General features: G+C 41.5%; 2 protein-coding genes and 1 pseudogene across 2 annotated transcripts; 1 reads left to right on the top strand and 2 right to left on the bottom strand.

Moving 5' to 3' along the window:
- Positions 1-391: 391 nt before the first annotated feature.
- CUNH6orf201 (chromosome unknown C6orf201 homolog) lies at positions 392-18795 on the top strand. The gene is made up of 4 exons (XM_042680350.1): positions 392-587; positions 12861-13053; positions 18166-18398; positions 18764-18795. The coding sequence occupies exons 1-4, from the start codon at positions 392-394 to the stop codon at positions 18793-18795; spliced, it is 654 nt and encodes a 217-aa protein (XP_042536284.1).
- On the bottom strand, positions 11091-11721 carry LOC122108395 (annotated as a pseudogene).
- Positions 18672-36285, bottom strand: Eci2 (enoyl-CoA delta isomerase 2). Its single transcript, XM_042680315.1, has 10 exons — positions 36212-36285; positions 34460-34604; positions 32106-32204; positions 31483-31671; positions 28450-28519; positions 28171-28273; positions 27140-27260; positions 21625-21714; positions 19848-19991; positions 18672-18994 (listed from the first exon to the last, which is right to left on the bottom strand). Exons 1-10 carry the CDS (start codon positions 36253-36255, stop codon positions 18839-18841), a joined length of 1161 nt encoding a protein of 386 aa, XP_042536249.1. The 5' UTR covers positions 36256-36285; the 3' UTR covers positions 18672-18838.
- Positions 36286-71942: the final 35657 nt, after the last annotated feature.

Here is a 71942-nt window from a genome sequence, read left to right on the forward strand (position 1 = left end):
GTTCAAAGCCTCTCTGAAGTGCCAGATGGGAAAATATTATGGGCTATGTTCCTAGCAATCTCCCTCCTTCCCTTTAGGAAAGCTATCTTTTCTCCTTATAACTCATGCATATTCAGAAAGGAAGCTGGAATTTCTGTGGAAAATCCCTGAAGAAGGACTTGGCAGGATAATTTCCATGGACTGTTTTTCCCTGCTTTGAAGATGCAAGATGAACACTTAAGAGTTCCAGGCTCAACTGTGGACCATTGTGACTCTCAGAATGTGAAGCTGTCAGAGACCATGAAGTAGGTTCTATGGTCTCCTCTTGCATATGGAGGGATGCTGAGAGGAACAACCCCAAGACACCTCACTCATCAAAGTCTGTTTCTTCTTTGTAACTCAACAAGCCATCATGGAAACACACAACGACAATACCCCTCTATTCAAATTTCCACTCCTTGACACAACACCCAAAAACTATGCCAATCCTGATGTCCTGATTGATACTTTCGAGAAACTATCCAACCTTCACAATCTGCTTCCCAATCACCTGTCAGACATGCTACAGTCTGATAAGAGCAAGGAGCCCGAAGGTAAATATACATGGGGTAGAGGGCAACTGAATCATTTTTGGAAGCAAATATTTTATCTTGGTACAAATTGCCTGTTTTAGCCACGAGTAGGTAAAAACAACGTCGTCGTCGCCGTCTTCCTCCTCCTCCTCCTCTTCTTAACTTTTGTGCCAGTATGGGTCTTGAACTCTGGGGGCCTAAGCACTGTCCTTTAGTTTTTTCATTCAAGGTTAGTGCTCTACCCCTTGAGCCACAATTCCACTTCCAGCTATTCTACCAGTTAATTGGAGATACTAGTCTCATGAACATTTTTTCTCTGGCTGGCTTTGGACTGTGATCTTTATATCACAGCCTACTAGTAGAAGACTTTATTCTTAACATAGAAGAGGTGAGGAGTTTTTGAGACCCAAGGACCATTTATGGACTTCCAGGCCCAAGTTCTCAGAGCTCACTGTAGAACTGACTCTGGCACTGAGGTCACTGTCCCTTCCTCATGGCTTTTTGATGTTTGTAGTCTTTTTATGAGCCAAGGTACATTCATTAGTGTTGTTGGTAAAACTTAATTGTGGAATGATGGAAAAGATCACAGGAAAATATACCAAACATATGAATTAAGCTTTAGGTTTGACTGTAAAATTAGTCTGAGATCAGGGTGCTTGTGACCTATGCCTCTAATCGGAGGCTGTGATTGTAGTTCAAAGCCAGCCCATGTAAGAAAGTCTGTGACACTCTTATCTCCAAATAACCACCAGAAAAATGAAAGTAGAGCTGTGGCTCAAAGTGGTAGAGTGCTAGCCTTAAGCAAAAATGCTCAAGGACAGTGCCTAGATCCTGAGTTCAAGCCCCATGATCAACGAGAACAAAAATTAGTTGAGAGAACTTCCAAGTTGAAAGTTTTTAAACCAATTCCTTCACTCTGTTTTCTACCATTCCTTTCTTCTATTGCTATTTGATACAGCTCAGAATATTTTGTCTGATGATTGGAAATAACCTACAATTTAATTATTGCTGCTGCTGTTGTTTTGAGATACATACACTGTAGTTACATTATTCAAGCTGGCTTCAGACTTTGGGCTTATGTGGTCTTCCTGCCTCAGCTGCCTGAGAAGTTGAGACTGAGACCATAGGCATTCCTCATCCCACCCAGCTTGGAATATTTTATTTGTAGTTTGGGGTAGCCTGCTATTCCTAAAATTTGGACAGGTGGTTGACAATATGATTGCCTTGTGGAACTGTGTGAATCTTTCTTTAATTGTTAATGATTAAGTGGCAGACACAGGTAGATGATGGCCACCTGTGCCTATGAACTTAGAAGACAAATAGAAGGCTGAAGATTTGGCCTAAGTGACAGATCATTTGCCTAGTAAGAATGAAACCTTGAATTCAAAACTCGTGCAGAAAGTGAGAGAGAAAGGAGAGAGGAGAAAGAGAGAAAGAGAGAGAGGAAGGAAGGAAGGAAGGAAGGAAAGAAGGAAGGAAGTGAGAGAGAGAAAGAAAAGAAAGAAAGAAAGAAAAGAAAGAAAGAAAGAAAGAAAGAAAGAAAGAAAGAAAGAAAGAAAGAAAGAAAGAAAGAAAGAAAGAAAGAAAGAAAGAAAGAAAGAAAGAAAAGAAAGGAGTTCTGGGCTGGGAAGGTGGCTCAGTGGTAGAGCACTTGCTTCGCATGCCTGAGGCCCTGGGTTCAATTCCTCAGGACCACATAAGCAGAAAATAAAAAAAGCCAGAAGTGGTGCTATGGCTCAAGTGGTAGAGCGCTAGCCTTGAGCTGAAGAGCTGAGGGACAGCGCCCAGGCCCAGAGTTCAGGCCCCATGACCAGACCAAAAAAAAAAGAGTTCTGCTGGCTTTTGGATGTCTTTTAACCTTCAAAAGTGTTCTAGAAAGAAACAAAGATAGTAAGCTAGCAAGCAGTCTGTGTGTGTACCAGTCCTTCATGAGTGAGTCAACCAAATCAAGAGTTAGTTAAGAATTTAACTGGGACCATTAGTATATTCTATTCATTTTCTGGCCATTTTCAGCAGTCCTGTGCATTGAGCCAAAATACAATTTTGTAGCATTAGTTAGTACGGAAACTTTAACAATCATGTTTGTTATTACTGCCCAATCGCATTATCCTCCCATCCTTTTTCCATTTCTACTGTATGCTCACTTCAATTCTGGCATTATTTCTATGCCATTTGTTGTTGCCCTCATCTAAAAGTACCTTAAGATTATATTGAATGTGGAAATAGCAGTGTAAATAATTTTAATGGAGCTTATGATGGGTGCTTCAAAATATGTTTTACACCATTTTACAAGTTTCGAAGAGGGCCACATAAGTTTTCTAAGACTACCTGAATTCTCCTCTCTTTGAGATCTAACTTCTTGACTTATCTAATGTTTATAAACTAAAAGCCCAATAAAAGTTCCATATATTATCTCTGCTATTCTTCAGTGTGAATAGTGATGTGTTACTCTCTTTAGAAAGATCAAGAAGGCACTGATGTTGATTTTATTTTATACTCCCAGTGTTTTTTCATTCTCTTAAATATTCTATTCCCTGAATTCAGTAGGCACAAGCATTTAAAGCTGCTTATAGCTTGCCATTGGCAGCATTCTGATAGGGTTGTCAGTGTTAAACAGCTTATTTGGTTTTTGCTTTTTAATGGCTTTTGAAGTCTAATTTTAGGATAGATATATTCAGATGTGTTCTAGACTGTGTATTTTGCTAAATGTTCTAATTTGTAGATTGTCTATTGTTTTTGAGTAATGCCCAACTGATGTGACAAAACTTTTGTTGTCTCACCATAAAGCCTTGATGATCAACAGGGAAAACAGATATTGTAAAGCTTAAAAAAATACAAAATAAAGTAACCAAGTTTAAATAATTTAAAAAAGAAAGAAAGAAAGGAAGAAAGGAAGGAGAAGAAAAAAGCTTCCATAGAGATTTAAGACCAGAAAAGGAAACTAGATGTTGATACATTGGTTTTAAACTGTGAGGAGAAATTTGGTCTCTTGAATTCCAAATCTCTGAATTTAAGGTTTTGTGACTAAATCCTTACATTATTACAGATGACATAATATAAAACATAACTAAAAATATGAACATCTCAATAGAGTGATAAATTCATGGACAGATAATCCACAAAGTGAACTACAAATCTTTAATAAACATGAAAGATTTTCAAATACTCTGATCATCAAGGGAGTAAAAGATAATTATTAACGTGATCATAATGGTCAAATTTAAAATGATCAATAGTGATGAATATAAGAGAAGTCAGTGCTTTCACAGACTATCAATAGATCAATGGCATGTTAACTGATTTGGAGTTTTTGAAGAATCATGCCTATCATCCTAACTACTCAGGAGGCTGAGATCTGGAAAATTGGGATTTGAGACCAGCCTATGCAGAAGTGCCATCAAGACCAAATAACCAAAAAAAGGTAGGTCTAGAGAGACAGCTCAAGTGGTAGCAGGCTAGCAACCACATGGCCCTAAGTTCAAACCCCACTACCAATTTTAAAAATTCAAATGAATGTTATTGGGCATAAAGAAACTGAACTTGAGTCAAATGTGTCATTCCTCGAATCCTAGTAACCTAGCTACTCGGGAGGCTGAGAATGGGAGAACCATGAAGTGAGGCTAGCTCAGGCAGAAAAGTTTATGAGACTCTTTCTTAACCCATAGCTGGGTGTGGAGGCACACTTCTGGCCTCCTAAACTACATGAAAGGCTGAGCTTTGAAAGATCAGTTTGAAGCCAAGCAGGATATTGCAAAAGATCTTTCTCAACTCACAACTAGGCACAGGGGTAACCACCTGTCATCCTAAACTTTGTGGAAAGCTAAAATCAAGAGAATGGGTCCAGGCCAACTTAGAAAGAAAATTGTGAGACTCTCTCAGTGGAGGGAAACTAGATGAGATAATGCCTTCCTGTCATCTCAGAAACAAGGTGAAACCTAAAACAAGTGCATTGAGGTCCAGGCATATGCTTGGGCAGGAAGTGAGACCCCCATCTCAAAAATAACCTGCAAAGCCGGCGCCTGTGGCTCATGCCTGTAATCCTAGCTACTCAGGAGGCTGAGATCTGAGGATCGTGGTTCAAAGCCAGACTAGGCAGGAAAGTCTGTGAAACTCTTATCTCCAATAAACCATTAGAAAACTGGAAGTGGCACTGTGGCTCAAGTGGTAGAGCGCTAGCCTTGAGCTGAAGAGTTGAGGGACAGTGCTCAGGCCCAGAGTTCAAGCCCCACAACTGACCAAAAAAAAGGGGGGGAGCTAGAGGTGTGCCTCAGTGGTTTGGGTACCTCCTGGTAAGCACAGACCTTGAGCTCAAACTCCAGTTCTGCACACACACACACACACACACTGAACTTGGCAATTTCCCTTTTTTGTTCCATCTTGTTCTTCGCCTTTAGGGGAAACTAGGCTAACTGTGGACCTTTTCTGGTCACAGTGATATACCAAAGTCATCTCTAACATCTGATCTCTAAACTTTCACTCAGTTTAAAATTTTTCTGCTCCATACTACTCTGTCTCAATTGAGACTTACAAACTGGTAGAGACACAATAGTGGTGTGCGGTTTTTGTTTTTGTTTTCTTTCTTTCTTGTTCTACCTAGTTAAGTTGATTAGGGTAAGGAGGGGCAGGGAGAGGAAAGAAACAAAAAATGTTTTCTGGGGGGACAATATATATTTGTTATTTGGTTATTTGATAATAAAACATTGTGGTTTTTTGGGGGTTTTTTTGCCAGTACTATGGCTTGAACTCAGGATCTCACTCTGTTGCTTGGCTTTTTGGCTCAAAGCTGGTGCTCTACCTAAGCCACAGATCACCTTTTTAGCTTTTTGCTGATTAATAATGGAGATAAGAGTCCCACAGACTTTTCTTTCTGGACTGACTTCAAACTGCCAGTCTCAGATATCTGTTGGCTGAGTAGCTAGGATTACAGGTGTGAGCCACTAGTATTGGCAAACATCCTCTTACGCTCTGCCAATCCTGTCCTCTGGTAATAGTCGTTAGCAAAAGCTGGCTCTTTCCTTCCAGAACTTTTGTATGGGATTTTGGGCTCTTTCCTATTGCTGAGTGTCTTGTTTTTACAGCTTCCTACCAACATTTCCCTTTCTCTACTCCCACTAGTCTTTGCTTAGGCTGCTGTAACAAAACAGCACAGACTGAATAGATTGTTTTAAACAAAAGGGATTTGTTTTCTGGTATTCTTTCTTTTTTTCAGTCGTGGGACTTGAACTCTGTGCTTGGGCGCTGACCCTCCGCTCTTTAGCTCAAGGAGAGCACTCTACCACTTTAGCCAGAGCACCACTTCCGGTTTTCTAGTGTTTTTACTGGAAATAATAATCTCATGGACTTTCCTGCCTGGGCTGGCTTTGAACCATGATCCTCAATCTCAGCCTCCTGAGTAGCTAGGATTACAGGTGTGAGCCACTGGCACCTGGCTGGTGTTCTTGAGGCTGGGAGTACAACATCAAAGCAGGTTCAATGTCTGGTGAAGACTTTCTGACTCACAGACAGCAACTTCTTGCTGTGTTTTTACATGGAAGAAGAGGCAAGGGGTTTCACAGCTGTTTGTATTAGAGCACTAACCCCCTTCCTGAGGCTGCACCACTATGACTTATACATCTCCTAAGATCTCTACTTCTGATAGTCTCAAGGTTAGAATTCCAACATAGGAATTTTGAGAGGCATAAGCATTTTGATTACCTCCCTTCCCAGCTTTTATACCATATACTTCCAGCCAATTTCAATGAATATGGCCTCATACTTTGACAGAATTCTTCTTGAGAGCCTATTCAAGATGGCTCAGAACCAACTACTTGTCAGGCGCCAGTAGCTCTCACCTGTAATTCTAGCTACTCAGGAAGCTGAGTAGCTAGAACCAGTTTGAACCAAGCCCAGAAACTGTAAAACTCTCTATCCTGAATAAACCAGCAAAAAGCCAGCAGAGGAATTGTGAATCAAGTTATAGGGCCACAGCCTTGAGAGAACAGAGTCCTCTCAAGCTAAGGACAGAGTCCAGACCCTGAGTTGAAGCCCTAGTACTTCTCAGCACGCGCACACACACACACACACACACACACACACACACACACACACACACACACACACACACACACACACACAAATGAAAACCTACTTCCCATGGGGTTACATTTAGTATGTAAAATTATAGGCCCCTGTTCTATGTACCCTCACCAGTTGATGCAAATATAATGGCTTCCCACATTGCCCTGTTTCTTCTGTGGCCACAGGTAGTCCCAAGCACTCACAGCTGCATGCTTCCTTATGTTAAGAACTGAAGAACCCCCAGCATGCCACATTATGATCATATTTAGAAATAGGGGCTTTCCAGGGGTTCCTTCTTCTTTTACCTTTCTTTTTCTTTTTTTCTTTTCTTTTCTTGTTCTTCTTTTTATTTTTTGCCAGTCCCAATCAACTTTGCTCAGCTTGTTTGCTCATGGCTCTTCAGCTTGAACCACATACCTCAAGGCTTCTTGCTGGTTATTTTTGGAGATGGAATCTCAGGAACTTTACTGTTGAGGTTGGCTTAAACGCATGATCCTCTGGACCTCAGCTTCCTGAGTAGCTAGGATTACAGCTAGCACCCGACTAGGGTTTTGTTTTTGTAATATATAGATTAGTGTTTTGTGTACTAATAGGTATCTGATACCTGCTGGATTTTTTTCTCTGACTTTCTTAGGACAAAATTGTGACAACAGAAAAATTCATGCTTTCATCTTGTTACATATTCATGTCCCTCAGACTAGCAGTTTCCCATTTGCTATCAAATATTGATGAATACACCTATGCACACAAGTGCATTAACAGGGATGTGTGTGGATGTATGTGAACAGCCCAATGTCATTCAATAGCTGAATGATCAAACAAATAGGTATATTCATGCTGCAGGGGGTTACAGTTATATAGGTAAGGTAATGAGTTCATTTCTTTATATATATATGTGTATATATATATATATATATATATATATATATATATATATATACACACACACACACACACACACACATACATAGTAAAGATTCTGTACAGAGGGGTTATAGTTACATGAGTAAGGTAATGAGTACATTTCTTTTTTGGGTCCAGTCGTGGGGCCTGAACTCTGGGCCTGGGCGCTGTCCCTCAGCTCTTCAGCTCAAGGCTAGCGCTCTACCACTTGAGCCACAGCGCCACTTCCAGCTTTTTTTCCTTTTGCTTATGTGGTGTTGAGGAACCCAGGGCCTCAGGCATGCAAGGCAAGCGCTCTACCACTGAGCCACCTTCCCAGCCCCTGAGTACATTTCTTGTAGAGCATTGTTACCCCCTCCTTTGTTGTTCTCCCACTATCCCTTTCCTCTCCCACCTCCTTCACTCCTCTCCCTCCTCAAAGTTATAAAGTTCATTTCCAGTATAGTGCCTTGTGGGTATCATTGTTGCATTAGTTCACTCTTTGTCCTGCTATTTCTGTGATTCCCTTTCCTTTCTACAAATCAGAAAAACTTACTTATAAGACAACGGGTACAGAAAACTAAAACAGAAAACGAATAGATAACTGCATATAGGACATAATAAGAACCTCTTATTGGGCTGAGAAGGTGGCTCAGTGGTAGTGCTTGCCTTGCATGCATAAGGCCCTGGATTAGATTCCTCAGCACTGCATAAGCAGAAAAAGCCAGAAGTGGCACTGTGGCTCAAGTGGTAGAGCACCAGCCTTGAGTTGAAGAGCTGAGGGACAGCGCCCAGACCCAGAGGTCAGACTCCACAACCGACAAAAAACAACAAAAAAATGAACCTCTTGTCTTCAGTTCTTGGAGTTCTTTTTTTGGGGTGGGGGGGGTCTCATACATGCAAGGCAAGCACTCTACCACTGAGCCACCTTCCCAGCCCCCTTGGAGTTCATTTTGATATGCTTTATTATAAACGGTCCTATGCACTTAGCAATTGGGCTAATGTGATCCCTTGCTAAGAATACCATAGACATATTCTAGTTATTATAAATGAGGGAAACCATGCAACCTACATTTCTTTGGGCCTGGCTTGCTTCGCTTAATGTAATTTTTTTCAAGATTTTTCCATATCTTTAGAAATGGGGCAATGTCATTCTTTTTGATGGAAGCATAGAACTCCATTTTGTGTGTGTGTATGTGTGTGCGCGCGCCACATTTTCTTGATCCATTCATCTACTGAGGGGAATGTGGATTGGTTCCCTATCTTAGCTATGGTAAATAATGCTGCAATGAACATGGTTGTGCTGGTAGCTTTAGTATGGCCTTGTTTGTGGTTGTTTGGGTAAATGCCCAGGAGTGGGATTGCTGGGTCATAGGGGAGCTCTATGTTTAGTGTTTTGAGGAATCTCCATACTACTTTCCAGAGTGGTTGAACAAGTTTACACTCCCACCAATAGTGTAGAAGCATTCCCTTTTGGCCGCATCCCCACCAGCATCTGATAATAGATTTCTTGATAATGGCCATTCTAACTGGGGTAAGGTGGAATCTCAATGTTGCTTTTATTTGCATTTCTCTTATAGCTAGGGATGTTGAGCATTTCTTCATGTGTCTATTGGCCATTCCTTATTTCCTTTCTAGTTATTTTGCTAGAAATTCTGCAGTTTAATGCAATCCCATTTATCCTGCCTTTATTTGATTTGTTGTGTTTCTGGGTAGGCACTACTTCCTAAAGGCCCCATCTCTCAAAATGCTACACGATAGCATCCAAATCTTTAAGCACATGGGCCTCTGAAGAATATTCAAGATCCAAACCATAATGAAGGTTGACATTCAAATATCTACAAGACTACTAGTGTAAAGTTTTAATAAATAAGCCACAAAAGAGAAAAAAACACAACAGGATTCCATTTATGTCCAATGACACACATATAAATTTGTATGTGACTTCAAAGAAAATTCAGGAGAATAAAAAGAATTCAAGCTGGTAAGGTGGCTCAGTGGTAGAGCGCTTGCCTTGCATGCATGAAGCCCTGGGTTCCATTCCTCAGTACCACATAAGCAAAAAGAAAAAAAAGCTGGAAGTGGTGCCATGGCTCAAGTGGTAGAGTGCTAGCCTTGAGCTGAAGAGCTGAGGGAAAGCGCCCAGGCCCAGAGTTCAGGCCCCATAACTGGACCCAAAAAAAAAAGAATTCAGGAGAAAATACTTTCATTTTATACATACATTTCTCAGAATTGTTTAATTTTACTTATACCAATGAAAATCTTTTCATGTCAGTTTTGCCATGAAAACACAACTTTAAAGTTAACTTTAAAGTGAAATATGTTTACGTGAAGTTAGAGAAGTGGCTTTTGCTTTTTTTTTCATTTAATTATTTATTTAGGTGTTTAAGGTCTCGCACTAAGTTTTTACAAGCTGGTGAACACTGACAAATTGTTTCTCCCACAGAACTATAACCACATGTTCCCAGATAGTATAAATATATGGTTGAACTCACATTAATACACATCACCATTTTATCAATTACATAATAGGACAAATTATCAAGTATCCAAATATTAAGTTACACAGCTCAAAAGGCTTATAAAATATTAGATATCTGCTCAATTTCAATAGCAGAAACTGCCTCCCCCCCTTTTTTTGCAAGAGAGGCTGGGAAGATAAAGGGGGAAAAATCACAATTCAAACAAAAATAAGGTGGTAAACAACTTGTAAGTATGGAAAAAAATACAGTATCAGAAATTTTATGATTAAGAATGTTTGCTAAAACAAAGCATGTATACTTTAAAAATATTTACTAAACAGCATATTCTACATGTTCTGCATAAGACAAAGGCAATATTTTACTAAAAATAATCAATAGCTCCCTCCCATTCTTCCAGGCCCTCCCTGTGAAGCTGCACCTCAGAGTGCCAACATTAAATTAACTGTAAGGGTTTTCTGTCTGGAGACATTAGTAAAGACATGTGCTTCTGTAACAATGAAGACTTTCAAAATGGAGGTTTCCCATAACAGCATAAAGACATATAGAAAGACTTTAAATAATCACCTTAAGACTTGGTAAAAAAAATATCAATGGTTACACAAACCTGATGTATGAATATGGAATATGTAAACATAAAATGAACAGGCAAATAGCCAGAGGCCCTACAATGTTTGAAATGACTGAAGGAATAAACCATATAGGTCTAGAGTTTCTGGAATTTCGGTCCTGAATGGTATTAAAAATATACAAATATTGTGGTGGATATTTTTGCATCTAATCTTTCTAAATTTCTTATATATTGATAAAGATTCTTGCATGGGAATATATTTAAAAATGTAACTCAATGATTTTAGGAAAGGTCAATTTAGTGATAAGCACATTTTAAATGCTGAACAACAAGAATTTTGTGTGTATTTGTGTGAGTGTGTTTTGCAACGTGTCCAAATAGGTCAATCAAAACCCAAAAGCAATTGTGTCAAGCTTGCAGCCTGAGAAACTGCTTTTCAATATTCCTATGGAAGTTTCACTAGACTCATTCACCAAACCAAAATTGTCATGACAAATTAGGTTCTACCTCAAAATCCACTTCTGAGGTAATGGCACCAGGCACTCAGTTTTATTGAATGCAACAGTTGTTTCTGTGACCCTTAGCATCTTTAAAGCATAGCCGATTTTAGGTGGTACTTTTCCAAATACAGAAGCTGCTTGCTGTTAAAGGCTCCATGCTGCTTTTGTCTTATGAACTGTACTGCATCTTCCTATTTCATTCCACCTTCGATTAGTGCCAGGGCAACAAGCACTGGAGCTCTTCCAAGGCCTGCAACACAACGCACAGTAATATAGCAATCAGTTTCTTCATGAAACTTTATTTTTACAAGACTTAACCAGTCATCAACAATCTGGTTAGAGATTGACGCACCATCATCAAAAGGCCAATCGAGAATGTGGATGCCTTCCTTCTCCACCACAGTAGTGTCGTATGTTGCTTCACATACTCTTAGAATTGTGGTAACTCCATACTTGTTAAGTTCCTCAATAAACTTGTTTAAGGCTGCATTGGTTGGATTGTGTGTAATAAGGAATCTCATGTTCATGTATGTGACTTCCACAGGAGCAGGGTGATTCATTCCAGCTATGTTAACTTACTTAAAACACTCAATAGGGTTATGAAAGACTTTAAAAAATCGAATACAGGAATGATGCAAAGATACTGAAGACTACTTCAATATACTCCACTTAAAATTCTCAGTGCTCTTTGAAATTGGGAGTAATCATAAACGAAATGAACCTCCTAATGGGAAGTAGCAACTCTTCAATCCAGTCATACTGAGGCAATAGAAAGCAAATGCATTGAGGTTTACCCCATCCAGGTCAGAACTCTTGGAAAATGCTCTGCAGATTGCAATCCAACACTTCTGTGTCCAGGTTAACCACTCTTACGGGGCTTCTTGGTGGAGTAGTAATGGATTTCTACAGTTCACTTGTCTGCACAGAGGTCGTGCTGTGTCGGACAGTAATCTCCACTGCCCCTCAGAAACTCCATTAATGTGTCACCAAGAGCACCACAGAACTGAGGCGGCGGCTGCTGCAGGGCAGGGGGTGGCAATGGTCATTGCAGGGCAGCGGCAGCCACTGTGAGGTGGGCAGCAGGGAGGCACCAGACTACCATGCTGTGAGCTGTCCTGTAAAGAGCTGCCCAGCAGGCTACAGCCCAGGAGCCAATGCGCGCGCGTGCCTGGTTTTTGCTTTTATAGTGATATTCCAGTTATATGTTGCTTTTGATTTTGTTCCTTTAGCATAATACAAATGCTGACTGACAATGATATACTTTTAGCAGCTGGTAGTTTCTGCCACAGAAACTTCCATGTGTCTTGTTTCAGAGGTATTTGGGTTCAGTAAGACTTTGCTTTGGTTCAAACCAATTTAAAGAGGGCAGATGCAGTCAAGATGTATTGCACTACAGGGAAGAAATGATTCCTTTAAGTCCTGAGCCTGTGCTTTGGAATTCTGGCTAGGGTAAAGCTTTATCTGCCCATGTAGATAAATCTGAGGAACTGTTATCTCCAATTAACCAGCAAAATGCCTTAAGTAGATCAAGAGTTCCAGCTTTGAGTAAAAAAAGCCAAGTAAGAGTGCAAGGCCCTGAGTTCAAGGCTGGTATTGACAACAACAACAACAAAAAACAAAAAAAAGAAAGGCAGAAAAACAGATAAAATAGGGCTGTAGTATGTCTTAGCAGAACTCTTGCCTAGCATGCTCAAGTCCTTGGCTTCTGCCCCCAGCTTATGTGCTCCCACCCCTGTATACAAAAGCATGTCGATACCAAAGAACTCTTGCTTTGCAAAGACGGAAAGGAATGATACATTTTTGTTTGTCCTGTTATCAGATGATGAATCAGAATTATCTGGCATAGAAAAGATCTTAGCAAGACAATTGCCAGAAGAGATTTGTCTGTCCCCAAAGCCAAGCAAGATGCCCTTGTGGAAGAAGAGGAGAATCACCAATGTTGAAGGGTGGAAGAGATGCAATTTGTGGAAGAAAAACGTAAACGAGGCTCCAATGTGCACCATAATTGTCAGGTAGGTTGTCTAATTTTTGTCTTACAGAGACACATTCAGCAATGGAGAATCTCTCTCTCCCTCCTTCGCTCTCTCTCTCCCTTCCTTCCTCCCTCCCTCTCGCTCTGTTCCTCTCTCCTTCCTTCTTTTGGGCTCTTGCTTGGCTTTTTTTGCTTAAGGATGGCATTCCATCATGAGTCACTTTTTCATTTCCAGCTTTTGCAGATTAATTGGAGTTGAGTCCTTTGGAGTTTTCTGCCCAGCTGGCTTCAAACAGTGATCCTTACACCTCAGCCTCCTGAGCAGCTAGGATGACAGGTATGAGCATGGCTAGGATGTCACTTTTTTTTTTAATAAAAGAAATCAAGTTTTAAGCAAGGCATTGGTGGCTCACTCTTGTCATCCTAGCTACTCAGGAGGCTGAGATCTGAGGATTGCATTTTAAAGCCAGCCTGGGTGGGAGTCTTTGAGACTCCAATTAAATCACAGAAAAAGCTGGAAGTGGCCCTGTGGCTCAAGTGGAAGAGTGCTAGCCTTCAGCAAAAAGGAATTCAAGTACAGTGCTCAGGACCAGGGTTCAAGCCTCAGAACTGCCAAAAAAAAAAAAAAAAACTCTTCCAGACTTTATCACTAATTAACTAGTAAAAATCTGGACTGGGGGAATGGTTCAAGTGGTAAAGTACAAATAGAGCAAGTGCATGAACCTTAGTTCAAGCCCAAGTACTGGCAAAAAGGAAGGAAAGAAGGGAGGGAGGAAGAAAGGAGGAAAGAAGGAAGGAAAGATGGAAGAATAATCCAGTAGCTGGTGTCTCATGCCTGTAATCCCACCATTCAGGAGGATGAGATCTGAGGAGCACAGTGCAAAGCCAACCAAGGTATATAAATCCAAAAGACTCTTATCTCTAACCAGCAAAAGGATGGAAATAGAGGTATACCTTAAGTGGCAGAGCACCAGCCTTGAGCCAAAAAGCTAAGCCAGAGTGTGAGGACCTGAGTTCAATCAAAAGACTTCTGTGTCTTTTTCTCCATTTGTTACCTCTTCCTCCAACTGAGGTAAGACCCACAGGCCTTCAGAGCTGTATGAGCTCTAGGTGAAGCCAACTCATCCTTGTGGGATGATAAGGAGACGGCACCGAGGAGTTGCAGCTATCTCCCTTCAGGACAGCAAGCACTGGAGCCATGCCTGAACATGTCCAAGTCCTTGTCTGCTGACTCACCAATGCTGACATTGCATCAAAGTCCCTGAGCTCATATGTAGGCAGGAGTAAAACTCATTAGTAAAATTTGACATGCTGGTTACTTATTCATTCATTCATTTTAAAATGTGAAAAATATTTTAATATTTTTATTTTAAAATAAATTTAATGTTATTATAGAGGCAGTATACAGAGGGATTACAATTACACGAGTCAGGTAAGGAGTATATGTCCTTTCACTCAGTGTCCTCTGTTCCCTCATTCTCTTTTAGTCCTTCCTTCCCATCTCCACCCGACTTGGATAGTTCACTTTCATCAGTGTCTAGTGAGCTCCACTGCTGCACTTTTTCTACCCTTTATAAACCCTCAAGTTCTGTGCCTTCCCCTCACACTCCCAAAGATATACATGTGAATATACACCCTATGTAAGGTAAAGAAGACAGAATCATCAAAAAGTAAAAAAACAACAACAAACTTTTGTTTCCATATCTTGGAGTTCATTACAGTATTTATATTATTTTATATAAATATGAATAGGCAAAAAAATTTAGGCATTGTACCTTTGTGTTTCTCTCCTAAGAATATCCTCTTCTAGTATCACTGTGTGTATCTAGAATCCTATATAATTTGTCATATCCTGGTGCATTTTAGATCTAACTTTGCATATCAGAGAGCACATGAGCCATTTGTTACTCTGAGCGTGGCTTATATCACTTAACATGATTTGTTCTAGTTCCATCCATTTCCTGCAAATGACATTATTGTATTCTTTCTGCTATGTAAAATTCAATTGTGTATAGGTACCACATTTTTTTGGATCTACTAATCTATTGTAGGGCATCTGGGCTGTTACCTTATTTTGGTGATTGTGAATAGTGTGGCAATGAATATGGATATGCAGGTGTCCTTATCATATCCTGTTCATGTGTTCAGGGTAGATTCCTATGAGTGGTGTGGCTGGGTCATAGGGAAGGTCTATGTTTCTTTCTCTTTCCCCCTTCTCCTTCCTCCCCCCACTTTCTTCTCTCTTTGCCAGTTCTGGGGCTTGAACTCAGGGCCTGGGCACTATCCCTGAGCTGCTTTTGGTCAAGGCTAGCACTCTACCACTTGAGCAACAGCACCACTTCTGACTTTTTCTGTTTATGTGGTACTGAGGAATTGAACCCAAAGCTTCATGCATGCTTAAGCAAACACTCTACCACGAAGCCACATTCCCAGCCCGTGTTTAATTTTTTGAGGAACCTCCAGACTGCTGTCCAGAGTGGTTGTACTAGTTTACAACAGTGCAGGGTTCCTTTTTCCCCACATCCCTGCCAACATTTGTTGTTCGAACTCACAATGCTGGCCAGTCTTACTGGGGTGAGATGAAATCTCAGAGTTGTTTTGATTTGTATTTCTTTATGGCTGTGTTTTTCTTTGTCGTTATTACCTCTTCTTGGGAGAAGTCTCTCCTTAGCTCCCTTGCCCATTTTGTGATTGGTTTATTAGGCTTGGGAGGGGTTAGTTTCTTGAGCTCCTTGTACATATTGGACATTAGGCCTTTGATGTATTGCTGGTAAAGATCTTTTCCCAATTAGTTGGCTGTATTTTTAGTTTAGTAACTATGTTCTTGGCTGTGCAGAAACTTTTTATTTTAATATAGTCCCATTTGTCAAATTTCTCTCCTATCTGTTGTGCCTCTGGGACTCTATTCAAGAAGTTTCTACCTATACCTGTACATTCTAATGTTTATCCTACTCTCTCTTGCAGTAGTTTAAAAGTTTCAGGTCTGATGTTGAGGTCTTTGATTCATGTTGAACTGATATTAGTGCATGGTGACAAACAGCAATCCACTTTTAGTTCTTTGCATATGGCTGCTTAGTTTTCCCAACACCAATTGTTGAAGAAGCTATCTTACCCGCCCCTATTGTATGTTTTTAGCTCCTTATCAAATAGCAGATAACCGAAAGTTATGGTTTTATTTCTGCATCTTCTAAAATCTATTCCATTGATCTTTGATTCTATTTTTTGTGCCACTATCAAGCTGTTTTTGTTATTATGGCTCTGTAATAGAGTTTGAGGTCTGGTATTGTGATACCACCCACAATATTATTATTATTTTTGCCTAGAATTGCTTTGGCTGTTCTAGGTCTTTTGTTCTTCCATATGTAATTCATACACTAAAAAATATGTCTGGCTATGTAAACAGGCTGGGTTATGTAACTCCTGGTTTCAAATAACCCTCCTAACTCAGTCTCTGAAGTAACTGGGATGATCGATGAACTCTCCTGCACTCAGCTTACATGAAAGTTAACTTTATACACCAAATTGGCTGGGTACCTGATTTGTTCGCACACTGGATGCTGCTGTAAAGGAATGTTTTAGATGAGATTTTCATATTAATCAGTAGTGTTTAGGTGAAGAAGATGGTCTTCTATAATTTGGTGGGTTACATTCCATCTCTGGAAGGCCTCAACAGAAAAAGACTGAGGCTCCTGAAAGAATAAGGAATTTATCCTCCAGTCTGCCTTTGGACCAATCCTGCTGAGATTTCTAGTCTGCTTACTGGTATTACAAACATCCAACTCATCTGTGCCAATAATTGTAAGAGCCAGTTCCTTAAATTTTTCTTGCCATGTGTTGGAGCATTGTTTACATTTGTGGTCCTACGTTGCTTAACCACAGGTAGGCATTTTGCAAAACAAGCAGGTCACAGGTAACCTCATCATTGTGACTCTGAACAGTTACTTTCAATGTATCTTTTTTTTTTTTTTTTGGTCAGTCGTGGGGCTTGAACTCTGGGCCTGGGAGCTGTATTCTTCAGCTCAAGACAAGCACTCTACCGCTTGAGCCACAGCACCACTTCCAGTTTTCTAGTGGTTTATTGGAGATGAGTCTCATAGACTTTCCTGCCTGGGCTGGCTTTGAACTGCAATCCTCAGCTTTCAGCCTCCTGAGTAACTAGGATTACAGGTGTGAGCCACCGGCACCTGGCTCAATATATCTTTTGATACAGTCAAGAGAGGCAGTAACAAGAGTCACTGTAGCCACCACAGCGCCACCTGCACACCATGTGCATTGAAGCACCATTCACAATTAGCCAAACAAGGAAATTAACCTAGATGCCCACAACAGATGAATGGGTAGAGAAAATGTGGTTTATGTACATTGGAATTCTATTCAGTCATAAAAAACAAAATCAGGGTGTTCACAGGAAAGTGGACAGAACTAAAGATCACGTGAAGTAAAATAAGCCAGACTCAGAATGACATGAATCACATGTTTTCTCTCATATCATGGAATGTAGAGGTAGATCTTTGGTGAATGCTTGCCAAGACTTCCTCTTCCTGCCAAATCAAATGGAAGGGAAATTGCACATCCCCGTAACTGTAAGAACCATTTCATATTCCTACTAGACATCTGAGTATCTTCTGTCATGAAATGACTGCTTAATTTATGCATTGTTACTGAATTATAAGAATCCTTTATACATTCTCAATGGAAATTCTTTGCTATGGAAGTGGTAGACTGTGGTTTGCCTTGCATTATTTCATGGTATTTTTTTTAAAAAAGTACTAGTGATTAAACCCAAGAGGCAAATGTATTTGAATTATATATTTGAATTATGGCCCCATTCCCCAGAGTCTTACAACCTTTGTGCCCTAACAGCCTACAACTAGCTTGGTTGCAATTGAGTTGAATGTGTAGATCAATAGAGTAGAATGCTCATAGCAATTGAGTCTTCCAATCTGTATCTGTCCATATGTTTAGTTCTTTCATTTCTTTAAAACAGTATCTTATAGTTTTCGGTATAGAAAAAGTCTTGGACATGTTTTATTGACTTCCTTGCTAAAATTTTGTATCTTAAACCACTTCTGTAAATGAAAATTAAAAAAAAAACCCTAAGATCCATATTTGATTTCTAATTGTTTACTTCTTCCATTTCCTCCTTTGCCAGATGGTTGAAAAAGAACATGCAACCTATTGAGGATCTGAGGTCCGTGGTCCAAAAGCTGTCGATGTTTGGCCCAATTCGGACCGTCACTCCTTGTGGACGACAAAGCGCTATCTTGGTGTATGAAGATTTAACTTCAGCTTGCAGAGCAGTATCTGCCTTCTACAGCAGAATCCCAGGCACAATGTTCAACTGTTCCTGGCAGCAACAATTCATGACAAAAGATCTAAAACTAGGTGCTGTCTTTAGCTTTTTCACTCAAAGCTGATGCTCTGCCACATGAGCCACATCTCCACTTCCAGCTTTTTGCTGGTTAACTGGGGAGAAGAATTTGATAGACTTTTCTGTATGGACTGGCTTCAAAGTTCAATCCTTAGATCTCAGCTTCCCAGATAGCTAGAATTATTGATGTGAGCCACCAGTGCCCACCTAGATGTAAGACTATTACCAAAACACAAACACGAACAAACACATGCACACACACACACACAAACAAATGTGAAACAAAAGACCTTCCTTTACTGAAGGTTTTATTTTTCATCAGAGGTGTAAGGGTAACATTTTAATGGTAACATTTTTACTATCATAATAATTATGTTAGCAATGGAAAAAGGCACAAGGAAGTTTATTTAAATCAAGTATTAGAAATCAGAATTCCCAGCATACCTAATGGTCATCAGAGTTTTGCTTTCCTGGATAGGAAATTCACAATCGCATTCATGCACTCATCAGACAGCCATCTTCCCTGGAGGATAGTGCATTCTTCAGCATTAATTGCATGTAGCTTTTCTTTTTCATTAGATCTGATTAACTCTTTGGAAATCTTCATGGCCTGATAAAACAAAACCCACAATATTGTTAAAGTGGAATTATTTTTGATGGATTTTAGTCATTCAAATGTCCATGAACTAATCCTGATAAGTCTTAAGCACTTGTGTAAGCCCAACTTTAAATATACATACAAATCACTTCAATAGATATCAGGCAGGTCTATCCACTTCTAAAAATGCCCAAAAGATCAAGACTAAAACTTCAAGTTCCAAGAGCACATATGAAAAACAAGAATAAAAGAGCAAGCAATCCCTCTAACAATCACATATAAAAACAAATGAGCTACACAGTAAGGCTACTAATGAATAGTCAATATCTCTGGATTTTCTCTTGTATTCTAGGGGTTTTCCCTCCTTGGAACTAGGACTTGAACTCAGGGTCTGAAGCTTTCACTCAAAAGCTAGCTGAGCCATGCCTCCAGCCCTTCCCCTGTAATCTAAAAGTTCTCAGTAAATTCTTTTTTTTTTTTTTTTTTTTTGCCACATTGACATTTTTTTTTTATTGTGAAAATACCATATAGAGGGGTTACAATTACATGGGCAAGGTAATGAGTACATTTCTTATCAAGCATTGTTGCTTAGTAAATTCTGTCTATCCTCCTCTTCAAGTTATTCCCATAAAGAACCACTCCTCTGTCCTGTGTTATAGAAATGTCTATTTGATAAGTTTTATTTTAAAAAAATCAATGCTTCTAATACTTTTATATTATTTTCAATCCCAAATTGACATGTGTTTGAAGCCAAATATTCTTGTCATTTTAAACAAAGCATTTTTTTTAAAGCAAACACATTTTCCCCTTAGGGAACTAGTTCCATGGTTTCTATGTGGGGGAGGAGGAGGGATAGAATACTAACATTTGGGGGGAGTTTTGCATATGCTTTAAGTCTGGCCCAAACTTCTTTCTGGAAAGTGCTTTCAGGAAAAACTTCAGTTACAAGGCCTTGGGCACATGCCTCTCTTGCTGTTAACTTCTTCCCAAAAATAAGCATCTCAGTTGCCTGAAATGGAAAGAAAGGTTAAGATACTAGCTTAATCAAACAACAAGTCTTCAGTTCATGTGAGAGCTGAATGTTTTCAGGAGACACAGATCTGTGAGTGGGCTATGGGGTTGTGTGTGTTTCACAGTAAGGGAGAAGCTAATGACCTCACAGTTTACAAAACAGGCTACTTTCATTGCAGGCTTCTATCTTTAAAAGGAGATCCAGGAGGATCTATGTTGCAGAATGGCAATCTCCAGACAAAAATGACCTGAAACCACAGAACCTATGGTTTTCTGTTTGCCCTATGAAGTGATTACAAAAGAAAACACTTAAACAAGGGAGAAATATCATGATACATGTCAACTTTTAGAGCAACAAAATTCTACTGCTTGCTGTTTTTCCCAGAGAATTTTCTTGACCTGCACAGACATTTAAATTTATTTTATAATATTCATTTATTTATGTGTCTGTAATGGGGCTTGAAGTCATGGCCTGGGGACTGTCCCTTATCTTTTTGCTCAGGGCTGGCTCTCTACCACTTGAAGGACAATTCCACTCTTGGCCTTTTGGTGCTTAATTGCAAGTAAGAGTCTCACACAAACTTTTCTGTCTGGGCTGAGATTCTCAGATCTCAGCCTCCTGAGTAGCTAGATTACAGGGATGAGCCACAGGCATCTGGCTGAGTTTTATTTGGCTGAAGGAAAATGAGGCTGTCTTATATTGCATTTCTAATCTAAAGCCACTAAATGGAAGTTCTACATTTGCAATGTCTCTTCCAGAACAATAAACTCTATTGCAAATGTTCTAAGTCTTAGGAGTTGGTTCTGCTCTACTTTTTAAAATGCAATCCTGAATAACAACTCAGAGTATATGATAGCATAATGAGAATTTAAAAACTGAACAAGAGGTATGGAATTCTAGCTATCTGGGAAGCTGAAATTTGAAGATCTGGTTCACAGCCAGTCTAAGCAGATAAATCCAAAAGACCCTTATCTCCAATTAACCAGCCAGAAGTGGAGGTGCAGCTCACGTAGTAGAGCCCCGCCTCTGAGAGAGAAAGCCAAAACCTAGAGAGTGAGGTTCTGAGTTCAAGCCCCAGTACCAGCACATGCACATTTGCACGCACACACACACACACACACACACACACACACACACACACACACACACTCACACATCATGTATCTTTTCCTCTCCCTTGCTTTGAGATGCTAAAGAATATTTGCTAAGCATTTTCTTGGGCTCCACCTTTGGAATCATGCCAACACAGAGATGGACCTGTTCCAGTGTCTCATATACTGGCAAACTGGGCTGACAGAAAGGCTGAGGCATGCTAGTAAGCTCTGCCTACATAGTCATGTGACTGCAAGATGTCAGGTGGTCTCATTCTCAGTGGATGTTACTTATCCACAAGGCCCAGCACTGTCTCAGCCACTCGGCAGAGAGAGAAGAGGGTCCCCCAAACTAGACCCTACACAGAGATCCTTCTCAGACCCTGATTTCTCCATATGTAAAATTCCTCAAGTTGCAGCAAGTGATTTAGCTTCTATAGCGTTTCCTTATCTTAGGAAGGGAAGGGAGGGGGAAGACAGGATAATTTTATGAAGAGAAATTACACATTACATCTTGTTTTTAAGCTTCTCAAAGTTACCTTGGCTGGGCCCATTATCTTCGGGAAAGTGTAAGAGGAGCATCCCTCTGCCGTCTGGCCGAGGTGGCTAAATGGAGTATGAAAGGTTGCCTGTTAGGGATAAGGAGAGAACTGAAAATCAAGTTTCATGGGATTTTAAAAGTCATGATTTGTTTATAATTTCACAATTTTGGTTTTCTTTTCCTTCCTTCCCTCAGTTTTTTCTCTTTCTTACTCTTTTCTTCTCCTCCTTTGTTTACCTTTCTCCTTTTTCTTTCCCTTTCTTTCTGGCCCCTTGCTGATTAAGTAAAAAATCTGGACTGTCTGCTTAGGTTGGCTCTGAACTGCAAGCCTCGATCTTGGCCCCCTGAGCATCTCACAGTGTAGTCTGGAAACATATTCCAGGCTGGAAATATATTCCAGGATGGACTCTCAATTCACAATCCGGCCTCAGCCTCTTGAGTGCTGGGATTACAGGCCATATACCACCACACCCAGTTCTGTGTGTGTGTGTGTGTGCACGTGCACAAATGTGCCAGTCCAGAGTCTTGAACTCAGGGCCTAGGTGCTGTCCCTAGGTGCTGTCCTTTGAGCTTTTTTGCTCAAGGCTACTAGCACTCTACCACTTGGCCACAGCTCTACTTCCAGCTTTTTGTGGTTAATTAGAGATAAGAGTCACAGACTTTCCTTCTAGGCTGGCTTCAGATCTCTATTCTCAGACCTTAGCCTCCTGAGATTATAGGCATGAACCACTGGTATATGGCAAGATATACTTCTTTAAAAGTGTGTTGTAAATAAGATTTTTTTGTTGTTGTTGGTTGTGGGGCTTGAATTCAGGGCTTGGGCACTATCCCTCAGCTCTTCAGCTCAAGGCTAGTGCTCTACCATTTGAGCCACAGCGCCACTTCCGGTTTTCTAGTGCTTTATTGGAGATAAGAGTCTCATGGACTTTCCTGCCCAGGCTGGCTTTTAACAGTGATCCTCAGATCTCAGCCTCCTGAGTAGCTAGGATTACAGGTGTGAGCCACTGGCACCCAGCGTAAATAGATTTTTATAAACATTGAGTTAATAGAGCTATACCATTTCTGGTACAGGGAAGACCTCCATTGCCCCCAGAGTATACCTTCCTTGTAGCTAATCCATTCTTCCTATCATCCCCATGCAATCGAGTTTTGGCTTTTCTATAATTTTACATAAATAGAATCCTTAATTCTGAAACCTTACTTTGGGCTCTGTCACTTGGCAAAAGGCTTTTGAGTGTTATGCTGTTGCATACTAATAGTTTGTTCCTTTTCATTGCTGTATAATAATCCTTGTAAGGATGTATCATAATTTGTTTCTCCATTTTCCATTAAATGCCACCACTGTTAAGTCCAGTGGTTTGGTTATTATGATTAAAGTGATTTAAATGTATAATCTTTTTTATGCAACACGAACAATTCCTGTTTTGTCAATGAAGTTGAAAATCAAGGTTTTTTTCTGATTAATTCTAATAAAAAGGTGGTTGTGTACAGGATTCTGGGTGACTTAAGTTTTCAGTTCTCATGGACATAAACCTGGCAGCAGAATTGCTGGTTGTGAGAAAAGTGTAACTCAAATTATAGGATTCTCTCCCAAAGTGGGTATACCACTGTAACAATCTAGCACTGTAGAGTTCCATTTGCTCTGTACTCTTTGGAACAAACTAAACTTGGTTACTATATCTTTTTTCTTTCTTTCTTTCTTTTTCTTTCTCCTTCCTTCCTTCCTTCCTTCCTTCCTTCCTTCCTTCCTTCCTTCCTTCCTTCCTTCCTTCCTTCCTTCCTTCCTTCCTTCCTTCCATCATCCTCTCTCTCTCTCTCTCTCTTTGGTCCATCTGACATCTGACTCAGGTCCTGAGCACTGTCGGTAAGCAATTTTGCTCAAGACTAACACTCTACCACTTTGAGCCACAGCCCCATTTCTGTTTTCTGAACAGTTAATTGGAGCTAGGGGTCTCACAGGGATTTTTCTGTTCAGGCTGGCTTTGAATCTTGATCCTCAAATCTCATCCTCCTGAATAGCTATGATTACAAGCATGAGCTACCAGCTACCAGCTACTATGTCTTTTTAGTTGCACATTTGTTTATTTTTTGGTGGTTCTAGGGATTGAATTTAAGGCCTCCTTCTCGTAAGGCAGGCCCTCTACCACTTGACCAGGGCCGCTTAGACCCTTCCTTCTATATCTTTTTAACTTTAATCATATGAGTAGGGGTGTAGAGCTGTCTGGTGGTTTTATTTTACACTTTATACTTATAGAACGCCTTTTCATTAGCCATGTATACTACTTCTTTGGTGAAGAACTGTTGAAATATACTTGCCACTATTTTTAAGTTAGATTCTTTGTTATTTCATTTTTGAGTTGTAAGAGTTCTTTAAACATTTAGGTTGCAAGTCTTTTTGCTCTCATTTGTTATGGAAATTATTTTTCTGTAGCTTATCATCCCATTCTTTTAAAAGATCTCTATCCTTATAGTTAAAGAGCCACTATCCTTCAGCTTCTGTGGGCAGTCCTCATTTTTAGATTATATTGATGATCTACTACATTACATACATACTTTAGCAAGATTAGCCTTTGTTGTGAGTTGAAAAATTGTACCCTCTATTTTGAATTTGTCTTGACTTTGCTCTAGAGATCTTTTTTTTTTTGGGTCCGGTCATGGGGCCTGAACTCTGGGCCTGGGCACTGTCCCTCAGCTCTTCAGCTCAAGGCTAGCGCTCTACCACTTGAGCCACAGCGCCACTTCCGGCTTTCTTCTTTTTTCTTATGTGGTGCTGAGGAATCGAACCCAGGGCTTCAGGCATGCAAGGCAAGCACTCTACCACTGAGCCACCTTCCCAGCCCCCTCTAGAGATCTTTTGATTGGTTATATACCAGAATCATTTCAAGTATCAGTTATCTATTTTTGGTTTGTGTGTTTCTTTCTTTTTTCCTTTTTCCTTTTTTGTTGTTGCCTATTGGAGCCTGAACCCAGGGCCTGGCCCTTTAGCTTTTCCACTCAAGCTGGCACTCTACTATTCCAGTCACAGCTCTGCTTTTGGGTGGCTACTTGAGAGTCAGAATCTTACAGACTTTTCTGCCTGAGCTAGCTTCAAATCATAATCCTCAGATCTTAGCCTCCTGAGTAGCATTATAGCCATGAGCCACCAGTGCTTGTCTATTGGGCTCTTAATTTATTTATACAACATAAAAGGATATATAGATCTCATTTCACATAATCAGCATAGTGTTATCTTTAATGCACATTTGTTAGAGATATAAAGTCATAATGTATGCATTATATGAATAAAAATGCAAAATGAAATGTTCTCATTAGCATTATTTTTCTTTTGTTTCTCCAAAAGAAATCTTAAACCAGTAACCTGAGAAGACACAACCAAAGGAATACAACCAGAAAACTGATAGAAAAACAAAGGAAAACATAACCACATCTAAGGAACTGTAAACAGGTACAGTCAAACCTGACACAGAGCTTCATTACAATGCTTATTTTCAGAAATCAAAACATGGATGTATGAATGGTTTAGAGTCTGGCATTATTACTGTTTGGAGAATTACCTTGGGAGAATTTTTTTCCCTCTAGGTGCCAGTTTACTCATCTGTAGAATTGTGAGTCCCTGCCTCATAGTGTGCATTATGTACATATGTAGGGGGAAGGGAACTATGGGTAGGGGTATAATGTAGGTTAGTTAATGGAGTACCAAGTACATGGTAAGTACTGAAAAAGTATTTTATAATTTTGTTTTTTGTGCAACTATTGGGCTTGAACTTAAGGCCTGAGCACCATCCCTAAGCTTTTTTGCACAAGGCTAGCTACTCTACCACCTGAGCCACCAGTCTACTTCTGGCATTTTGGTGGTTAATTGGAGATAAGAGTCTCACAGACATTCCTGTCCAGTCTGGCTTCAAACCATAATCCTTAGATCTCAGCCTCCTGAGTAGCTAGGAATACAACAGTGAGCCACTGATGCTGGCTTATTTTATAATTTTGAAAGCCACAGAAAAGGTGCCATTTGCTGGCCAAGGGGTAAATAGACATTGTTAACCACTGCTTGTAATAAAGAATGGACAGCATGTACTAATTAGTATTTTGTCTCTATGGCTTAAATACAAGTCCATCATTTAATATATGGTATTTGCTCATGATGTCAATGAGACCTCCTGGGACTCAATTCAGTGGTAGAAAGCAACTGTTTTTCATAGTAGATAAGAACTCTACCTCCACACAAACAAAAATCACTTAAAAGAATCTTCCAGTCTTAGAGGTGTGATTAGTTCTATAATAAATGTTCTACAGCAAAAGTTCATCCCATATTTGTTTAAAGTGACAAAAATGAGAAACAGCCTAGGGTTCCAGAAGTCAGGAACCACTTAAACCAGACTTATATAAACCAAATACCAGTACTGGTTACCTCTGAATGGTAAAATAATGAGTGACTTTATACAAGGTATACATTTTACTTTAACATATATAACATGGCATTATGAGATACATATATAATAAAATGAATGCTTTAGTGGAAAAAAATTAGCTTATCCACCATCTCACATAGTTAAAATCCTCTACAAGGCAGTTATAAATGTACTAATTCAGCAAAAATCTTGCCTGTAATCAACTGCTATTAACTCCAGTTGCTCATGGAACTTTCCCTCTTATGTATGTGTTCCTGTATGTCCTTTGACCTTCATCTGCACCATAGGTTGACTGATTGCTTGATTGCAGGTACTTGCACTTTCATTTTTTTCTGCTCACAGATGGCACTCTACCATGTGTGCTAGGCCTCCAGTTCTGGCTTTTTGCTAGTTAACTGGAAATGAGTCTCAAGGATTTATTTGCCCTAGCTAGCTCTGAACCACAATCCTCAAATTTCAGCTTCTTGAACAGCTGTTTGAATAGAGATGTTTAGCTTAAATTTTCTGTTTGTGCTTTTCCATATTTTTCAAAACATTTTCTTCTATAACAAACACATTCAAGTGTTTAAATGGTAAGCTCAAGGCTGAGCTGCATTCTGGATAAGAAATTACTTATAAGCTTTAGTTTTCTTATCTGCAAAGGAGCGGGGTTAGAGTGGTAGATTGATAATAGTTTGATGCTCATGGGCTCATGCCCAGTGTTCCAGGACTTACTTAGATAAAGAGGCCCAAATTATCTATCTGAGTATAACCTGCAAAGATGTTACTTCTTGCTTTCTTATTAGGGGAAGTGTTCAAGTTTCTCCCGTGTATTTGAGTAACATGAAAATTGAGTTAGTATTGTATATTTGATTAGAATACTGAACTATCGTAGTTGGGAAAAAATTTATAGCAAATTAGTATTTAGAAAACTCAAGTAAATGATGGAGGACAAAACATAATCCTTCAAGTTAGTTGAATTCTTTGGGGAAAATAAAATCTTGATATAGCATATTCTATCATAAGCTATATGAAACATACTTAGTACTAGCAGCAATCCAAGAGAATCCAAAGGATCTCATTTCACTACTGCCTGGCCTCCCAGGTTTCTGGGAGCTGACTTACCCGATCCGATGCATATACAGCATCAAACAGCCCAAGAAGGGTGACGGGGATTCCCACAGCTGGACCATTCACCACTGCAATCAGAGGCTTGGGAAAATCTATAAAACAGTCTACAAATTGCCTATAGCAATGAAAATAGAAAAGCATTTAATGGAGCTGGGAAGGTGGCTCAGTGGTAGAGTGCTGGCCTCCCATACATGAGGCCCTGGGTTTGATTCCTCAGCACCACATAAACAGAAAGAGCCAGAAGTAGCACTGTGGCTCAAGTGGTAGAGCGCTAGCCTTGAGCTGAAGAGATGAGGGACAGTGCCCAGACTCAGAGTTCAAGCCCCATGACCACAAAATAAAGAAACAAAAAAAGAAAAGAAAAGAAAGGAAAAGCATTAACATTCTAAAACAACATTCCCAAAGTACAGGCAAGACAGTCTGAAATGAAGACACTAACCAACACTGCCTTCCTGTCTGGCCGCATCTACTCTTCTACCCCAGATCTGTCCAGGATAACCCTACTCAAGCCACCTGGTGGTAGCAGCCAATCCTACAGGCTAAGCCTGGCTGTATGCTAGCTATGGTATAAGAAACTGAGGTGGGCGTCTAAGAAAATGCAGCAATACTGTAGCCCAGTGGGACTCAGAGATGGTGGAATCAACCAGACAGGAAGAGTGATGCCTTCATACTGCTTTCTGTGGCTCTCTGCATGACTTCAAGTCTCCTACAGCCAGCATTCATGGAAGTCTATTCATTCACCTGACCAGATGACAACCTGCTAAAGTTCTCTGTCTCAAGATGAGAGACTCTTACTTACAACTCTAGTTTATCTTTTGCCTTCTAGTCAATTTGACACACAGTGGCAAATGTCAAATAGATAAAATGAATGCCTGTATACTCATGGACAGGATGGAGACATGCCCGTCCAAAGTCTCAATGAGTTGAAGCAATGCAGAGAAGTAGGCATTTTACTTTTGCTCAACTGAATACAGCTTTGATGCATAAGAATGAGCCCTCAGGGATCAGGCAAATGTCACTCTTACCTCAGTAAAATGGCACCACTTTTGGCTACTTCCTCTATTCCTCCTGGAGGAATCTTGGTGAAGTTAGTTAAATCATTTCCACTGCTGTAATAGTCACCATTTCCTGGGAACAATAAAAATACCAGGTCTAGCATACATTCAATGTAACCATTCAGTCTAGCATCTCTTTTTAGAGTATTGCTGCTTTTCTTTCACTTTCAAATAAACTTGCTCTGTCTGCTTTAAAAAAAGAGAGCACAAGAAAGACATTTAAGTAATTAGTCTGAGAAAATGCCTTACCTGTTATAACAGTGATGGTTGAGTTATCCTTGCTTGCAGCTTCAAGTGCAAGTATAATCTCTCGATACATCTGTGTGAATGGGAAGACAGACAATGAGAAGAAACTGAAATTGGTTCATTGTACCAGTCTGCAAACCTGCTCCCAGAACAACCCAAACATGTATACTGGTTGCATTTGTGTGTGTGTGTGTGTGTGTGTGTGTGTTGGGCCTGTACTTTGTGAGTACATGCCTGTAGTACTTGGGCTTGAAATCAGGGCTCTGTGCTTTTGCTCAGCATTTTTGTTCATGATTGGAACTCTACCATTGGAGCCACATCTCCAGTCCAGCATTTAGCTGGTTAATTGGAGATAAGAGTTTCAAGACTTTCCTCCCCAGGCTGGTTTCAAACCTTAATCCTCGGATCTCTGCTTCCTGGACAGCTAATATTACATGTGTAAGCTATGACTGCCCAGCTTTATTGTTATACATTTTTTTCCTGTCAGTCCTGGGGCTTGAACTCAGGGCCTGGGTGCTGTCCCTGAGCCTATTTGTGCTTAAGGCTAGTACTCCTATCACTTGAGTCACAACACCACTTCCATATTGGTTATATTTAAATACCTAAAAAGTTAGTTGATTACTCTCTAAATCATTTTCATTCCTCTGTTATTCCTCAGTACATGCTGTGTCTCCATGCTAAGGTAGAGGTAGAGGGGCTGTTCACAAAGTGAATTAAAAAGACACCTTCGTTGAGCTTCTGGAATTAGCACATTTTTAACTGAAAGAATACTGTGCTCAAGTGTGTGTGTGTGTGTGTGTGTGTGTGTGTGTGTGTGTGTGTGTGTGTGTGTGTGTGTGTGTGTGTATAAAACTTAAGCAAAAGGAAGGTCATCTGAGGTACTAATGTTTGTCTAGAGCAGGTGAGATGCTAGCTGGCCAGAGGAAACATTCTTGAAGCTGCATCTCAGTTGTCACTTCAAGAAATAGCACGTGTCAAAGGCAGTCTAAGACATGTTAACAAATGCCAAAAGGCTGGGATTTTTGAGCTGCTAGAATGAGATTCTTGGGCAGTAGTCTCTTAAGTTTTAAATCAGTAACATTTCTGAAAATTTTGTGTTGCTGTACTTCAGAAACTGTTCCACTGTGAGAAAGAATGATGAAGAGGATAGATATTCATGGATCTAAAGACACAGAAATATTAAGGGAGGGATTTTACATAATGCAAAATTAAAGGAAGAAGGAGAAAGTAGTTTCTATATTGTGAGAATACTGATGACCTAGCATGGTAAAGTGACTCACCGTAGCCAGGATTAGGAGAGGGATAAGTTGGGTAAATTACTTCTTAACATGTCTGTCTATTTATTATTAACTGAAAGCAACAAGCTCCTTGTGGAAATTAGAGCAATCCTTGTGCAGACAGTACAGAAACTTATTAGACACTTGTAATGAGGAGCTATCACTGCCATGGTTACAGAGACATGAGGAAGGTAAACAGAAATCAAACACTCAGAATTCAGTGTTTTATCAACTAAATGGCACATATCCAATTTCATGCAATTCTTACTTATACATATATCAAGTTAATATCCAGGACCTGATGCAACTTAGAAATCTAATGAAAACCCAGAAATGGAGGGATGAGGGGTTAATAAATGTAGCAATGGTTCTCAATGGACACCATGCTAAAAATGAACTATATAATGTGAGTGGAGATGGGAAGGAAAAACAGAGAGAGCAAGGGAAGGGGTAACACTGTAACTGTAACCCCTCTGAAATATACAAAAAAAAAAAAAACCCAAAACAAAACATGCCTACAATCCTAGCTACTTTGGAAGCTGAGATTTGAGGATGATAGTTCAAAGGCTGCCTGGGCAGGAAGGTCTGTGAGACTCTTATGTCCAATTAACCACCAGAAAACCAGAAGTGGAGATGTGGCTCAAAGTGGTAGAGCCCCTTGAGCAAAAGAACTCTGGGACAGTGCCCAGACCCTGAGTTCAAGCCCTACAACTGACAAAAACAAAACAAAAAAATCAACAAAAAATCCATAATGATTAAAGACCTCTCAAATTTTACTCCCAGTTCATCTCCAAGCATCTGATGAATTCCCTGTAATTTATTTCAAAGGGAAGGGGCTAAAATAGTTATCTTGTTATCATTCTAGGTCAAAGGCATGATGTGAAACCCTTGGAAACTGCTTTTTCAAAGCAAAGCTGGGCTATGCTCCATTTTATATTATTTTTTAATTTTTAATTTTTTATTATAAAGATGGGTTATAGTTATTATAAAGAGAAGTTACAATCTGTGAGACTCTTCAATTAGCCAGCAAAAAGCCAGAAGTAAAGGTGTGGCTCAAGTGGTAGAGAGTCAGCTGTGATAGAAAAAGCCAAGTTCAACCCCCAGTACCAACACACACACACACACACACACACACACACACACACACACTCTCTCTCTCTCTCTCTCTCTCTCTCTCTCTCTTTCTCTCTCTCTCTACTAGAATGCATTTGTACAGGAGGGGATTTCATTGTGAAGTTTTCCCGCCTATGTGCAATCAGTCTCATCCCTTCTATTGCTCTCCCTTCCCTCTTTCCTAAAACAGCAGGTTTCACTGAAATATTTTCATACATGTAAACCATTTACTTCGGTCATGTTTGGATTGGGCTATTAGAGGTGAAGTCTCTCCCCTCTCCCTCTGCTTATATTAAATGAAGGTTCACGAGAGCAGAAAAGACAAATTTAGGTGACTTGAAGACACTCAGGGAAACATTATAATGAAGCCTAACCTTAGCGGGCTTTTCTGTGCATTCTATGAGAGCTACATGTATTTCACTTATACTGATTTAAATGATTTGTGCTTCCATTCACAGGAAAATCACTTCTGGATATGGAGACGCTACTTCAAACAAATGCTAAGCAAAGATTTCACAGTTCTGAATGTACAAATCAAACCAGAAAACCACACAAAAAATATAACTAATGTAGAAATGACAATATTTTGAGTGAAATAAGTAGAAGAAAAGAGGAACAGGAAATGCTTCTAGGAAAGTGTCATTACCTGAGTGGTGATGGCATTTTTCTGGGCAGGACGGTTAAACATGATCTTCGTGATGCCATCTTCAGAGGTCACAACCACATCTTCAGATCCAGGAGTCTTCTGGTCAGCCCCAGGCTCTACGTGGCTAGAGGATTCAGATGGAGAACTCAAACTGGACACTAAATCCACATAATTCTGCCTGGCAGTTTCCTGAAGAGTAGATGACAAAGAACTCAGCTATAGTCAAGGAGTAGGCATTCTGAGGACCATACTATGCAAATAAATAGAACTTAGTGGTAGACAAAAGAGCATAAGACCTTGATCATTAAAACACATTAAGGCTTCAATGGTGGCTCATGCCTATAATCTCAGCACTGGGGAGAGGGAGGCAGGAAGATTAGAGTTTGAGCCCAGTTTCTGCTACATTGAAATACTTGTGGGCAGGATAGGAGGGGAAACCGGAGGAAAGAAAAGGAAGGGGTGACATTATACTCATTACCTTGACTTATGAAACAGTAACCCCTCCGTACAACATCTTAATATTAACAATACAATTATATTTAAAAAAAGATTTCAAAGACTCTTTGAAACACCAAGCCTTTAGAAATCCAGCAAATAAATGCAGAGTAAAGAAGTTAATTTACCTTGGGCAGGCTGCCGAGGGCATTCCAAGCATCCCATTTGGCCTTGTTAACAAAATCAAATACACCAGGTTTGGGTATACTACAAGGTCCTTCAGTAGCCTGCAAAAAGGGTAAATGTGATTAGTGGTCAAATGTTTATGCAAACTGAAACCTTACATATTTAACACTCATAAAGTTCAACGCTAGCAAGAATACCTCTCTCAAATCTTTTCATAGAGTATGCAAAATGATCTTGAGTTTTTCCTTACCTATACTTCATAGTATTGGTGAGAACACCCAAATAAGAGAAAAAGAGTAGAGAGGCAAAAGGTGCTATTAGCTACCCAGTCTTACTGCTTATAAATGGAAATAATGCAAGAGAAAAACTTTGAGAAATTACTTTCTAAAAAAGTCTAATAGATCAGCCAGTGCCTGTAGCTCACACCTGTAATCTGAGCTATTCAGAATGCTGAGATCTGAGAATTGTGGTTCAAAACCAGGCTAGGCAGACACATCTGTGAGTCTCTTATCTCCAATTAACCAGCAAAAGGCAATAAGTAGAGCTGTGGCCCAAGTGATAAGAGTATCAGCCTCGAGTGAAAAAATTTAAGAGAGTGCAAGACCTTTAGTTTAAGCCCCAGTACCATCATGTACATTCACACCAACCACAAAAATATCTGGTAATTAATTTTGTTGATAACCTCATTTTTCACAAATGATCAAAATAGCCACTAATTTTCTAAAGAAATTAGTTAACATTTGAAAACTCACAGGACTCTACAATATCCTGCTCCCAAATTGTACTGGGATTGAATCTAGGGCTTCAAACAATAGACAAGTGCTGTACCACTGAGCTACATTCCCAGACAATCTTCACATACTCTGAAAGCCTGTGGACAGATATATATATAGATATAGATATATATGCCACCAATTCAGTGAACACACCACTGTAGCTAGTCACTAGTAGAGAGAAGGTGTGAGCTATTAGAACCACAGGCCCTCAGGAAACTTGACTGAAAAGTATCCCAATTGAAAATGAAAAGCAACTAAATTTTATTTATTTGAGCTTGGGTGCAATGGGTGTCCTGAGCTGACTAAAATGTCCTATTCAGCTATATTTTAGAGATGTCAATTTAAAACTCTTTCTAAAATTTCTATAACTTTGTAATACAGTTAGCTAAAAGAGGAAAGAGGCTTTGAAAAACAAAGGTAGTAAAAATGGCCTTGACTTAAATATGCCTTGAAACTGAAAGTCAAAGTGCAAGACTTAGCTGTCTGCAAAGGTGGAGGGAACATACTCCATAGGATAGAGTTTGCCTTATCTTCTGACTATTTTCACTGCTGAGACCAATTGTAAGTAGAGGAAAGGGCAGTACTCAACACTACCCTCAGCTTCAATAACTTGCTAGAAACTCTCTCAGAATCCACTGTAAGCTGTTTCATTCATGAGTATGATTCAAAGGGGGGAGTTTATTTTTTAACTCCATTGGTAAAGACTCATAGCTTTAACATAGCTGGCTAGTTACAAACAACACTGATGATAGTTACAAATAAAATCAAGAAGCAAGTAATTTCAGGAAATAGCGGTACAGAATGGTGATTGGTTACAAGATAGAGACATTACCATTTGACAGATTACTTTTTCTTACAATATAAGTTCTCAATCACTCAAATGAAATGATCAAATTTGGCCGTTTTGAACTTCCTTCCTTCCTTCCTTCCTTCCTTCATTTTGTGCTCTTTATTTCCTGTTTTCTGTGTCCTTCCCTCCCTCCCTCCCTTTCTTTCTTCCCTCCCTCCTTCCTTCCTTCTTCCTCCCTCCCTCCCTTCCATCTGGGTACTAGGCTTGAACTCAAGGCCTCTAACTCTTTCTTAGCTTTTTCACTCAAGGTTGGTGCTCTACCACTTGGGCACCTCCATTTGTGACTTTTTGCTGGTTAACTGAAGATAAACATCTCATAGACTATTTTGTCCAGGTTGGCTTTGAGTCACATTCCTTATATTCTCAGCCTCCTGAGTAGCTAGTATTGTATTTGTGAGTCACCAGAATGCAGCATTCATGTGTTTATTTGGATGAATGTCAAACATGCCAATATCATACTATTTCACTCCTACATACTCAGGTATTCATCTCAAAAACAAAAACAAAAACCCACCCCGGCACACTTAAGTAGTTGCTTTGTGCCACAATAGTATTTCAAGACATAACAAAGTACAACAAACAAAAGAAAACAGAGCTCACATGTACACACACTTCAGAGGAAAACCAAAACTTAAATATTAAAGCTCAATTTTAGTGGCCACACAATGTGTCTATTTGAGAAATCATCAGTTCAAAATGTCTCTAAAGATTTCATACCATAGGCAATTACCTGCTTATACAGGGCATAGAGTTTTAGCTTCACTTCATTTCCTGGATCCTTCTTCAAGAGCTTCACCTGATTCATTGCATTTTCGAAGTCCTCCTGACTTGCTCCCATGGTTCTGCTCAGATGTAGCTGAACAACCTGCAGAAGACTACAAAGAATGGACTACATTTTATTTCTTCCTTTACTTTTCTACAGCCTGATTTCTTTCTTTCGTTTTTATTGAGGAGGAGCAGTTGGGGGGGGGGGGCGGTCCCTTAGCTTTTCACTCAAGGCTGGAATTCTACCAGTTTAAGCAACAGCTCCACTTCTGGCTTTTTGATGGTTAATTAGAGATGTCTCATTGACTTCTGCTTCATCTGTTTTTGAACTTCAGTCCTCAGATCTCAGCCTTCTGAGTAGCTAGGATTATAGGCATGAGCTACCAGCCCTCAGTCACACAGCCCGATTTCTAATTGTTCTCAACCTTTAGATACCAAAATTCAATGTTTATTTATAAATATGTTCTCTATGCTAGTCCTAGCATGGTAGCAGCAAATAGGCCCTAGAAAACAGAGGCTCACTGTAGTAATGCTTGACTCATAGAAAAGAAGGCTCCATCCAAGAAATATTGGTAAGCAATTCAAAATGAAAATGGCCAAGTACAATTTTTCCATAAGTTGAAAATTAAGGGCATTAAAAGTAGAACTGAGGAAGGGGACAAGAGGAGTAAAATGTACAGAATTTAATCTTGAATCCCAATGTCCTGAAATAGCCTTTGCTGAAGGAACAAAATTTATTATCTGGCCAATTCTTGTTGTGCAGTTGTCAAAACACATGTCCCAACACACACACGCACACACACAATCGAAGGATGGAAGGAGGGAAGACCGGGCTGGAAAATAGTGGAGAGGGCACAGGTAGGCCTACCTTCACCTCAGGCAATATGTTTAAATAGCCAGACAGGAGCGCAGGAAAAATAGGAAGCAATGCCAGGCGATAAGCAATGTTTTAAGCTAGAGCATAGTAGGGAGATGGTGGCCCAGTTCAGGGAACAGCACTGAGACCACAGGCAAAAAAAATGGAATGGCAATGACAGTATCAATAGCATTAAGGGTAATTAAAGTTAAAATAACAATTACAAATAAAGCCCCAGTCCGTGGAAGCACTTGCACGCACGGCGTTCACAAGAAGGCCTAAAATGTGGTGCAAACTTTATGTTTCACAAGGAAGTGTGTTTCCTCCCCACAGGTGTGTGGGTGGGGTGATTTTTGTTTTAAGTAAGTAGGTCGCTCGGAGTTCCACCACGGTTAGGCGGGGGTTCCCACGCACAGAGTCGCTTCGGGGCTGCTGGGCTGGTCCTTTCCCTCAGCACTGCAAGACACAGACTCGACAAGGAAACAGGTGTAAGTCCACGCACGCCAGCGGCCACCCACCGACTGGTTTCCTGCAGCGCTCAGCACAGCAGCACATCCTTGAAGGTCCCCGCGGCGTTGGCAAAGCGGCCTCCGCCCCGCGTGGGGCCCGCAGGCAGGGCAGCTGGCGGACGGCGCGGGACGGCGCGGGGCGGCGCGGCCCCGCAGCAGCACCGCCGCTTCCCTCACGACTTCCCCAAGCCCCAAGCCCATTGGCGGGCACTCCCAACCTCTCGTTGGGAAACGAAGGAAATCCTGCTACCGAGAACAGACAGAGCGGGCCCAAGGGCGACAGCCCTCCTCGCCAGCAGGGCTGCGGCGTCGGCAGTGACCTTGGCGTGGGCGGCCAGGGCCCCGCACTCACCTCGAACGCAGAGGACGCCCCAGTCTCCCAGTCACAAACGCCATCGCAAGTCCGGGCCGCGCAGGAGCAGCGGCTCGGGGGCGGGGCCTGAGCTTAGGGGTGGGATCGAGTCCGGTGTGAGTAGGGTCAGGACGAGAGCCATGGTGTGGGTGGGGAGACGGGCGGGGCTTGAGATTGACAGAGGCGGGGATTGGGGCTCAGCCTGGACTCGCAGTGGACGGGGCCGGGATGCGAGTCCTAGGTGGGCGGAGCCAGAGGCAGGTCTGAGCTCGCTGTGGGAGGGGCCAAAGTGAGGGCGGGGTGGGGCGGGGCTGGGACTGGGAGTGGGCGTGGTCGGACCTCGGGTACCCAAAGTAGGCGGGAATCGTAGCGAGGCCGACCACTGCACGTCAGAGCTGCTGGGGTACCGGGAAGCCCAAGTCCCGGGGCTAGGCGGAACCCAGGCTGGGACCTCTGGTGGCGATTTTTCGTCCTGCGGCGCACCGCGGTGCTCAGCAGAGGAGGAGAGCCGAGGTGTTGGAGGAAACACCCCACGGTTTGGAAGTGCGGCTGCGGCTGCCCCGCGGAGCGGGGAGGGAGCGTTTCGCCCTGTAGTGTAGCTGTGAGCTAAGGATCGAGACCCGAGCTCCAGAAGCTCGAGGCGGGGGCGCGTGGTGAACAATGATCACAGACCGGAGGGATGCCTGAGGATCAGGAACAGCCTTGATTGTGTGTGTGCCTGTCCACGGGGCTGCCCTTAAGCTTTGCTCCACAGTTCCACTTCCAGCTTTGTGGTGATTAATTGGTGATAAATATCTCGGACTTTCTAACCCAGGCTGGCTTCGAACTGTGATCATCAGACTCCCGAGGTAGCTAGGATTACAGGCTTGTGCCACTAGGGCCCAGCTTTCCCTGGAATGTTTCCATTCAACATATTAATGTCACTAACCATCTATGGGTAGTTTTGAGCCTCACTGAATCATTTAAATATGGGCCTTGAGCTGGGCGCCAGTGGTTCACACTTGTAATCCTAGCTACTCAGAAGGCTGAAATCTGAGGATCGTGGTTTGAAGCCAGCCTGTGTAGGAAGTCCAAGAGACTCTTATCTCCAGTTAACGACAAAAAGCTGGAAGTGGAGTTGTGGTTCAAGGGGTAAAGTGCCAGCTTTTAGCAAAAAGCTCAGGGACAGTGCCCAGGTCTGGAGTTCAAACCTCATTAACAGCACTATATATATATATATATCTTCTTTGGAGAAATACTGAGAAAGCGGGGGGGGGGGGGGGGGGGGTGAGGGGGGGTTGGGGGGGTGGGGGGGTGGATCACTACTACAAGGTAGGTGTGGGGAAGCATGACTGTAATCCAAGCACTGGGGAAGCTTTAGGAGGAGGGTTATAAAATTCCAGGCCAGCCATACAGCAAGTCTCTTAAACTTTGTGCTTAATGTTCAGTTTCCTTTGCCTTCTGAACAAGTTCAATTTTCTTATTCTGGCAAATAAGAACTCCCAAATTTGGCCCTTGCCTGCCTGCTCAGTCTGTTACATTGTGCTTGAAACTTCTATTTCAGATGAGCTTGAGGACCCGCCTTCTGTGAGTGTTCCTGGTTCCGGGTTTTCTCATTCCAAACACTAGGCTATTCAGGAAGCCTTGACCTACCCGTTGGGTCCATTTGGTCCTCCTGAGATGGACCTTGTCTCCCCGGCTTGTCTTTCTCCTGTCTGTATGTCACTATACTCACTTCTGATGAACAATTCATCACACAGCTCACAAAGGGCACACTCTGGGAAAGGCTACACGCTTTAACTCCATTTCTTGCATCTTGATACACAACACTTTGAAGATGTTTATTGAATATTAGATGAACTGTTGAAAGTTCTCTCTAGCCTATGTGTTTCTTGATGTAATGCAGGTACAGATCAATTGCTACCTTTTTAGTAAGTTGTCAGCAGATGTTAACATGAGTGTTCGGGTGCTTGGAAGTATTTCTTTTTCTATGAGTGGTAGCTAGAGGCAAAGGGATTTGGCTTTTTATCAGGTTCCTGTGTTGAAGCATACTAGGAAAACTGGTACTAATGAAACTATGAGGATACTTATTTCTAGACAGTTCAGGGGGAAGTGGATCTGTTATAGCTTCTTCTCTTAGTAAAGATTATTAGTTTATCTTCTTTCTATGTTCTGCATTATAGTTATGTCTGGATTTTTTTTTTTTTTTTTTTTTCGGTTGTGAGGCCTGAACTCTGGGCCTGGGCGCTGTCCATCAGCTCTTCAGCTCAAGGCTAGCGCTCTACCACTTGAGCCTCAGCCCCATTTCCGGCTTTTTCTGCTTATGTGGTGCTGTGGAATCGAACCCAGGGCCTCATGCATGCAAGGCAAGCACTCTACCACTAAGCCACCTTCCCAGCCCATGTCTGGATTTTTTTGTAGTGGGAGTTTAACTGAGCTGGAGCTCTACCATTTGAGCCACGCCTCCAGCCTGGCTTTTTGGTTGCTGGTTATCTTGGAGAGAATATCTAGAAAACCTTTCTGTTATACCTGGCCTCAAACCTTGATTGTCCAGATCTGTCTCCTGAGTAGCTAGAATTATAAGCATGAGCCCAGTCCCTGGCTCTCTGCTTTAGTTTGATGACAAACAGATAATTTAAACCTGCGCTTGTGTAATAGAGCCATTACTTATGTCATCCTTTCCTACTTTTTCAAAGCTATGCCCTCATTATACAACTCAGACTGGCCTTAAACTCCACCTGCCTTAGCTTCCCAAGGGCTAGGATTACAAGGGTGTGCTACCGTACCTGGCTTTTCCCTAATCTTTTAATGACCCAACCCTTCACTATAGTATTTTACATTCTGAAGGAAACCCTCAGTAATGACTCTCTCTCCTCAGAATGAATTGACTTGCCCAAAAGCAAAGTAATCTTTCTGGAAAGAAAATACAGATCTGCCAGGAAACTGAAGTGCAGAATCATTTTGGTAAGGAAGGAGAGATGACCTGATCCCATCTGGTTGTGGAAGGAAGATCATGCCCTGCCAACACAGGGCTTTCCTGCCTACTGACTCACCATACCCTATTCTGTCCTAGAAAAGCCCTGTGCACCCAATTCTACCAGATGGAAATTTTGGTTGGAAAAAAATCTATTTTTTGTGGGGATGGGAGGGAAAAACTGAGAGAGTATGAAGGAAGGGTGACATTGTCCAAAAAGCAGTGTACTTTTTACCTGACATATATTGATAACCCCTTTGTTCATCCCTTTTATAATAACAATAAAAATGTTTAAAACATCTCTATTTTATTCAAGACTGGATTCAAATCAATATATTTCCTTCCACTACCTTTTTGTTTTATAGCTAACCTTTGTGTCACCTGTCCTAACAATAGCTTGTGTTCAAGTCAGAAGTGCTAAAATAATATGGTGGAATCTTACCAGGTTATGAATATTCTCTCTTGTTTCTAATAGTTGTAATTAGTGAGAGGACATTTCAGCAGTGAACGTTTGACTCTTTTGATCACTTCTGCCTAAACCTCTTACATTTCTATGGTTTATTCTATTTTGTCCACTTTCATTTGTGTTTGTTTCATTAACTTGGTTTTCTTTCAACTGCTTTTATAGCAAAGATATGTCCCTCATGTATCTCCCTCCCAGGATTGGAACAGGTAAATATCACCATGTAAGACGTAACTGTCTTCTTTTTCCCCAAGAGGTTGTTTTTTCTTGTTTACATCAAAGTTTAACCTACTATCTGTTCAACTCCAACAGAACAGAATGGAAATGGCTATAATAAAGTTGGCCCAGGAGAGCTACAAAGAGAATAATAAAACATACATCATGCATAATGTTGCATTGGATATAACAGTACAATATTGACTGAATTAATTAAAGAGCTGAGATATTGGAGAAGGGCACCCATTGTTGATGGAAATAAGTGACATCAGGTTGATTAAGCTCAGGTGATCTGCCCTTCTCCCCCCCACTTTTTTTTTGTCGGGTGTGGGGCCTGAACTCTGGGCCTGGGCACTGTCCCTCAGCTCTTCAGCTCAAGGCTAGCACCCTACCACTTGAGCCACAACACCACTTCCAGCTTTTTCGGCTTATGTGGTGATGAGGAATTGAACCTAGGGCCTCATGCGTGCAAGGCAAGCGCTCTACCACTGAGCCACCTTCCCAGCCCCCTTCTCCCTTCTATGCTAGACAGAGAAAATTTTAAATTCCATCTACAAGTCACCTACTCAAGTCTTTAAAATCATTAAGACTTGGTAATTCCTCTTTATTCACAAATTCAGTATTTGTAGATTTTATTTTCTTTTGGTCATGGGGCTTGAACTCTGGGCCTGAGCGCTGTCCCTCAGCTCTTCAGCTCAAGGCTAGCGCTTTACCACTTGAGCCACAGCTCCACTTGCACAAATTCAGTTTTTGTCAATTTACCTACTGCCTAAAATTCATCTGCAAACCTAGTCAGCCCTCATAGGTTTCTCAGGACTATTCACAGAGTGCAGGAATAGTTGACTGACCAGAAGTTCATGTTCACAGCTGGATGTAAGCAAGCAAGATGACATTCTGTATTGTTTCCACTGACCTAATGTAAACAAAGGTCCTTGTGGTCTAGTAGGTGCCATGTTTTAAGTGTGTGTGTGTGTCTACGCGTTCTGGAGCTTAAACTCAGGGCTTTGTGCCCTCACTTAGCTTTTTGCTCGTCTCATGTTCTACCCATTGAGCCCTACTCCTACTTCTGGATTTTTTTATGGTTAATTTTAAATAAGAGTCTCTGAGTTGTCTGCCATGAGCTAGCTGCTGGTGGTTCACGTATGTCACCTTAGTTACTCAGGAAGCTGAGATCTGAGAGTCACAATTCAAAACCAACCTGGGTAGATAAATCCAAGAGACTTTCATCTCCAGTTAACCAGCAAAAACCTGGAAGTGAAGGTGTGGCTCAAATGGTAGAGTGCCAGCCCTGAGCAAAAAAGCCAAGCGGTGGCACACACACACACACACACACACACACACACACACACACACACACACACACACACACACACACACACACACACTGGCTTTAAAACTGTGATCCTGGGCTGGGAATGTGGCTTAGTGGTAGAGTGCTTGCCTAGCATGCATAAAGCCCTGGGTTCTATTCCTCAGTACCATATAAACAGAAGAAGCTAGAAGTGGTGCAGTGGCTCAAGTTGTAGAGCCCTCACCTTGAGCGTAAAGAGGCTTAGGGTCAGTGCCCAGGCCCTGAATTCAAGCTCCAGGACCAGCCCCCCCCCCCAAAAAAAAAGCCTGTGATCCTCAGGCATCAGCCTCCTGAGTAGCTGGGATTGCAGGCATGAGGCACCAGCACCCAGCTTGTTTTTCATCTTTTTGCCAGTGATTTTGCTGTTTAAAATAGACCCCAAAGGTAATGCTACAGTGCTGTGTTGTGTGTTCACACAATCAGAAGGCTATTATGTGCCCTGGGGAGGGATTAAATAAACTTCTTTAATATAAGTTAAATAAAGTTTCTTCAGGCACGAATTATAATCCTGTTAATGAGTTCAATGTTAATGAACCAGACATATATCTTAAATATGATACCTTTCAACAGAAACATAGTGGCATAAGGTTAATTTTTGATCTGTTGATGAAAATGTAATTAAAGGTTCAATGAAAACAAATCCTGTGTTTTCTCTAGGAACAATAATTCCATACAATTATCCCTTTTCCCTCAGGTGACTGGTCTAGGACCCTTCTCAAATATCAAAGTCTGAGGACATTCCAGTTCCTTGTAGAAAATCATATAATATTTACATATAACATGAGTATATCCTTTTGCAGATTTAAAGCCATCCCTAGGTCTCTTGTAATAACTAATACTGTGTATATGCCTATGTGTGCCCGATTGCTTTCTACTTGTATTTATATTATTAGATGATCCTTATGGATTCATCTATTTATTCTAGAATTGGCTGATGTACAACCTGTGGATTTGGAGGGATGGCTGTATGGATTAGTTCAATATTCCCTGTGATTTGAGAAAATATACTTATTATGGATAATAAGAATTAACTATATGAGTAATTGTCTTAGCCTTGGCCTCTCCCCAGAAGCAGACCACAAGAAAAAAGAGGTTATTTGGGAAACAATCCTAGGAATAATTTTGTGAAAGGGATGTGAAAACCAGGGACAGTAGGTAATAAAGAGAATTATCAAGTAGGTTTCTTATGTGGACTCCTGAAGTTCATGCTGCTGAGAACCCTGTAGGCCAATGAAGAGCATGGACTGAAGAGTTGTCCTTCTTGAGTGGAGACCATGAGATTTCCTACGTATTTTTCTTTTTGTGATTGCAATTTTTGGGCTTGACTCTGGACTTGGGTGTTGTCCCTCAGCTCTTCAGCTAAGGCTAGCACTCTATCATTTGAGCCACAGTGCCACTTCTGGTTTTCTGGTGGTTTATTGGAGATAAGAGTCTCACGGACTTTCCTGCCTGGACAGGCTTTGAACCACGATCCTCAGATCTCAGCCTACTGAGTAGCTAGGATTACAGGCATAAGCCACTGGAACCCAGCTTGCAGTTTTATATCCTATGTTCCCCAAATATATTTCATATGTACTCCTTTCTCTTAAATTTGTTAAAGTATTTTCTAGCCCTCTGCTGTGGTCTATGTGGTGAATGTTCAATGTGAATGTTGAAAAAATAAAGATAAAAATTAGCCAGGTGCTGGTGGCTCATGCCTATAATCCTAGCTGCTGAGAGTGAAGATAGTAGTTTGAAGCCAGTCCAGACAGGAAAGTCCATGAGACTTGTATCTTCAATTACCCACCAAAAATAATCTGGAAGTGGAGCAGTGGCTCAAGTTGTAAGGTGCTAGCTCAGGGACAATGCTGGTAGCTTACACTTGTAATCCTAGCCACTCAGGAGATTGAGCCCTGAGGATCATGGTTCAAAGGTATACCTCATAGAAATGTGTGTGAGACTCTTGTTTTCAATTAACTACCAAAAATTCAGAAGTGGAGCTGTAGCACCAGTGGTAGAGTGCTAGCCTTCAGCAAAAAAGCTCAGAAACAGCATGTAGTCCCTGAGTTCAAGACCCAGTACCAACACACACACACACACACACACACACACACACACACACACACACACATACACATACACACACACAAACATCAGATACAGCTCAGGAACAGTTCCAGTCCTAAGACACACACACACACACACACACACACAATCAGATAAAGCCAGATAAAAGCTCAGGGACAGTGGCCAGGCCCTGAGTTCCAGTTCTAGGACACACACACACACACACACACACACACACACACACATACACAAATTATATTCTACTATTGTTGGGAAGATATTCTTTAAATGGCACTGATTTTCTCTGCACTTCTATGGGTTACTGAGAAAAATGTGTAATTGTGAACATGTATTGTGAACTTGTATATCTCTTCAGTTCTATCAAGTTGGACACATATGAGTGTTTCTGTATCTTCTTGGTAAATTGACTGTGTCATTATGTACTATCCTATTTCCCTTGATCTCATTTATTAGGTTTCAGTATAAACAATAAGCTTTTGTTATGATTAATGCTTATATAATTTCTCTGTTTTTTATCTCTTTAATAAATGTATATCCTGATATGTGTATGCATATATATGTGCAATAAATTTCTTGTAGAGGTCATGCAGGTGTTTTTATTTTAAATTGAACCCAGGGCCTCAGGCATGCAAGGCAAGTGCTCTACCACTGAGCCACCTTCCCAGCCCATATGCATGTTTTTATATCTTTAAAACAACCACTTAAAAAAGAACAGAATTACAAAATTTAATGCTATTTTATTTTATTGACTATTTTTTAAAATATTCAGAAGAAGGAAAGCAGGAAGAACAGAAAAAAAAACAAGACAAATGGAGAAATTAAAAAGTGGTAGGAGGGCTGGGAAGTGGCTCAATGATAGAGTGCTTGCCTTGCATGCACAAGGCCCTGGATTTGATTCCTCAGCACCACATAAGCAGAAAAAGCCAAAAGTAGTGTTGTGGCTCAAGCGGTAGAGTGCTAGCCTTGAGCTGCAGAGCTGAGGGACAGTGCCCAGGCCCAGGCCTAGAGTTCAGGCCCCACTACCAGACCCCCCAAAAAACCCCAAAACAAAGCAAAAAAAACCACATGCATATGTAGGTATACATATATGACTGCACTTTCAGTCTACTTATGGACTACTTACTATTTATTAACATCAAATAAAATGTACAAGACCTACAGTTACTGGATTCTTTCTCCTCTCCCTTTGTGTAGTAGTTATATGGTACATTTACCTACATTATCACTTTCCAGTGTTACAATCGAACAGATATGTGTGTGTGTGTGTGTGTGTGTGTGTGTGTGTGTGTGTGTGTGTGTGTGTGGTGCTTGTGTACTCATAGGGCTTGAACTCAAGGACTCTTGTTCTCACATTTCACTCAGCTCTTTTCTCTACAAAATGATCCATATCTCCACTTCTGGATATTTTTGGTAGGGAGGAGGTAATTGGATATAAGAATCCCTTGGGGGGGCTAGGAAGGTGGCTCAGTGGTAGAGCGCTTGCCTTGCATGTTTGAGGCCCTGGGTTCGATTCCTCAGCACCACCTAAACAGAAAAAGCCAGAAGTGGTGCTGTGACTCAAGTGGTAAAGTGTTAGCCTTAAGCTGTAGAGCTGAGGGACAATGCCCAGGCCAGAGTTCAGGTCCCATGACCAGCAAAAAAAAAAAAAAAAAAAAGAATCCCTTGGGTTTGTCTGTGTGGAATAGCTTTGACCCACCACCCTCAGCCACCCTCAGATCTCAGCTTCCTGAGTAGCTAGGATTAGGTGTGAGCCATAAGCACCCACTACCATACCCAACTAGTGTTAAAATGTTTACTTTCAACCTTCGTACATAATTTCAACAACTTAAAAAACATTATTTTAGCAGCTATTTATCATTTTATGTTTCCCCTTCATTCCTGAGGTTCCAAGTTTTCTCCTGGGAATGTTTTCCTTCAGCTTCAAGTTCCTTTAGCAATTCCTCTTAGAGTGAATATACTGCCAATGATTTCTCTTTGCTTTCCTTCCTCTGAAGAATACCATTACTGTGCCTTAGTTCCTGAGGGATACTTTTACTTGATATAGAATTGGAGTTGGCATGCCTTCATCTAGCGCTTGAAACCTTTTGATCTATTGCTCTATGATTTTTGACAAGGAATGTTTACATATTATTACAGGTATCTTTAGTACTTCGATTGCTATTCCCCTATATAAAACATATGCATCATTTTACGGCAGCCGGTTTCAGGGTATGTTTCTTTATCTTCTTTTTTTAAGCAGGTATCTTTATCTAGCACAGTCTAACCTTGAACTCTGGATCCTTTTTCCTTAACTTCCTGATAAGGACTGAGTATTGGGGTTGTTACTCCTATTTAAGCTTTTGTTGTTGTTGTTGTTGGTTGTGGGGCTTGAACCCAGGGCCTGAGTGATGTTCCTGTGCTTTTTCTCTCAAGGCTAATGCTCTACAACTTTGAGTCACATCACTCCAAGTGGTTTTCTGGTAGTTAATTGGAGATAAGAGTCTCACAGACTTTCCTGCCGGGCTGGCTTCAAACTGCGATCCTCAGATCTCAGCCAACCAGTACCCGGCCTTAAGATATATATGTTTTTAAACAATCTTTGCTTTTTCTTTTTTGTTGCTGGCTAGTTTTGAGGCATATGAGTTTATCTTGTTTGAGATTTGCTAAAATTCTTAGACTTGAGATTCTATCTTGTACTGTTTGCAAAGTGTTTAGTCATTTTATGTTTAAACACTGTTTCCCAATGTCTTACATGGCTTTTCTTCTTAGTGATCTAATGACACTAAGATTCTCTCACAAGTACTGTGGCTGGTTTGTTTTTTCTTTTTCTGTTCTTTTGTCTCATTTGTCAGATGTATAAAGGCCATTGGTCTATCTTCAAATTCACTTCCTTCTCATCTCTGCCTTGCTTTTAGTGCCTTTACAAAATTTCAAATTCTCAAATACCTTTCGGTCTTTACAAAAGAAAAGGAAGTTTCCTGACCAATTGCTGGGGCTCATGGTAGCTACTCAGGAGACTGAGGTCTGGAAGATTTCAGTTTGAGGTCAGTCTGGGCAGAAAAATGTCCTAGCTACCATCTCCAAAATAACTAGCAAAATATGGCATGGTTTAGGAAGTAGAGTGCCAGCCTAGCATGCATGTGGCCTTGCACTTAATCCCCAGTACTGCCAAGAAAACAACAACAACAAGGAAACCCAGCTTCTCAGTCTGGGAGTATGGATCAGTGGTCTAGAGCTAGTTTAGCATTGGAGAGGCCCTCAGTTCCATTTCCAGCAGCACCCCTAAAAGGGGAAGGGAGGCTCTAGATGATTGATTCCTATTGATTCTTATAGATCTGTACATTTGGCCCATTGTATTATATTTGACCACTTGGACTTTTTTCTGTCACTGATACGCTTGTTTTGGTACTCCACTGAATCTCTTGGGCTTCCCATCCTCCACTGACCAGGCATAGGCCTGCATTAGGCAATTCTGAGTCTGACAATGCCAGGTTGAAGATATGTCTGTTGTCTCCAGCTAGGCTTTTCTTTGCTGATCCCCCTCCCCCAACAATGTCTTTCATTGTGCTAGATATGCTGAATTAAATTAAATAAATGTATTCATTGATAGTTCACAGGTCCAATCTAGCCAATATAATATACTTTTCAAATTCCTAGTGCTTTACTCCTCTCCCTCTCTTTTTCCCTCTCCTTCTCCCTCTCCTTCTCTCTTTCTTTCCCTGTCTTCTATTCTGAGCAGTAGCCATTAAACCTTGGCCTTGGACAGGCAAGACAAGAATTCTACCGCTGAGCCACAATCTTAGCCCAGTGATTATTCCTTTCACTCTAAATGTCTCCAGAATTTAGTGGTGCATATTTCATATTTTGCAACTTTTTAAGCCCAGTTATCATCACAGACAGTCTTTACAAATCTAATGACATGGGATCTAGAGACTTTATAGGGCCCCAGGCAAGATGGAATTACTGTATTAGAGTATTGCAGTCAAAGAACAGGAAGCTAAGATGATCATTAGCATGACTGACATGAAGTGGATGATCTGCCACTCATTGGCCATGAAGTTGTTGGCAACGTTTAGAAAGCTGTCAAGTTGACAACACTTACTCATTTTTAGTCAATCCTTCAGTGGCTGTGTATTGGTCATCTGTACGTGCCAGGAAGAAACAATGTACACTGTTGAGATGCAGTTGAGGCTTTCTGGGGGTCCCTGGGTACCTGTAGAGTCACAAATTTGCTGAAGAATGGCAGGTCTCAGCTCTTTCTGAGGATGCTGAGCAAGGATAATAAGTCTCCAGCAGAACTGGTTCCAGGAAGCCACACACTGAAGAGGTAAGGGGGCCTGGATCCAGATCTTTGTTGTAACATCACCAGTAAGAGTTCAATGACACTAAAGTTCTCCAACTCAAGATCAGCATTACCAATAAGCCATCATATGCCAGCCCACAATGACCTCAGTGATAAGTAAAGAGTTTTTGTTGTTTTACAGACAGATCTCGAAACTGAAGCACAGAATCCAACAGCTTGCCCAAAGGCTTAGTAAGCAGTCTGTGAACTGAGGGCTCAAAGTCATAATCATTGTGGTCTCTCTGCTGATTAACCTCCTTGTGAATTGAGCCGTGTACATGAATTATCATCAAGCCAGGCAACAGTGGCTTATGCCTGAACTCCTAGCTACTCAGGAGGCTTAGATCTGAGGATATAGGTTTGAAGCCAGCCTGGCAAGCAAGCACATGAGACCCTTATCTCCAGTTAACCAGCAAAAGGCCAGAAGTGGAGCTATGGCTCAAAGTGATTGAGGAAAAACAAACAACAACAACTCAGGGACAACATCCAGGCCCTGAGTTCAAGCTCCAGGACTCACACACACACACACACACACACACACACACACACACACACACACACACAATTACTGTGAAGAACTGAAGCATTACAGTTTCTTGCAGACAGTACTTTTTTAAGTTAGAAAATACAAATATTGTGGCCAAAAAAGTCAAGCCATTTATTATTTTAATTCAAGTAAAACAAATCTGAGTTAAATTGACAGTAGTAAATGAATTAGGTATTAATTGTGAAGGACATACTTGGAGTGATGTGATGGCATACAAGCTCTCAGGAAAATATGCTTAAGAGTCAGAGACCACTAGATATTATCCCTAGGTGCATGTTTACATGGCAAACAGAATTAATGGTCTATAATTATTGCTATTGGTTGTGTGTGTGTGTGTGTGTGTGCGCGTGCGCACGTGCTCTGGTCCTGGGCTTTAACTTAGGGACTCAAGTTCCCCTTCAGTGTTTTTTTCTACTGGCTGGCTCTCTATCACCTGAGCTATGCCTCCACTTTGGGATTTTTGATGGTTAGTTAAGATAAGTTTCCTTGATTTGTCTGCCTGGGCTGGCTTCAAATCTGAAATCCTCAGATCTCAGACTCCTGGGTAGGTAGGATTACAGGTGTGAGCCACTGTCCCCTGGTATCTAATTTTTTAAATGATGGCAAAATATACATAACATTTACCATCTTAATTACTTTTAAGTGTATAACTTAATTAGTGCTAAGTGCTTTTATATGATTGTTCATTCAGTTTCCAAAACTGTTTTCATCCTTCAAAGTTGGAATTCTATCTCCATTAAACTGCAATGTATGATCCTCTTTCCTTGGCCATCATCATCATTATAATTTGTCTCTATGAATCTGAAGGTCCTAATTTTTGGCCTTACAGGAGTGTATGCACTGTTTTTTTTTGTTTGCTTTTTGTTTGTTTGGTTTGTTTTTTGTTTTGTTTTTTGGCCTGTCTTAGGGCTTGAATTCAGAGCTCTGCACCTGAGGTTTTTTGTTAGTTCAATGCTAGCGCTCTGCCATTTGAACCACAGTCCCACCTCCAGCATTTTTTCTTTTTTTTTTTCTTCATTTTTTTTTATTACCTTTAAGTAGTCCAGCTTTTTTTTTTGTATGTGTGGAGGGAAGATGGTTAATAAGTCTTATGAACTTTCCTGCCCAGGGTGGCTTTGAACCTTGATCCTCAGATCTCAAATTCCTAAGTAGCTAGAATTATAGCTGTGACTCACAGCACTGGGCTTGTTTTTAATTAAATGTTCTCTAAATATTTCTTAAGAGATAAGCTATCTCTAGTAATAAGTGAGGAGAAGAAGTAATTTATGTCAATTTTCTGGTATAAACTTCTTTCAGTTTCCAGATTGTATGAACTAGCTTTCCATTTTCTACTAGAAAAATAAGAATAGACATTAATTGTGCTCCACTGAATCAGTTAAGAGAATGATGCACAAGGTGCCCACGGCTCTGCCCAGGGTAGGTTAAAAAATGTGAGTACCCTCCTGTTTTATAGGATGTGTCACTTGCTGTGAAGACACTCAGCTAGAAAACATGCTGCTCCCTTGGTCACAAACCCTTAGATAAATGAGGGCCACCTGGACACCTGCAGCCTGCTTGCCTAGAGACTTGGCTGAACTTTGCCAAGATTGCATTTGAGTGGCAGGGAGGGGACCTTAAAAACCTTTGGGAAGAACTTTACAACGTGTGGGGGGGAGAGAGGGAGGAGTTGGGGAGGTGGGCAGGGAAGGGATGGTAGGGGAAAAACAAAGGAGGAGGTAACAATGCTCGATAGAATATATACTCATTACCTTACTCATATAACTGTTACCCCTCTGTACACTATTTTTTTACAATAAAAACATACTAAAAAAAACCTTTGGGGACAGTCCTTCATCTCAAATTTCTACAACTTTCATGTTTTTCAATCAAAAGGATCAAAATGTGTTGTGAAAGACAATTCCTTTGTTTTGCTGGTCTTAGGAAGAGTTGGGATCTCTCTCTCCCTCTCTATTTCTCTCTCTTCCTACTAATCCTCAAGGATTAGTGTATGAATTAGAAAAGGTAACTGGGCAAGGGCAGCCTTGGGAGCACAAGAGTTGAGCTGCCTGGATTTCAGTGTGTCTGGGCCCCTCAGTGTGCCCTTTGCCCTCAGGCAGCAAGCAGGCTTGCACAACCTCCGAAGTGCTAGTGGCCTACTACTGTGACCCCAAGAGCCTATTGCATGGTGAGAATGAACCAATGGTAGTTACAAAATGATTGTTACTTGGCTCAGCCAAATAGTCAAGAGATCTTCAGTATAAGGAAACTTGAAACACTGGGACATAGGAACTGCCTTCGCAGATGGCATGATGGGGAGAGGGGGTTAGGAACGCCAGACACCTAGGGATTGTGGAAAGAAAGATGCTCTCTCTTCAGAACAGGTTTTATCTCCATTTTGTAAAAAATGGGCTACAGATCCAATCTACACAGCAGGAAGCAGGCTCTTGTCTGAGTGGTTTATACTCTGTAGGATGTGGACAATTGACCCTCTTTAGGACTTCCCATATATGCTCTGAAGTTATCTATGTTGGCTAGTCAGTTCCACTGTATTGTCCTTCCAACAGAAGAGAATCAGGACTTAAAGCAGAACTAAAACTGTCTCTCTTCTTTTTTTGGTGTTGGTCCTAGGGCTTGATCTCAGGGTCTGGGCTCTGTCCCCGAGTTTTTTGGTTTTTGATTTTTTTGTTTTCCTCAAGGCTAGTGCTCTACCATTTAAGCCATAGCTTCACTTCTGGCTTTGATAGTTGATTGGAGATAGAATCTGACAGGCTTTCCTGCCCAGGCTTGCTTCCAACTGCAATCCTCAGCCTCCTGAGTAGATAAGATTACAGGTGTGAGCCACCAATGTCTGGCAAGAGCTGTCTCTGTTACAGAAATCTATTACATCATCCCTCCCAGAGAGTGTTCTTAGTAAAGAGTACGTTTTAAAAACAAGAGTAGCTGGCTTCTGGCGGTTCACACCTGTATTCATAGCTACTCAGGAGAATGAAATCTGAAAATCAAGATTTGTTTGAAACCATCCAGGACAAAAAAGTCCAAAAGATTCTTATCTCTAACTTACCACTAAAAAGTTAGAAGTGAAGGTGTTACTCAAGTGATAGAACACCAGCCTTTAAACCAAGAGAAAACGTAGGGTCCTGAATTAAACCCCAGTATAGGCATAAAATAAAATGAGATGGTCTATGGGCTGTTTCTTCTTTTGTGTCACTGATGTTGGGTATTGGCATGCAACAAATGCCTTTTAATGTTAATAAACTAGTTGCAGATATCCCAAAGCTACAAACAGTATTAATGTAATTGGGTATAATTTGCTTAATTGTGGATTTCTACCCAGTGACTTCTTAAACTTTGTACTCAGCTTCATTAATTCTCAGAAGCCAAGATAAACTTTTCTTGTTGCAGTTATACATATAAAAAATGACACTAAGTACTAATTGCTGACCTCAACTTCATTTCAGAACTAATACATTCTATCTGCCTAACTAGATTCTTTTCTAATTGATTTTACATTGATCTTTTGGCTACTGGGTATTATAATCAAACGTTTGCCCCATGAAACTTTGCACAGAAAAATGTTCACTTTGATAACTTATCTAGATGCCCAGAATTGGAATCAATACTTTTGTCTTCAAGATGAGTTTAGCTGAGCAGTTTCTATGTGCTGGACCTATTCTGGGCACCAGGGAGATGGGGGAGGGGAGGTAGAACCCTGTGCATAAAGATGTGAAGGGGACAGTATCAGGAAGGAAGTGAATGACTATCTTCAAGTATTTGTACTGTGCCAGACCATCTAGGACCTCGTGTGTTCAGAGATAAGATTTAATTTTATTTATTCATTTGTGCCAGTACTGTGGCTTGAACTAAAAGCTTTGGGCTCTTGCTTTCCTCTGTCACTCAAGGTTAGTGCTCTACCATTTGAGCCAAGCATCTACTTGTGGTTTTTGTTGGCTAATTGTAGAAAAGAGTCTTATGGGCTTTTCTGTCTGGGCTGGGTCCCAAGTAGCTGGGATTACAGTAGTAAACCATTGGTGCCTGGTCAGAGATTATATTTTGTTTTAAGAATAAATTGAAGTTAATGAGAAATTTGAGATGGATATTTTTGTGTGTGTGATCCTAGAGTTTGAACTCAGGGCCTTGCACTTGCTCTCGGCAAGTACTCTATCACTTGAGACAGGCTCCTAGCTACTACAGGAAACTTAAAGGCATTGTACACTGGTTATCAGCTTAGTCTGGTGAGACAGAGCACCCCATACATAGTAGTTTCTGTGAAACAGGGTTATTACTTACCAACAGGAAGTTAAGGGGCAACAGAAGCCTGGGATACATGGTGAGCTAGTAGGCCAAGTCTCAGGGAAGCCACCTTAGGCAGAGGGAGTGTGTGGGCCCCGCTTTTTACTTACTTGCTAGGGCAGAGTTTGTCCTGAGTTTATGTTCTGGGGCTACAGGAGTCACTGGGTAAATCAGTGAAGGACATCTAGATTCTAGACTAGAACTAGAAGTGACTCTCCAGGTCTGGATATTGCATTTCAGCAATTTTTAAAGTGGTGTGTGTGTGTGTGTGTGTGTGTGTGTGTGTGTGTGTGTGTGTGTGTGTGTGTGTGTGTGTGTATGCACAGGTACTGGAGCTTGAACTCAGGGCATCCAGCTCTTATTGGTACTTGACCACTTGAGACATAGCTCCACATCCCACTTTTTAGAGGTTAACTGGAGATAAGAATCTCTGTTGAATTTGTATTACAGGGCTGGCTTTGAACTTTGATCCGCAGATCTCAGTCTCCCAGGTAGCTAAAATTACATGTGTAAGCCGCCAGCTCCTGGCTCCATTTTATAATTGTTGACAATCATGAATGAGAAAGGAAGAGGTAAGAACCAGGTTGATTCCAAAGCCTGAGAACTAGCCTACAATGTGTCTGAAAAAGATTGAATGGACTGTAATAGAAAAAATGATGCCATAGTCTGCTTTCTTCTGCTCTATAAACGTACTGCAGACAGGGAAATTTATGAAGAAATTATTTGGCTCCTGGTGTTGGAGGCAGGGAAGTTTAAAAGCATAATATGGCGTCAGCTGAGGGCTCCTTGCTGTGTTATCAATAACAGAAGATGGAATAGCAAAAGAGCACAGAGACAGAGAGAAAAAGGAGCCCAACTACAAACTTAACTTGTACATGTGACCAGCTTTAATTCATCAGTTTTTGGTGGTATTGGGGTTTTGCTTTTGCTTTTTCCAGTACTGAGATTTTCTGGTTAACTAGAGAGAAGAGTCTCTGGAATCTGTCTGTTGGCTTCAAACTGCAATCCTCAGATCTCAACCTCTCAAATTACTAGAATTATAGACATGAGGCACCAGTGCCCAGCCATATATTTCTTTAATAACAATTTTAATGAGATTTTTAAGGGAATGGATATACACATGTGTGGGCACTTAGATATTTTGAGATGGAAGTGCAAGCAGAGATCTTGGTATTAATGTCAGTCAAAGTGAGTTAAAGCATAATAATAATATGTAACAGAGGCTGGGAAGGTGGTTCAGTGGTTGAGTGTTTGTCTTGCATACATAAGGCCCTGGGTTCAAGTCCTCAGCACCATATAAAGCAGAAAAATCTGGAAGTGGCTCTGTGGCTCAAGTGGTAAGAGTACTTGCTCTTCAGCTGAGGGACAGTGCCCAAGGCCAAAGTTCAGGACCCATGACTGGCAAAAAAATTAAAAAAATACATATTTGTCACACACACATAATTATGTGTGTGTGTGTGTATGTGTGTGTGAGAGAGAGACAAAGTGGCTACTTTACTGACTTTATTTTTCACCTATTAGGGAAACTGAGTACAGTAGCCATACAGGAAATACAGAGGAATAGATGATAGTCTGCTACGAGACAGGAACTTTCACATTGTCATACATGGCAGGTTAGTGAACTTAAAAATTTTAGGCCTTGCTGGGCACCAGTGGCTCATGTCTGTAATCCTAGAGACCCTTGAGGCTGTGGTATGAGGACTGAGATCCAAAGATAGCCTGGGCAGAAAAATCCATTATCTCCAGTTAACCACCAAATAGGCAGAAATGCAACTGTGGCTCAAGTAGTAGAGCATGAGCCTTGAGCAAAAAAGCTCAGGGACTGCACTCATGCCTCAAGTTCAAGCCTCAGTGTGCTTGAGCATGTGTGTACACGCATGCACACATGAAAACACACACATACATACAAATAAATAAATAAAATAAAAATAGATCTCCAATCTTCCTCCAAAGCCATCGTACTTTTGAGTGTTTTCAATGATAACACCATGGTTATGAAAGAATGGCTCAGTGGCCCTGGAAGCTTCCAGCTCTTCTAGGATCTTCTATTTTAGGATGCCCTAAAAGGTGATCAGAGTTGAAGTCAACACTATTCTCTAAATGACTAACATGTAATCAAATTGTGTGTTTGGACTTAAGCTTTCCATTTTCTTATTTGTGTTTCTCCTCTCTTGTTTGGTCTTCTACCTCTACTTTCTAGCCCCTTTTGTCATTTGAACTTTTGAAACATTCTGTCTTAATTTATCTTGATAAATAGTATTTTGAGTGTTCAGAAAAAATTATCTTGACTTTTAAGTACCTTCTTGTATATCATTTTTAGTAGTTATTGAGGCCAGGTATGGTGGTGCATTGCCTGTGATCCCTGCAACATGGAAAGCTGCAGGTAGGAGAATCATAATCCAACCCTGTCTAGGGAAAAACACAAGACTACCTGAAAATGTGGCAATACCACTCTTGGGCATTCATCCAAAAGATTACAAATCATGATACAGTAAAGCCAATTATATAACCATGTTTATTCTCGTAGTATTCATCACAGCCAACATATGGAAATAGCCCAGACGCCCCTCAATAGATGACTAGATCAGGAAATAAGGAATATGTACACAATGAAATTTTACTCATACATTAGGAAGAATGATATTACATCATTTGCAAAGAAATGGATGGACCTGGAAAAATTATATTAAGTGAAGTCAATCAGGCCCAGAGAGATAGAAGATATGTGTTTTCTTTCATAGGTGGAAGCTAGACCTAATTTATACAAGTAAACACATCAGGGTTATATGCAAGTGTATACAAATGTATTAACTGGGGAGTATGTATTTGCAGGGGAGAATTCACACCATGTAATTCCTTAGAGAAACTAACTTAGTCCAACAAAATGGATACCAGGAAACTGGTACTTGAAACGTGTTGGGAGTTCAAGGGGGGATGGTGGATGAATAAAGAAAGATGGAAAGAAAGTCATAGTTAATGCATAATCCACAAAAGTAAGACACTTGAAGGGAGGGGGGGCTAGGAGGGATGGGGAAGAAAAATGAAAGGGGTGCTATTGATCAAGATGCCTTGTATTCATAAGCTGATTTATGGAATGGCAACCCCTTTGTCCAGCTACTTAAGAACAATAAAAATATAAGTGAAAAATAACTAAAGCATAAAAGGACTGGAGGCATGGCTCAAGGGGCAGAACATCTGCCTGGTAAATTCAAAGACCTGAACTTATACTCCAGTATCATTAAAAAAAAGATCTGGGGAATGGTTCAACAAAATACAGACATTTTGTTACTTATAAGGAAAAAAGAGGTATCTTTTGGCTCATGGTTTTGGAGATTTATGTCCAAGATCAGGTGACCCTATTGGTTTGGGCCTCTTACAAAGAGTAGCATTCTATGCAGGTGCTCAACCGCAGCTCTAGCCATTATTTTTGTTTCTTCATCACTGTAGTCTTTCTTCATCTGCTAGAACTCTTGGTGCACAAAGCTAGAGCTGTCCACAAGTCTCTGAGGATGCCTTAGGTTTTGCGTTCAACTTTCGTCCTAGCAATCTATTTTCAAATATATTCTATCAAATCCTTCGTGGTATTGATTTGATGGGGCATTTGTTGTTGTTGTTTATATATTGTGTTGAGAGTGTCTGGCCCTGGGCTAGGCCTTATCTAGGGTAGGGGCAGGGAAAGGTGTGGCTACAACGAATCCAGATATGACCTCAGTGGATGCAGATGTGACCTCTTCCAAGTGTGCCAGTTGCCTAGGTAAGGCAGGTACTGGGTGGAGACTTTGCTGTGAGGAGGGTGGAGTCTGCTTGCCATCTAGGAGTGGACCTTATATTCCAGCCTTTTAATAATCATGAAATAGTGCGCGGATTCTCTCTGGCTACTTCCTGCTGACAAGGGGCATTGACATTAGGGGTAAAAGGCTGGAATGTGCTCCCCTCCTAGAGAAGGCAGCGAGTAGTAGCTGTCCCTTGGTAGGCGTGAGTTTTTAGAGGAAGTCTAGAGAAGGCAAGTCTCTTGGATGAAGTCTGGAGAAGTCTCATGAGGCATTGAGGGGCTGGAAAAACAATACTAGAGAGCAAATAAATGGCAAGAGGAAAGACTGGGGGCTGAAAATGTTGGTAGAAATGTCCCTAGCTACTTCTGACATTTGGCGACTAGGTAGAGGAGAAGTCAGGTAATGAAGGCAATAATGCAAATTCCTGTCCAGTTAATAGGTAGACAGGTATGGGTATTAGATGGGCAGGCTTCTTACTTCTATTGACCTCCTGGCTCTGGTTAATTTTGAAAGGGCAAGTACAAAGTGGTTGATGTGACATCATCTCCTCTTACTCCTCTCCATGGTCCCTTGTCCCCCAGACTGGCTGAGTCTAGGTGCTCGTTGCTGGGATGGCTTGTCCTAGTTAGTATTCATGGAGGTTTGAACTCAAGGTCTGGGCACTATCCCTGAGCACTTCTGCTCAAGGCTAGTGCTCTACCACGTTGAGTCACAGTACCACTTCCAGTGTTTGGCTGGTTAGAGATAAGAGTCTTGAGCCATGCTTCCAGCCTGGCTCTCTGCAAGTTAGTTGGGAGATGGAGTCTTAGGGATTTTTCAGCCTGGGCTGGCTTTGAAATGCAATCTTTGCCACAAAAACCCTTTAATATTTCCAATTAAAGCAACAGGGAGATCAAGTAGAATAAGTAGAGCTTACCTGGTCCTTATCAGAATTGACCAACAAATGTTCTGCCATGACAAAATTGGTTAGATGTTATGAGAATCTTAGCACAGATATGACCAATGTTTTAGAACCACGTACACAACACCAAACAAAAAAGGCAAAACTCAAAACCTAAAATTTTTGACAACAATGTGTAGACATCTTTGCTAACAAAGCACATGAGATGGTTGGGCCTCAGTTACCAGGGTCTGTGAAATGAGCAACTTGTTAGCAAGGCACCTTAGAATAGATGGATGGAGTAGTAAGCTTGGTGGAAGGTTAAGGGTCAGATGGGGCCAAACCCTTAACCCACCATGTGGCCAAGATGGCAAACTCACGATGGTGAATTTCTGAAAAAAATGCAAAGAAACCCTGAACAAATAGATCAAGCCTACATTGGCTAGCCTTTGAGAGGGAAACTAGACGCAGGACCCAGCCTGTGTCGCACTCTCCAGGGCGCAAGCCAAAAAATTGTAGAAAAGAGAAAGGGAGAGATAGAGAAAGTTGGACATGATTAGCAGAAAGCAAAGAGAGCCTGAAAGTAAACTGACTTCTGACCATTTACCATTGCAGAGGCAAAAATTGTCTAAATCTGAGAACAGCATAAAAAAATTAGGTGCTCTGGCTTTCCAGGGGGCGCAGGAGGCATTTCAGAGGGGTTTCACAGCAGTGGAATGACATACAGCACTCCATTAAAGGTGTAGAACAGAAAAAAATTAGTGAGTGAAGGAGGGCTTATCCAATGGAAGTGGCATCCCCACTTACCAAGGAGCCCTCTAGGGAGGAGTGGCCAAGCAACCAGAGTCAAGCATCCTCAGCTCCAGAGGTGACCAGCCTTTCAGTTAAAGGCCTAGCAGGTTCTACAGCGTAGTACCATGTCTGAAGAGAGACTGAGTGACAGAGAACCCTTAGAGAGTAGTTCACTCACCAAAATGTAGAAGCATGGAGGTGGATGCAGAGGCCAGCTATGGTATTGATGGGCTGTGTCCGCAGCAGACAGACTGGTTCGCCAAAAGGCCATCAGAAGTGTGGGTACTCCTCAGAGCAAAAAAAGGGGGGCGGGGGAGGGGAACAAAAAACAAAAAAAAAGAAAAAAAATGGAGAGGATCCCATCTATCCTGACTTTAAGCCCTTCCCGGGTTCAAACAACATTATTTACGTTAGGTTTTTAAAAGAAGAGGCTGAGTAAGAACAGCATCACGCACGTGGTATTCAGGTAAGGGGTAGGTTTATTCGTCGTTCTCTATGAGACTGGGAAAAGACCTGGGAAAAAGCGTCTGGCCCTGGGCTAGGCCTTATCTAGGGTAGGGGCGGGGAAAGGTGTGGCCACATCGAATCCAGATATGACCTCAGCGGATGCAGATGTAACCTCTTCCAGGTGTGCCAGTTGCCTAGGTAATGCAGGTACTGGGTGGAGACTTTGCTGTGAGGAGGGTGGAGTCTGTTTGCCATCTAGAAGTAGACCTTACATATTGGTTATTGTATTTTAAAAAATATTAGAGATCATATTTTTAGTTCTAACATTTCTATTTCCTTCTCCTTTATACCTTGTATTTCTCCAATGATCTGTATTTGGTTTGTTTCAAGAATATTTATGATGGCTCACTCAAAAAGTTAAAAAAAAACTTGTCAGTTAATTTTAGCTTTTATGTCATGGTATAACTGACATCTTTTGATTATCTTTATGTATGTTGACATGTTCATGCTTTGTATGTTTGTTCTGTATTTTGAATTCTTAGTCTAAATCCTTTGGGACATGTTAATACTTTTATTTTGATGAACATTTGGCCTGTTTTAAGTTCAGGCATCAAGTTTTGGTATACTTTCTCTGGGCTCCAGTTTCAAAATCAGCTCAGTTTTCCAAGACTTTCCAGTGCTATTTAGGTGGGACCCCTGCATGCACCTCTGGCTGGATGGTCTATCTGGATTCTGGAAGACCTGGCTTTTTGCTCTCAAAGTCTTTGTAGGGCTGATTATGGCTGATGCACATTGTGGCCAGGTGAGCTCAGGATTCAAAAACCTCTTTCTGGAGCTGCCTTCTCAAGCTCCTCTTCCTCCACTATTTTCCCAGTATCCCTGGCATCTGACACTCCCTTCCAAGGTAGTGCTAGTAATCATCCATCCACCTCAGGGGCAATGAAGGGAGGCCTGCAGTAGTGTAGGTGGGTGCCACCTTCCTAGAACTCCAGTGCTGTCTTGTTCCCGGCTTGTTACTACTGTTGCAGGCCCAGATATGGGCTTGCTTGAGGGTTGGCTGCTAGAAAAATGGAGGAAAAGAAGAGTAAAATTGAGTGTTTGCCCTGGCTCAGTGACTCAGATATCAGAGGTACTATCCTGCCATAATTGACTAAAACTCTGCACAATGGTTTTCTTACTCCCACCCCTCCCCCTTCCTTCCTTTCTTTTCCTTTCTTCTTATTCTTCCCTTCTTCCTTCTTTCCTTCCTTCCTTCTTCCCTCCCTTCCTTCCTCTCTCCCTCCCTTTCTTTCTTTCTTTCTTCCTTCCTTCCTTTCTTTCTCTCTTTCTCTCTTTCTTTCCATATGTTCATGCTGGGGCTTGAATTAAGAGCTTTGTGCTCTCACTTGGCATTTTTGCTCAAGGCTGGCACTCTACCACTTGAACCACACCTCCACTTCTGGCATGTTGCTGGTGATAACAGTTGGCTTTGAATCTTGATCCTCAGGGCTGGCTTTGAACTTTAATCCTCAGATTTCAACTTCCTAAGTACCTAGGATTAAAGGTGTGAGCCACCAGTTCCCATCGTTGTTGTATTGTTGTTGTTGTTGTTAACAACTTATCTCTATTGGACAGTGAGTCCTTTAAGAGAAGAATGGTGTCAAGTGCTGTCTTCCTAACACATGCACATGATAGGAGGTCATTACATGTCTGATAAATAAATGAATAAGAAGTAGTGCTTACATTTTTGTTGTTTATATTTGGGGTGAGTGGGTTTGGGGTACTGAGACCCCAAGAGAGTCTTAGACTGAACATATCCCACACTGAGCTCCCCTCCTATGCCTTCCTCCATCTTCACCCATTTTCCCATACACTGAGCCCATAACCCAGAGGTCCTACCTTCATCTTAGGATGCGCTTCCCTATTTCCTATCAAATAATAGTTTCCCTCTTCATCAGTTCTTAGTTATCTTCTCTCTCCATTTCCCTTACCCCAAGTCCTGCCTCAGCACCATATCACTCTCCCTCAGGTTCTGCAATAGCTTCCTGATAGGTAGGTCTACCTCATTCCTCCATCTTTGCCTGGGACCTTTGATCTTCCTGGAACCCACCTGCTGGGGTGAAGTGCAGATGGATGTACTCCAGGAACTTCTCTGTGGCTGGCCTTTGCTCAGTCTTGTCTCTTGCTGACACTGGCCATTTGCTACGGTCAATCCCACCAACATATCTCCCTCCCTACAATGCAAGCTCTTCTCTTCCCCCTCGCTTAGCTGACTTCTGCTTTGCTGATCATTTCTTGACCTGCCAGCAGCTATTCCAGCTCATCCCTTAGGCCCTGTGTTCTTGGCACTGTACCCAGGTTGAGGAGTGCCATTTGCAGTCCCTGCTTTCCTTGGCCAAGGGGAAAGGACACAAGGGGGTGGGACACTACCACTGGATCTCACCTCAGATTTGGAAACAACAGATACAAGGAGATCCGTCTTCTGTAAATGCTTCAAGATGAGTAGGGACTTTGGCCCTGCCTGGCCAGGGACCTAAAGTCTCCTCCTATCTTATCAAGAAGTGACATAAGAAATTCAGTTGTTGGATTGCCAGGATCAGATGTTATAGGAGAATTTTTTTCAACTCCAAACTGGAAAGGAAGCCATATGAGAAATTAGGGAGGATAGCAAGCCATCAAAACAATATAAGGAACAAATTAATATCCCCTGGCATATTAGTACCATAGAGATAGACAGCAATTTTTAACTCAGTGGTTCAAGAGAATCATGGATAAGGAAATTATTAAAGCTAAGAGCAGAGCTATACACAACATTTAACTTTTTACAACTGTGCATGTTTCTTGGGCTGCAGTAAGGATGTTTAAAACCATCCTATTTTGAAGGGAAGTTTGTTTAGTCATTTTTCACCCCTAAATTTAACAAAGAGATCCCTTTGACGTATACTCTAGGCCAGCAGATAGAATAGAGACAGAGGCCAGGTGATCATACCAGTAGGAAAACAGACCTAGTCCACCCATGTCATAATGTTGGCAGATTTGCAAGCTTTGTTGAAGTTTGGACCTATCATCGAAATATCTTACAGTTAGTTGTAGAACTACTGAGAAGAACTGCAGAGGGTCCCTTCCATCTAGGTAAAAGTTGATCTGAAGGAGTATGAAAGCCATTTTCATACAGCAGGCCAGTACAACCTCTTTAGCACTCTAGTTTGCAAAAGCATTTTCCTACTTGACTTTCCTACTGATCTTTGGTGAGCCTCACAATGTGGAACAGTTACCTGTGAAGGTCCAGACAGCTTTTAATAGGGACACGATTTCAGATCCATGTTTTATTGGGAGTCATCATTATCTAACAAACCCTTTTACTCAGGCACCAGTGGTTCATGCCTGTAATCCTAGTTACTTAGAAGGCTGAGATCTCAGGATCATGGTTCAAAGTCAGCCCTGGCAGGAAAGTCCATGAGACTCTTATCTCCAATTAACCACCAGAAAGCTGGAAGTGGTATTGTGGCTCAAGTGGTAGAGCACTCTCCTTGAGATGAAGAGTTGAAGGACAGAGTCCAGGCCCAGAATTCAAGCCCTATGACTGACAAAAAAATAAAACACCACTTTTAAATGTCTTTCTTATGATACCAAGGAAGCACATTTAGAATCTATGTAGATATTTATTAAAATCTCTTTAGTTACTACATGAGACCTATTAAGCTCTAATGGCTAGGTGTTCAGAAGAGAGTTTTGATTTACTAACACTCCAGCCTTACCCTCTTCCCCTGACCAGATGAATTCATGTGACCGTTCCAGATCAAAAATTTACTGCCAGTTAGGGCCTTAAGCAGATACTGGTGTTGGACTTTTTGTTAATTTTAAGATATCCCCATTTGACAGCTCTAGCATGTCTTCTTAGACTTACTAAAAATAAAAGTAACAGTTGATAGTTCCTGCTCAGTTAAAAGGTAGACAAGTAGGAGTATTAGATAGGTATGCTTATGAACTATTTTCTTTTGATCTCCAGGCTTCACTTTTGGAAGGGCAAGCATGAAGTGTAGTGTTTTAGGAAGGCTGGACTTTCATCTCCATATGTTAAAGTAATAATCCTCAATTGGCTACCCAGAATTACTGTCTAAAGGTCAAGAGTAGTCAGACAATGTGACCACATGGTATAATACTCCAGCTCAGAAAAATGAGAACTCCTATTTTAATTCTTTACTTCCATTTCCTAACTGTTGAGCAGAAACATTGCTTTCCTTTCATTCTATTTCTCCCTACTTTAGCTTGTTATATTAAGAGAAATCATTGCTAAAACTTCCACCTTGTAAGACTCTCCTGTTTGTGAGACACTCTAAAATACTTTTCCTGAGTAGTCTCTAGGACCTGGGATTTTGTGTGGAAGCTAGGAAATAGAAGGCATCTCTTCATCCATCATCTGGTGTCAGTGAAATTGGAAGTTTTAGTTCCCAGCCCCAAATTCCAGGAGTTGCAACTACTGACCCTTATACACCAAATAAAGAGATACGGTGAAGGGCAGAGAAAGGAGATTTATTACATAGCAGCCACAGTAAGCCAGCACTTCACCACAGCTCCATGCATCTCCAGGGCTATGGACACGAGCTATAAACAGACAGGGAAGTGGAAGAAATGAGAAAGATGTGCACAGCTCTGAGTTCCAGTCAGAGGTGTGGCTTGGTGTGGCTACTAGATCGGTGTTGCAGTCTAAAGAATTCCAAAGAAGTTATCATTTCATCCTTTGAGTTCATCCTGGAGGTGTCTGTCGTGAGCTTTTGGCTAGTCTCCCTTTAGGGACAACAGAACAGAAAATAGTTATGCTAGTCTTTTTGAGATTTCTGTCATCTATAACAACAAAAAAAGTTCAGATAAATGCAGTGTCTGAGGTTCTGGGGTGTTCATTTGCTGTGAGACAAGCACAGGAAGATAAGCAACCTTACTTAGAAAACAGTTGTGAGAACTGAGGAAGAGTCCTGCGGGCTTGCCACATCAACACACTTGATGTGTCTAAGCAATGGATGCACAAATCTGAAATATCACAGCACATTGAGAACATTAAGAATATTAGAAGCCAGGTGCCAGTGTCCCATGCCTGTAATCCTAGCTACTCAGGAGTCTGAGATCTGAGGATTGCAGTTTGAAGCCAGCCCAGGCAAGACAATCTGTGAGACTATCTCCAATTAAGCACCAAGAAGTCCAGAAGTGGAGCTGTGGCTTAAAGTGGTAGAACACTGGACTGAAGCAGAAAAGCTCAGGGACAGTGCCCAGGCCCTGAGTTCAAGCCCCAAGACTGACAGAAAAAGATTAGAAGCAGTTGCAGCCACATACACTAGGTCATCTACTGACCTAGTGTCAGAAGAGGGTCAGGGTCACTGAGTTCCAAAACCTGTGTCCTTCACACTATGGCTGACCACCAGCAGTAACCCTTCTCCTTGCTTTGTGTTGAAACTTTTGCCTCTGTACTATCAGATAGCACAGGGTTCTAGTTGCCAAGGAAACAGGCAGAGTGTATTTTCTATAACTTCCAAGGTCACTTGAAAAGGCTAACCCATGAATCACCCACCAAACAGCCTCTACCTAAAGCAATTCCCCTAAGACCCTTCAGAGGATGCTTCCAAGACTATAAAAGGGTGTTGTTAGGGCTGGCAAGGTGGCTCAGTGGTAGAGTGTTTGCCTTGCCACATAAGCAGAAAAAGCCAGAAGTGGCACTGTGGCTCAAGTGGTAGGGTGCCAGCCTTGAGCTGAAGAGGTGAGGGAAGTGCCCAGGCCCAGAGTTCAGGCCCTATCACCGACCAAAAAAAAAAAGATGTTGTTAAAGGTGCTGAAAAAGCTGGGTGCTGGTGGCTCATGCCTATAATCCTAGCTACTGAAGAGGCTGAGATCTGAGGATCACAGTTCAAACCCAGCCTGAGCAGGAAAGTCTGTGAGACTATTATCTCCAATTAACGGCCAGAAAACCAGAAGTGGCACAGTGGATCAAGTGGAAGAGTGCTTGCCTTGAGCTGAAATGTTCAGGGACAGCGCCCAGGCCCAGGGTTCAAGCCCCACAACTGACAAAAAAGTGTTGAAAAAATCCTTAGGGCCAGACAAATTAAGATCCTGATAGAAGACCTCATCCCTGAGATTCTCACCTGGTAACTTTAACACTCTTGTGTATACTTTAAAGATGTCTAAGTGACCATCTTTCTCTACTATATTTGTTTCCTAATAAGCTTTCTTATGACTTTCATTACACTTTGGGTCTTTCTTAAACTTACTGGACACAAGGACCTTGGTAGGTTCTGCACTGATTTTCTGTTACTATCTCAAAAATATCTGTGGCTTTGGATCATCACACCATTACCACCTAGATTAGAGCTGTCAGCTTTGCTACTCAGTCCTTCCTCGGTTGTGTAATCTTGAGCTGGTTGTACCTTCTTAGTATGTGACTCCTCTCTGTGATCCATTCTGTCTTTTCATGCCCAGATAGCAAACTTGAAGGGAGCCTCAAGCCCCAAGGCAACTCAAGCTAAGGGGTAACTCATAGACATCCAGATACTTTAATGCAGATACTTGCAGTCATTTAAGGACAATCTCAAGACTTCTAGGAAAAACAAAAGCCTAGTGGGACCTGGGCACAAATTCCGGGAAAGTGAAAAGCAAAAGCAGAGAAAAAGAGAAACTTCTGGTCTCCCAATCAGACCATGGAAGTCAGAACTAAGCAAAAGCATCTGGAGCCTACAGATGTCACAAACTTAGTGGCATAATCACAAGATATTGAAATCTAGGGAACATTAGATGATTATCAGTCCTTCTCCTGGAAAAGTATCTGGTCCCAACAGCAGACCTCAGCCCTGGGGCCCAGGAGTTGTCCAAGTGCAACAAAGGCAACCTCTGGATTGCTTCAACCCCTGGATTTCCTCAATCCCTCTGGCAAAAACAGTTCAATACCAGTGTTGACTCTGCTTGTCCCTGAACTTTGTTCTCCCTTTCCACACTTCTCAGGACCACTAAATGAATCAAGAAAACTGCAGACTTTGGAGACATTTGCATCTCCAACTGTAATCAAATGCAGTACATTCACATTGTTAAGGGAACTCAGCTGCAAAAATCAGAAAAGCCACATTTTGAGAGGTCTAATTGGGAGTCTTTATTAGAAAGCTGGTGACTGCAGGTAGACTTCTGTCACAAAGACCTTCAGCCCCTCAAATACACTTAACACTGCCAGAAAACTGAACCATGAGAGCAGGAGAGGAAAGAACAAACAGAAAAGCAATGCCAATAAACCAGATCAACTGTAATGGAGAGCTGAAGGGGGACTGGAGGAGAGACAGGAGACAGGAGATGGGAACACGAGGCATGGTATAATGACACCTGAGCTGGTTTCGGTCTAAATAGAGTCAGGAGCAGGGGGCAGGGTCACAGCAAACTCAAGAGTCTCCTGAGTTCAAAGCACAGGACTGACAAGCCCAAGTCCCCATCCCCACCTCTAGGAATTCAGGCATGCCCATCACCTGGAAGTGGGACTTCACCTTCTCCTACCATGAAGACAAGATGGTGCCAGTTAAACCCAGTTCCTTATCCACCATGTTGCCAAGATGGCACGGGATAGACCCAGCATCCCCACTTCAACATCTTGGTGACTGCACAGCCAAAATAAGCATGGATGAGAGATAAAGTGGGGGAGAAACATGTATTGTCCACAACAGGGAAGGAAATTACAGGATTACCCTCCAGTGAAGGAAGCCCATGCACAGAAATGCAGGGAAGCTCTGTAGGGGTGAATCCATTGCTTAGCATGCTTTGTTTAAGGTCACTATTTAAGAAGATGGCAGACACATTTTCAGACAGACTTTGCTCAAGGTCATGGAGGACATGTTCAAAAAGTCAAAATGGTGGAGAGGAATGCCTCTGAATATGCTCAGCTTGTGACATAAATTTGTAACTGAAAGAAAAGAAAATAACACTTTGAAGCTGTGTTAATGTAAGAGTTTGACCTTTAACGTGCCTTTCTCACTTAGTAACTAACAAAAATGTCTGGAACATATTTTCTTTTTTTGTTATACTAGGGATTGAATGCTAGGAAAGTCCTCGATCACAGAGCTAATATCCTCCGTCTGCTTGGAGACAGGGTCTTGCTAAGTTTCCCAAACTTTTGATTCTCCTACCTCAGCATCTCTGATAGCTGTGATTACAGGCATGCTTACCACATGCAATTTCAAACATGTTTTAAATGGCCAGATTCACCAAGATGGAAATGGATCCTTATGCTATCATGTACACTTTTTATTCCTTTAGGGCTCTTGTTAAAAATATATGTATATGGCCAGGCACCAGTGGCTCACGCCTGTAATCCTAGCTACTCAGGAGGCTGAGATCTGAGGATCCTGGTTCAAAGCTAGCCTGGGCAGGAAAGACAGTGAGACTCTTATTGCCAATAAACCACTCAGAAAACCGGAAGTGGTACTCTGGCTCAAGTGGTAGAGTGCTAGCTTTGAGCTGAAGAGCTGAGGGACAGCACCCAGGCCCCACAACCAACAACAAAAATAAATAAATAAATAATGTTTATACATTCATATACATATACATATGCATATGTGTGTATATATGTATATATGCATGCATATATAAATTGGTTTCTTACCACTTGGAAGAGTTTTTGGAAAAGCATCTTAACAAACAGAATAGTGAATAGGACAGATATTGACTCAGTAACATTACCCTGTTGAGAGATGTGACCCCTCTTTGCTGAGAACAATCTCTTTCCATATGCTTTCTTTATTTGCCACAAGAAATTCAAAGGAGTGAATAAAGACAAGATACATAATATGTAATTATTTATTAATTTTGTGCCAGTATTGAGGCTTGAATTCAGGCCTCATGCTCTTGCTTAGATTTTTTTTCCTTTGTGCTAATCCTGGCACTTGAACTCAGGGCTTGGGCACTGTTCCTGAGTGTTTTTTTTGCTCAAGGCTAGCACGTCTGGATTTTTAGCTGGAAATAAGAATCTCATAATCTTTACTGTCTTGGCAAGCTTTGAACTTGATCCTCAGATCACAGGCTCCTGAGTAGCTAGGATTACAGGCCTGTGCTACCAGGTCTGGTTTGCTTAGACCACCGGGGGGTGGTCCGGTCGTGGGGCCTGAACTCTGGGCTTCAGCGCTGCCCCTCAGCTCTTAGATCAAGGCTAGCGCTCTGCCACTTGAGCTACAGCACCACTTCCGGCTTTTTTCTTTTTGCTTATGTCGTGCTGAAGAATCGAACCCAGGGCCTCATGCATGCAAGGCAAGCGCTCTACCACTGAACCACCTTCCCAGCCCTTGCTTAGCATTTTTGATCAATGCTGGTGCTCTACCACTTGAGTCACATCTCCATTTCTGGCTTTTTGCTAGTTAACAGGACAGAAGTATTTTATTGGATTTGTCTGTCCAGTTTAGCTTTGACACACCATCCTCAGATCTCAGTCTCTTGGGTAGCTAGGACTGCAAGTGTGAGCCACTGGCACCCAGCCAAGAGAAGATATTTTTGATGACACAGAAGCATTACCTTTTCCCAGGAAAGTAGCCTGGTGAGCACAAGAAAGCGAGTTTCTTCTAGTGACAGCCTCGGCAGCATCCAGAGGTAATGTAGCAGGAAGGAAGCTGCTAGAAGGAAATGGAAAGAAGTAGAAAAGCTGAAAGCTCATGCAGAATGGGTCCTCAATGAATGAAACCTTGGTTCTAGTATAGGTTTTTATAGTCCGGGGGTGGAGGTGGGGAAATGCACAGTGGTCCAGCCTTGAAGGTGGGGAGCAGGCACTGAGGTCATCTTCCCCAGGGTGTGCAGCCTGATCTGAGGTCTCCATGAAGCTCAGACCCCAGGAAGCCAGTTCACTCCATATTGGTCAAATCCAGATGAGAAAATCTGCAGACTATCCAGGGCAAACAAGGCATGTTTCACAGCTACCATTTAAATGAAGTGATATGCAGAGTTGTCTCTTGTGTTGACACTGAGAGATGGAGAGGAAGGTGGCAGCAAAGTACAAGCTTTCAGCCAACATTGGCACCTCCCTGGGTTCACCTGTTAAGAATGGCAGTTTCAGCTGGGCACCAGAAGCTCCTGTTTGCAATAGCTACTTGGGACCTGACATGGGGGATGGTTCAAGGCCAATCTGGGCAGAAAAGTTCCTGAGATTCCTTCTCCACTGAAAGCTGGATGCAGTGGTACAGGCCAGACACCCCAGTAATGATAGAAAGCCTAAAAGTAGGAGGATCCAGGTTCATGAGAGGAGATGTAAGACCCTATCTTTAAAACAGTCAGCAAAAAACAGGGCTGGAGGTGTAGCTCAAGTAAGCAGCCTAGCAATCTTGAGGCCCTGAGTCCAAACTCTAGCACTTGTTCCCCCCATCCTTCCAACCCATGCCAAAAGGAAGAATAGCAGTTGCTGATTGGCGCTGCGCAAACAATGCAAGGTTACTAGTGAGAACATAAGTTCCTTGGCAACTGGTTGTGTGGGTGAGGATCCTAAAGCCCTGGACCAGCATCCAGCTCATTCCAACTCAATCCCCAGGCTTTTTGGAAGGGTTATACAGGAAAGATGTTTGTTATTCTATGGTTTCACCCCCATGCTAACCCTATAAGAGCCCCTGGCCTTGGCTTGCCAGGCCCCAGCCAATAATTTTAAGCTACAAGTAATGACTCAACAAATTTACACTTGGTCAATTAGTCCTTTAGCAAATGCAGTAATTTCTTGAGCCTGTGCAAATAGTAGTTTCTTTCAATCATGGAGGATCCAGGGTAGTGGCCCATGTTGATGTTTATAAGGGCCATCTTATCAGGTGTGCGCTGATCTACTCTGGACAAGGAGCTCACAGAGCTGTCCCACTCGTCTCCCTGCACCAGCCATCCCTACACCAAGTAGTCTCCCATTTAGTGGTGGGGGCTGTTCTGGGTATAAGCCTTTAGGGCACAGTGGGACATAGGGAGGAAGGATGAAGAAACCATCTGCCCTTTTCTCAACCAACAGATGCCTATGGAGTAGGGTGGGAAGCAACTTTGAAATACAAAAGACTTTACCAGGAGTTCCCAGGCTCTGAACATTTCAAATAGCAGAACATATTCATTTTGAGAATGATGCAGGAATGAAAAGTGGAGAGAGGTTCCTGGGGATTTTCTTTAAAATTCTTTCACAGCAGCAAGAGAATTTGTATGATGAGAGAGTTTGTTGTCAGGATCTGAAGGAGAGAGAGGAAGAGAAAGAGAAATAAAGACAGAGACAGATAGAAGGGAAGAGAGAAAGAGACAAAGAGAGACAGATAGTTGGAGGGAAAGAGACAGACACAGAAACTGAGAGAGATAGAGAGAGACAGAGACAGACACAGAGACAGACAGACAGACAATGTTATTTCAGGCTGCCAATGATCCTGCATGAATCTGGTATTTTTTTCTCTGAGAATTATACAAGGCCTTGCAAATATGATGTTGCCATGAATCCTGTAAAATGAAGAATACAATAGAACAGTTCAGACCAATGCCAATGGCCTTCACCTAGGCTCATCCAGTCCCAAACTGAGCAATGTCTGATGGAACTCGTTCTCATGCTGGTGAGGTACACGGTTCTGAATGCTGCACATCCAGAGGCTCTTGCTAACAGCTAGACAAGTGTTTCTCTGCCAGACTTAACATCTTTGTGGAAAGAAATCCTAAAAGCTCTTTATTCAGAGTCATTTTTAGACTTCTTTTTCTATAAAAAGTCTATTTGATACTGAAATATGTACATATATGTAAATGTATAAATTTATAAATAGTCTTTGGGAGAGAGAGGAATAATTAAATTATTTTCCTTATATAAACCAAGGAGTTTTAGAGAAAGAAAGGATTTTTTCTTACTAAATTAAATTATTATTATTTTTTTGCTATTTTTTACCAGTACTGACATTTGAACTCAGGACTTCATGTGCTTACTTGTCTTCTTTATTCAAGGTTGGCACTCTACCATTTGAGACACACTCTCATTTTTGGCTTTTTGGTGGTTAATTGGAGGTAAGAGTCTCAAGGACTTTCCTGATCTGGCTGGCTTTGAACTGTGATCCTCAAATCTTAGCATCCTGAGCAGCTAGGATTAGAGGTATAAGCCACCAGTGCACTGCAAAGAAGGCATTTAAAATTGCCTATTTTAAAATTTGTCTAATGGTGAGGCCATTGATATATAGAAAGATGTTCACACTTGTAGCCCATAGACTGAGAAGACCAGGTCTAGCACTACCTCTGTGTTGCCCCTAATTTAGTCCCACCAGGTAATATATGTACAGCATGCATTTCCAACTCTGCACTCTCCTGTCCTGGGCAGACATGTACAGTCAATCCCAGCATGGTCTATATTCGATCTCACCTGGAGATCCAGGAAGCCTTTCCCCTCCCTCACTGGCAGTAGTCACAGCAGAGTGGTTGAATATAGGAGATAAGAGTCAATAGACCTACAGTGAAATCTTCGGTCCTGTTATCCATTACTTGGGGCTTAGGCTAAATGGTCTAAGCTTTCTGAGTTCTAGCTTCCTCAATTATAGATTAGGAATAGTAGTCATACCTTCCTTATTGGTAGAGGATTATCCGTGTTGAGTCAGGAGAAACTGTACATGTATGTAGGTGAACAGCACTTGTTGGCTGTGGTTTTGGTGATGCCAATGCTGCTGCTTTTTCTGGCCCATTTATGCCATCACACGGTGCCATACTCTCATGTTACTATTGAAACCAAATGGGTGACAGCATCCCTTCATCCTCATCTCTCTCTGGGAGTGGTGCAGTTTTGCTCTTTGGTCCTGCTTGTCTTTTCTTCAGCCCCTTCAAGCTGGGTCGACTGATGTGTCCCAGCTGCTGCTAGAGGCTGAGTCCGGACCCGCCCACCAGTCTGGGGGCTGAGTCTGCAATGATTTTTGACCTCTCAAAACTCATGAATTGAAGTCCTAATGTCCATAACCTCAAATGTGACCTTATTTGGAAATGGTGTCCATGCAAATGTAATTAGTTAAAATGAAATAACATTGCAGTAGGTTGAGCCCTAATCTACGATGACTGATATTTTCAGGAAAAGGATAAAATTGAACCGAAGTAGGACACAGTTGGAGTATGCCATGTGAAAGTCAGAGATAACATTGCTAAAATGAAGAAACTGCCAGAAGCCAGGGGAGAGTCAGTAACAGGGTCCTCTACAACATCTTCCGAGGAAGCATGGCCCTGCCTATGCCTGGATCTTCGATTTCCAGCTTTCAGAATTGCCAGCAATTATTAATTTTTAGGGGTGGTAATATGGTTTGAACTCAGGGCCTCACACTTGCTAAATTGATGCTATATTATTAATCTACACTCCCGGTCCTTTTTAAAAAGATTTTTTATTGTGACACTCCCGGTCCTTTTAAGTGCTGGTTATTTTTTTTTTCTTTTTTTTTTTATTGTAAAGCTACTATACAGAGGGTTACAGTTACATGAGTGAGGTACTGAGTACACTTCCTCTTGAACATTGTTACCCCCTCCATTGTTTTCCCCCTACCATCCTGGTTATTTTTTTTTTTTAAAGTTTTTCATCCATTTAATTAGATTTCCCTTGCACAGAAGGGGAAACTGAAATAGGGGTAATCTTTATGGAAAAAAAAACAAATAAACATCAACATTCTGTGTTTCACATATGTGGTAGTAGCATAATTTGCTGACCTTCTGTC

The sequence above is a fragment of the Dipodomys spectabilis genome, unplaced genomic scaffold, assembly GCF_019054845.1.
Source record: "Dipodomys spectabilis isolate Male_0828 unplaced genomic scaffold, ASM1905484v1 ptg000059l, whole genome shotgun sequence".
NCBI lineage: Eukaryota > Metazoa > Chordata > Mammalia > Rodentia > Heteromyidae > Dipodomys > Dipodomys spectabilis.

Bases quoted from the DNA above. Each gene is read 5' to 3' on its own strand.
- CUNH6orf201 (XM_042680350.1), top strand. From the start codon at position 392: ATGGAAACACACAACGACAATACCCCTCTATTCAAATTTCCACTCCTT. The intron at 588-12,860 runs GTAGAGGGCAAC...TCCTGTTATCAG, and splicing joins CGAAGGTAAATATACATGGG to ATGATGAATCAGAATTATCT. The intron at 18,399-18,763 runs GTGCTGTCTTTA...TAATTATGTTAG, and splicing joins GACAAAAGATCTAAAACTAG to CAATGGAAAAAGGCACAAGG.
- Eci2 (XM_042680315.1), bottom strand. From the start codon at position 36,255: ATGGCGTTTGTGACTGGGAGACTGGGGCGTCCTCTGCGTTCGAG. The intron at 34,605-36,211 runs GTGAGTGCGGGG...CATTCTTTGTAG, and splicing joins GGGCGTCCTCTGCGTTCGAG to TCTTCTGCAGGTTGTTCAGC. The intron at 18,995-19,847 runs GTTAGTATTCTA...TTGTTTTATCAG, and splicing joins ATGCAAAACTCCCCCCAAAT to GCCATGAAGATTTCCAAAGA.